The sequence below is a fragment of the Lycorma delicatula genome, chromosome 11 (assembly GCF_047948215.1).
Source record: "Lycorma delicatula isolate Av1 chromosome 11, ASM4794821v1, whole genome shotgun sequence".
Classification (NCBI taxonomy): domain Eukaryota; kingdom Metazoa; phylum Arthropoda; class Insecta; order Hemiptera; family Fulgoridae; genus Lycorma; species Lycorma delicatula.
In genome coordinates, this window is record NC_134465.1 from 57,993,401 (window position 1) to 58,065,489 (window position 72,089).

Consider the following 72,089-nt stretch of genomic DNA (forward strand, 5'->3'; position numbering starts at 1 on the left):
GTAAAGCAGTGCTCAAGGATGAATTTGGAATTGTATTCAATGACATATATAAACATATCATTAGCAGAATTTTTGTATAAAGAAAATGTTTCTAAAATAGAAGCAATTTGAATGACTTATTTATTTAATAAAAAAACTATATATCCGTTGTTGCATTACTTTCATTACAAACTTTATGTTTATTTAGATTGAAAATAACATCGATGGTAATGTAGAAATTTTCTACCAAAACCAAGGAAAAGTTCAAGTATATTTGTCTTATGGATTTCAAATATTTTAAGTTTACTTATTTCAGCAACATCATCATGGAATTTGCTGACAACTTCTCATTTGAATCTTTGTAGCAGTGCTGTATAATGTACATAATCATGTGATAAAGTACAGTGTAGTAGTTTAGAAAAAAAAAAATTGCAAGTGAAAAAAAATAGATGTACAGAGAAAAATATTGAGTATATGATATAAAGAAAGGTTTGAGTGAGATGGTATGATGTAAGGTTACAGAAGAAGCCAATGTTATATTAGAACTTTATGTAGTAGTAACAAAGAATGTGTAAGTAAATTTTAAACAAATTTTTTTAAATTTACTATGTTTTGTTCAGTGCTCAATGATAGTAAATTACAGACATCTGAAATAAGTACATACTACGTATTAACTTTTATTTGTGCACATACTGTATTGAACTTCTCTGAAATGAATAAAAGGATAATCATCATATATAATGTACTGTGCTAATGTTATTTGCTTCATATGTTTGTTATCAGTTAAATTCTTTCAGAGTAATATATAATATTTATAATTACTGTAATTGTTTAGAAAATGTATAGATTAATATCATCAGCTTCCATTTCACTTTTCAATAGACAATCTAGCATGAACAAAGTAATAAAATATACAGCTTAAGTATATGACTTTTTAAATGTTTTCTCAAGTTTAAATAAATTATGTATGGTCATAATTACTCATTTCACTTTTTTATTTTTAAAAAATACCGAATTATTTAAAAAGTTTTTTATTTTGTTTGATGATTAATGCATTACATTAACAAAAGTTACATCATTTTCAAAACTTATGCATGAGAATAAGGACTGGAAATTTTATAGTATTTGAAAAATACTAGTTATATCAGTTAACTTAGTTATTTTATCTTTTTTATTAATTTTTAAAATTTTGAGTTTCATTTTCAATGATATTAATCTTAATTGGCTTCCCTAAATTTTTTTTTATTTTTTACACTTGCTTTTCATCAGTTTCTGAAGTACGTGTGATTTTTATAGTTGTCCTTCTTTTAACTGATATCAACTTATCAGATGAAATGTTGTATGGAAATTATTTTCAAACATGAAAACTCCCTGAGCTTGACTAGAATTTGAATATGGAACATTTTAGATAAAAAACAAATATACTATGCCATTCTCCCATATCACCCTCTGAACTAGCTAACCGAGTTCACGGAAGCACGAACCCCGCACCTAATCCAATTTTAATACCAACGCTTGTGACTGTAAATGTTTCAACCATCAACTAAATAATGAGTCAATACAATGGTAAACTTATACCGTTCAAAATGTGTTACACATAACAACGAAATTCAGAACTACATCCCATCACTCACTATATACATCATACCTGAAAACCGTCCTCGGCAAGACAGTGCCACACTTCACGACTACATGGACAACCATGCCCTCAGTAGCGCAGTCCCCCCCCTCCAACACTGACAGCAGCTCCGCCACCTGACTTCAACAACAATTACTGCTTTTGAATTAACTGAGGCTCGTTGCCAAATGCCTACCCCGGCCAATAAAATGTCTCGGTCGAAACCGTAGCCACCCGGGATCCTACTCTGTTTAAACACCTTCAGCCAATCGACGTAATGCAAGGAAATGGAGGAAACCAGCCACTATCGACCATTCTCCACGGACCTTCCAATTAAGTCAGAGATCCAGAATGGGGTTCACTCTCTCAAGTTCTCTAACTACTTTGGTACGTTCAGCCTCGTACCGGGGACAGACATGGAGGACATGGTCCACTGTGTCATCAACCTTGTAATCCGGCCATAGATCTGAATCTACTAAACGAAACCGAGGCAATCTCTCCTGAAAAGCACCATGACCGGAAAGGAATTGCTTAATATACGGATTGGAGAATCCACATAACCACGCACAAATCAGACACAATTGGAAATATGCTGTGCGTGTAATGACCAACAGGAGTGTCATCCCACCTGACCTGCCAAAATGTAAAACTCTGGTCTTCAACTTCCCGCATACGATCCGAAGTAAGAAGACCATATTGCTTGTAAATATAACATTCCTTACGTTCTATGGAAAGAATATCTATCGGCTTAATGCCAGAAATAATACAGGCTGCCTCCCATGACAGTCCTGTAACCGCTGACAACAGCCAACAGAAGAGACACTAGGTTCTCAAAAGAATGTCCCTATAACACCTAAAGATCATGTGATGAGCCTAGACAGGTGCAGCATAAAACATAATATCCTCACTTATACCCTTGTAGAGAATACGCATGGTAGGGAAATTCAACCTCCAGTCGGGATGCATAAATCGGTGAATTCCAAAAAAGGCCTTCTTGGCAATATATTGAAGGTGTTCCTTGAATTGAATATTCTCATCAAGGATTACACCCAAATATTTCTGAGCAGAAACATACGTAATTGGAAGATCGGCCATTGAAACCCGTGCTCGGCGTGAATTGGCCAGCCGAACCTTCAACAACATCATCGTGGTTTTTCCTGAACTAAAAATCATCTTATGTTGGAGACTCCACAACCTGAAAATCTCACATGCACAGGCAGCTTGGAATTCTATCTCGTTCCGCGAGTCCCCCTCAATCATTAATACCCATCATCTACATAAGCAATAATGCAACAGCCAGTAGATAAGACCTCAACCGTAACATAGAATTGAACTCAATTATCCAAAGAAGGGGACTCAATACATTGTCCTGCAGGCACCCTTTGGATAGGGTCTTCCCTACTTCTGAGCTGCCTTCACAAAGACTAAATGACAGTTCTGTGGCTAAAGTAACTTCAGAGAATCTTTGTTTCATTCCATATCCAACCACGTTTCTGCATTTGAAACAAGGCAGAGGACCACCATAAGTTATTAAAAGCTCCTGATATATGCAGAAAAACATCTGACACATATCTACATACGTTGGAGGAAGCTATATTCACCTTCAATGTGGCACCCTCCATGCTCTTGCCAGGCTGGAAGCCATATTGGCTGTCCATCAATAAGTGCTCAGTAGTTAAACTATTAATAATACGGAGATACAAAACTTCTCAAAAACCTTTCCAATTGCATGAAGAACATCAAAGGTCGATAAGAAGAATTAATAGTAGTGTCCTTGTCGCCACCTTTAAAAAGCAATATCAATTCTCCATGCTTTCAACATGCTGGTTAATACCCAGCAGAAAGCATCCTATTAAAAGCCCTAGTCAGAGGACCAAGAATCAAGGGTAACAAGCGAACAAGGAGTTTCACCGTAATACAATCATCCAGGGGCTTTATGTTGTGCCATACTACAGACTACCTGACCTCCTCCCTGGTAATCTCAAGAGACTGTTCCTCAGTATGTGAACTCAGCGATTTCTTGTCATTCACTTTGGTGATACAGTCTCATCAGCCTTAGTGTCATCAGGAAGGAAATCATTTAACAAAGTGTGGGGACACGAAAGTGGTAGCGCACGAGGGATCATTTCGGTGTTGAGTTAGCACAAATGTCAAGATCATTAGGATCGTCTCGATGAAAGTTTTACACGATTAAGAAACAGCCAGACTGAAACTGGATGTTAAACACAACATTCAACAAATAAAAGCCATGATCTTAGCATAACTGAATGATATGAAATTAAAAAAAAAAACTACTTGAGTGTATGCTTTTAGATTTTGACTGTAAAATGGTTCGCTATTGATTAGGATAGTGTAAATTCAACCTTCACAGAAAATAGTTTTACTTATTGATGAAACCTTAAAGCCTATTTATAAATCTAAATTTACATGGTGGAATATTTCCTAATTGAAAAATAGTTAGGGACTTCCCTTTTCATAAAAAAAATATGATTTTAATGTATAGCTATCTCCCTGTTAACCTTTTCTCTCAAATACTGGAAAGTGTTGTCAAAGATCTAGGATTGTGTTTTAATTTCATAAACATACATTAAATTCAGTAAGTAATCTACATCTCTTCATTTTTTTTAGGCTAATTTTTTTTTAACATTTCCTGATACTGTTATTTCCTCCACATAAATTCATTTTTTTCTATATTCTCAAAAACAATCCAAAGTTACAGATTTTTTTTTCTATATACCCATTCCATTTGCAGCACGGTTGTACAATCCTAGGATTTTTCAGTGTTTTCTTTCAACAGAACAAATCAACTCAGGAATATACTAAAATATCACTGAAATACCTTTTCTAAAAATGTTAATATTAGATACAATGTGTAGGTTCTAGAGCAAATTTAAAGATCAGAACAGTCAACTAGATGTAAGCTGTGTTAGGTAAGGAAAATACCCAAGATGATGTCTGGCTGCATGTGAGAGTTTGAGGGAAGTCACCTGTTATATGTAGTAGCACACAAGGAATCGTTCCTGGTTTTGAATTAGCACAGATTTTTCCACCACCAGTACAGGCAGTGAAGAAACGATTAAATTGTAGTGACGCCATTTTGACCTTGAATCTGTGCATTACTGAGGCATTGCTGTGCTGCGACGTCATCTGAGTCAGTACCGAGTGGCGAGGCATAGTATTATGATACCGTAGCTGACCCAGTACCATATGTGAGTTGCAGCCTTCGTCCAGTGGTAATAGTGGGAGTGATGAAGTTAAACACATACTACTTTTGAATATATCCCTTAGCAAATGAACTAAATTAAAGCTGTATGACTTGAAATTATACAATTACCTAACAAGAACATCTAAAAAATACAACTTAGAAACATACTTGTACAAAAACCTGTTTACCGATAAACAAGATGTTATTACCTTTCTTGATAATATAAAAGGAGGATATCAAATGCCTGCTGATGGGCTCACTTAAAAGAACAGGTTCAATTAGATTTAACCTTATTATAGAGTATAATACAGAAAAAAAAATGTTATATGAAACAAGGAGATATAGAATTTGATAGAGGTGGCCATAACATTGGAGCAAAAAATGAAAGCGTTTTAGGTGAATTGCTTATAAATGCATTTCACTTAATTTGTGATAAGGCTTTAGATCGTCAGAACCTTCATTTGATTAGTGTAGATAGCTTACTCCTTCGAATAAATGTAAACTGTGAAGGGTGCGTTAACCAGATAGGTAAACTGGGAACGGGCTTAAATGATAACATCAACTTACAGAAATTGAAAAATAAATCAGACTGAATATATTTCAACCTGCAGTATTTAGTGCTGTTGAAAATGCGTTCAATTTCAATCTCGTAAAATACTACTACAGCAATAAAAATGGTGGAGTAAAGGACATACACATATTTATGTATTGTTTAAAAGATTATTATTTTCAGGATTTAGTAAGTTAGCAATGTGAAATATAATATTACTTCTACATTTTATGTTGTAGTTGGGTGCTTGTGTAGGTATAAGAGATGGCGTCTTTAATAACCACCTGTTAAGGCGCCTAAATGCAACATAAAATGTAGAAGTAATATTAAATTTCACATCACTGGCTAACTTACTGTATCCTGAAAAAATACCTGTAAGAAAAGAAGGAAGCACTTGTTTAATTTTTTTTTTCGTTTTTCATAACTGTTTTAGGTAGATGTGTACAGTTAACAATCACGTTTTTTACTTTTTAATAACTATTTTATTTAGTGCTTTTTTGTTATTTCCATAACTTTACTATTCAATGTACTAGTCATCTAGATGCGATACTGGTATAAGTTTTTTTTTTTAGAAACATTGTACTATTTAAATAGATAATGTTAGTGAATGGTAACGAATGTAGATGCTAACCATGATTCATTTCTGCTTCCTTTTGCTGAGTATATTTTTTGCTTATATCACAAGAATGATGAATTTTTTTGAAAAAAATCACAAGAGACAAAAAAGGTGTTTATTTTTTATTGTTTTATGGAATACCTCATTACAATTTGAAAGTAGTGTAAATTATTTATTTTTCCCCTCAGAGTAGCATCCCTCTTCTAGATAAGACAATTTAAGTTAGTCTATGTTACTTCCAGACCAAAGACCTTTTAATACCCAAAAGTTGGTCATAATTGGTTGGATGTGTGAGGCTACAGAGGGGGACAAACAAACATACATAACAGTTAAAAACATTACTACTCCTCCTATGGACGTAATTGGGTAAAAATACATATAAAATGTTTTAAAAATATAGTTTACCCTACTACTAACACAATTTAAAGTAATGAGTAATTCAAATATTGCCTGTTTGTTTTGGTAAAATATTCAAAATTATTTTCCTTCACATATTAACAGTGTACTAATCTATAGTAGAATCACATTTTGAACTTTTCCCTTGATATTAATTATGCCTCTTTAGTTTCAGAATCTTTCATTTCATATAAATGTTGCATATTACTTCTGTAATCACTTGCTTAATAGCAGTTAATATTAAAATAAGCTTAAATATCTATATTTAAGTTATTTCAACCAAATAAAAGTGATCTGTTTACATTCATGATGAAGAGGTAGCATCTCTACCTTTCATCCACAACAATCTTTGTTTAAATCCCAGTGAGACTTGGCATTTTTCATATATAAAAAAAATCATCCTTATCATCATAAAAAATAGGTTATTAATTCATTAATTTAAACTTGTACAATTACAAACTGAACTAAGCTACCATTTTTAAAAGCTTATTTCATTATATTTTCAATTACATTTCAGACCATCCTTAGATTAAATGGATTGGAACTTTTATAATAATCAGCAATCATTAGTCAATGAGAATGGTTGTAAAGACAAATGAAAACAAATTTAAAAAAAACGTTTTATTATAAAATTTGATTTGGTTTGTTGCTGCAAAAGGTATTTTTAATTAAATTCGTCATTGACAATTGTAAACACAAATAGTGCAAAAAAGAAGCAACTACAACAATGATATACAAAATAAAATTTTTAATGTTTCTCTAAGTGTGATAGCTTTTTCTGCATTTTTTTATCTGTAGGTTACAGATCTGTAGGTAGAATCATTCTATCATTTTAGTTTAATAATGTTTTTTTCACCAGGAGTTAAGTTCTCATGTTTCTTCCAGTGTTACATAACATTAATCCCTAGTTTGGTTGTCCAATTCACAAATAAAACGACAATATTTTGTATACCCTAACTGCATGCCAAACAAATCAGCTATTACTTTTAAATCTCCACACACGTTTCAGCTATGGCTTTTATAATTTACTTTTTCAATAACAGCTTTCGTATCATACGTTTCTTTCATATTAATTCCATAACAGGTTTGTATAGAAGGATATTTATTACTATTATGAAGCAGAACTGCTTTTAAGTTATACTTGGAGGAATCAATGAAAAGGCATCGCTCCTCAGATTCATGAATTTATCCAAGCTGTATCATAACTTCGTTTGATCAGCAAACTAAGTAATTTTTTTCTGCAAAGTTTTGAAAAAAATCTTGTTTTCGACTTTGATAGCCTGAGATTTTTTCTATTTTTCTTTTAAGTAAATTTCAATCTGCAATCTTGAACCTAAAAGTTCAGGTTGATTTTCTGATAACTTTAAATTTCTTACCAAGTCTTTTAGCTCACCTTTTCATATAAGATCTGAGTTTTAATTCAAAGTCTGAATTAAGATTGTCTTCTTCCACTTCGATTGTCTGCTTCTTTGTCACTGTTTTCACAAAATAAGTTTTAGGAATCTTGGAAAATGGAATAGATTCACTGGGTGCAGATGGCAATGAAGGATAGAGTATAAGTTTAGACTTCTTAGAAATTCCAGACATATTAGTTAATCAGAAATAACAGTCATTTGAGTGGTCTTTTGGTTTAGACCAAATCATAGGGATACAAATGGCAAAACCATGTGTCTTTTAGCCATCCTCTTAAGCTGACCACACAGTTACACAAATTTTATGAGAAGTCCATGTTTTAAAGAATACATAAAAAATATACATGTATAACCATGTAATATTAACAATTTTTAAGATTTAAATTTTGAAATTTTTCAAAAAGTAGGGGGCAGAAAAATTCTGATTTTAGTTACAATTTCAGGATTAAAAAACAGACTGGTTTTATGCACATCACATGTTAAAAAACAAAAATTGTATTGTCGGTGATAATTGAGCTGTGTATTTTCTAAACTTTAAAATTATTATAAATATAATTAACAATAAATTCTGACCTGGCAACATGTGCATGTAAAAAACTACAGATACACCCAAATATGAATGAGAAAATAAAAAAAATAATATAATAATTTAAAAAATATAAAAATTGTAATAAATTTAACTATGTTTCAGTTTTGTAAATACATTTTTAATTCATTTATTAAAAATATATATAATTTATGTATTATAAATATATATAATACATAATTTGTTAAACATTCACTTTCAAAAGATATTGAATGTTGATGGTGAATGTTTAACAATCAAAACGAATATCTAATTCTAGATTTCTTTTATAAATGGTTTTTGAGTATTTTTCATTATTATCTTTATTTCAGTAGACATTTGGAATAGCTCTTTGGAGGTAGATAGCACAATTTGGCTTATTTATATTCATTATACTTGATTATTACCTGATTAGTTTTATTTTTGGAAATAATTTTTTTTTTCACCTAAGTACCAGTAATAAAAATTACATTATAAAAATATGAAATAATTGATGGATGAAGCCTTTACTTGATGAAAATCCATCATAACAAAAACAAAATGTTTTTGATTTTCACAAAATCTATTTAAAAAATTACAGCTAATTCGGTACACAGTAACTACCTCATTTGTTACGTACAGAATATACATTGGTATTCTGTACGTAATATCTGTTCTTGGTACATGTATATCATTTGTATTCTTTTGTAAAATCTGAGGAAGGCATTGTGTACCTAAACAGCTGCTATTTTTTAAAATAAATTTTGTGAAAATCAATTTCTTTTTTTGTAATTATAATCTTATAATTTTTCCAAAAAAATGATTAATAAAAAAAAATAGTTTAATCTCTAATTACTACTTTATCCCTATTTATTATTTATGTTAAGATAAAATCTAGACAATTATTAAATATATGGGAATTCTTAAAAAAAGCCAGCAGTGAGTGAAATTTATAAATTTCCCAACCATGCTGGTCAGGTTATGCAATTCAGTTTTCAGTCGTTTTAAGTCTTACCAAGAGGTTCATTAGTACCACAATTTCATAAAATATGTTTTTGACTTTTTGAAAATTTGGGTCTCATACCCCTAAAAAAATCAAAAAAATCAGGGGACTTTTTTAATGATTAAATATTCACTAAAATTAATTTTAAATAAATTAAAAAATAATAAATATAATTCAGAATCTCTTCATCAGGGGGTATAATGCTTTTTTGGTGGTGGTGATTTTAATATTTAACAAAATACATTCTGAGCATTAAAAATTTTAAATTGTGAAAATTTTTTTTTTATTTTTGGAGGATCCCATACTCAAGTGGAACCATTAGGGTAAAATTAATTTTTACGAAGATAATCCCTAAATGGTGGTAATAAAAGGACCTTTTAAAATTGTTTAAAAAAATACGAAGATACAGCTATAATTCTAAATAAATAAAGTTGTAATTCTCAAGGAAGGGGTGAAAATTTTTGGCTTCCTTTTTTTTTTAAGAAATACTATAGAGTAAAGAATATCAAAAACTCAGATTTTTACATTTTAAATGCAGTGGGTAACTTCAGATGGATTTCAGTTTGTAAAATGTTTTTAAAAATTAAAAAAAAATATTTTTTATCACAAACATTTGGAGTGGGATAGGGAAAAACTTTTTGTAGTGTTTTGAAGGCCTTTTGATGTAGAAAATATAGGTGCCCAAAAATTCCTATTCTGAAGCAAGATTTAGCTAAAAATAAAAAAAATATATAAAGTAATTTTTTCGGAGGAGATGAATATTACACAAAAGTTTTTGGTAATTTGTGATTTTAATTTAAAAAAGTCACCTTTTGTAGGAAGGTTTTTTTGCTTTAGTGCCCAAGTAAATATTAGAAATTTTATTTTGACCAAAACACCCCCACTCCTTTTTTCCAATTTTGTAAAAATGTTATACATTCCTTTCCCCTGATGGTAGTACTTATCTATCAATTTTGAAGAAAATTTATCAACAGGGTCTAGAGTTATGACCAAATACAGGCCAACATACATATACACAAACATAGACAAAAAGATTAGATTTTTTGTATTTGGAAGCACTGGAATAATTTTTTTATTTTTTTGTAAATTATTTACAACTTATTTAAATGTGTATTTTTTTGTTAAACTTTTCTTTAATGTGTTACAAAGGACAAAACTTGAAAAAAAACAACTTTTTTAGATTTCTTACCCAATTTATATACTTCCTGTTATAACTATAAGTGCTATAGCAGAATATATTACTGTAGCTGGGAAAGTAAAATAATTTTTTTTTCTGATTAAATAAAATATGGATTTTATTTATTTTTCCATTATTTATGGTAGCAACAAATGTGAACTATTATATATATATATATATATATATGATTATAAATAAGGTTTTATTATGCTCTATATTTAATATTTTAAACTTTGATACATAAAGAAAATTATTACAATAAAAAATAATTATGAATTTCTAAATCTGTAATAAAAAATTTAAAAAAAAATTATATGAAGATAAGACAACTATAGTCAATGACTTATATCAATAATTCTGATATTTATGAAAATACATGGTATTGTAAAAAGAATAATATCTTCTTGATTAATGTATGTGTATTTACATGAAAAGAAATCATTAATATTTACATCTGAGTATCTTTGTTTGTATTGTTTAGGTATATATAACATAACAATATTAAATGGATCTAAATGGAGGTCATTGTTTAAGACACAGTATATAATACATTTCGATTTTGAATCGTCACTGTCAAGTCCTATTGAAGACTCGAAGACAATCCAACCAAAAATGAAGTTTTTCCTTATTCTTTCATGCCTTTTGGCTTCTGCCTTGGTAAGTTTTTGTATAAATAATAACTACTAACATTAAAGAGTTTCTTAAATTTAAGAAAACTGTATAACCGATGATAGATAAAGAAATTGTACAGATTGGTTAAATTGCTTACAGTGCTGGTCTGATTACGTGTGTTTGTTACTGAATACTGCATGTCTTTCCAGATATAAAATATTCAGTACAATCCTTGCAATATAGAAAATAAACAATAAAATATAAAATAATAAAATACTGCATACTCATGTTATTAGAATTTATAATACATTGAAGATTTTTTGTTCTTTTTTATGTCTCCATTAAAATTAACAACAGCATTCATTAGAAGAATTCTTAAACTGAAGCAATTACAAATTTTTTAAGATAGGAATTTTTATTTTACTTCTGAAAATTACTTCCTGATTGTCAGTTTATTTATTTTACATTTGGATATTTAAATATATCCAATTTGGAAAAAAATATTTATAAATACTAATAAAAAAATAAATAATTAATTATTTATAAATAATAATATAAATATGTATTTAAATATTAATATTTATAAATAATTTCTATTTGGACATCCAATATAAATAGAACTAAAAATTTTATTGAGGTGTTAATAATCAATGTTAAAAAATGTTTTCAATTTATTACATAATGTTAATATTTATATCTATTATTCAAGAGTATAACTTATGCCTGAAATAATATAGTCGTAAGACATATCAACAGTACATTTTAAAAAAAAAAAAACATAATAAAATTAATGCACTTTTTTATCAGTAAGATTACATTCAGTGTGCTTCCCTAAGTTCGTTTTTCAATACAAAAAGTTTATTAATATAAAAGTTTTGATAAGTATCAAAAACATGTAGTTCCTCATTTAAAAGTAATCTTCTATTTGCATCACTGGAAAATTGTATTTGTTTAGACTATCTAGTTCACTAATGTTGTCCATGCAGTAAACAAAGTGGAATAATGAAAAAAAAAAAAAAATTTTATATTTTAATTTATATTTATAAAATGTATAAAATGATGTTACTCATTACTACATAAAATCTGTGTTGAGCATCTGTTGTCACTACATAAAATCTGTAGTTTTAAGCACACCTACTTAAAATATTTAATATCATATGCTTCTAAATTATTAATTAGATTAATCTGTAAAAGAACAGAATGGTTAGATTAATAAATAGGTGTGCTAAGGGAAGACCAATTTAAAAAAATAAAAGATGGGAATAGGAGAAGAAATTTAACTTTTAGATTAACTATTTTAGAAGGTCTATAGAAGAAAAACTTATTTATGTAGAATACATTTACATAAAAATACATTTTTGTAGAGCTTGAAAAAATTCTGCCAGTTTTGAATTGAATAAAATGTTATAAGACTTAACAAATGTAGGTTTAAAATATAATGAAAGAATTTATTACTCATACAAGAATCAGATAATGACAATAAAAGTAGAAGGTAAGAAAAGGAAATTGTACTGTAGAAAAGAGAGTATTAAGGATATAGTCCCTTATTGTTTAATTTGTAACTGAAAAAACCAATAAAAGTACTGAAAAAAATAAAATGGTTGTCAAGTAACAATCCAGGGACAAAAATATAAAATTCTGTTATGTCCTGAAGATATCTAACGTATTAAAACTAGGATTGAGTAGAAAGCATAAAGTAATATTATGAGTTAATTACTGTGGGAGAAATTTAATTTGAAAATTAAATATAGATAAAATGTAACAAAAAGTATGGTAATGAGGAGCTAAATATAAAAAGGAGAAAAATACAATACCTAGATAAAATTTTTTTATCTAGGTAATAAAGATATGGAAGATAGATTAAATAAAGAAAATATCAAAAACATTTTTAGAAGGAATAAAGATAATATTGAAGGTGAATTTAGAAATAAGAAAGAAGTTCATTGAAATATTTAAATGGAATGAAGCTATTTTTTGACAGTGAAAGGTGAAAAACCAAGGAGGTAAAGAATAAAAGCTTGTGATGTAGCAGTTGAATATAACGAATCTGATGTTCAATAAAGTATGAAAAGATTTTAATAAGAATTATAAAGAGGAAATTTGTGGTATAATATTGTTAAAAGGACTGTGACCATATAACTGATGGATTTTATCACTGGGGTACAATAAATGACATTATATCAGGACTGGTTAGCCTAAGTCTGACAACATCAACTGCCTAACTGTGTTTAGTCTGTCATTTTTAAGGCAGAATAAGTTTTGTTTAAATGATATAGCACGTGAAAAGCTTAGTGAAAGCATTTTTATTCCATGTGTATATTTGCTTCATTGGAGATTACGGCCTCATATTGAACAAATATAAATAACCAATTTTACAAAATAAGAAAAGTTGTTCCTTCATTATTAGAACAGATGAATATATATTAGTTTTAACAATTCAAATAGTATGCAAAAAATCTGTTTTTTGTAAATTTGTTTCCAGACATTTATTCCTAAACTATGTTCTATACATCATTACAGCAAAACTGCCTATTTGTCATGTAAGAACACAGATAAGAAAAAAATATTCTATATTAGCTCTCAGTAAGAGCATAAAATCAAATATTTACACAAAAAATAGAGGTTGAATGAAAATAGAAATAAAATATAATTGATAATTTATTTTAAATTAAGCATCCAGGGTTAGTGAAATTGATTCTAATAGAAAATGAATAAATTATATACAATTAAGTAAAGCAGGAGATTAAATACATAAAATAGATAATTGGGGATGTAGGTATAGAAATTAAGATTTTTAGGTTGCAAAAAGGTTGCCATTGAAAGGAAGGATGAATTTTATCAAACCAATCAAATAACTGAAATCAAATGATCAAGTCCTGATCTCCATTAGGCATAGTAATGGTAATTAAAAAAAAACAAAATACTGCAAAAGAATCAACACCAAGCTTATTTAATTAATAATTAAATGGATAAATAAATAAAATACGATTATTTAATAATAACCACAAATATTTTAGGTTCAATTGCTTAGAAGTTATCCAGTGTAAGAGCAATTTCAAATAATATTTTTACCATTATTTCGATATATATTTCTATTTGTATGTATTTATAATAGTATTAAATAATGTATTTAATCATGCATTAAAAAGTGTAGTATACATCATTATATTTATTTATTTTTTTGTTTCAGATTGGTAGTGCTTTACCAGCACCAAGTTTTGGAGTTGGAAGCTCTGTAAGTAAAACAAAATAATTTTTACTTCATAGATCAAAATAAAATAATATATTAGTACCACACAAACATTTAAAAAACAAAACATATCTTTTTTTAATATTATTTAAAGAAAAAAAATTGTCATAGAAAAATTTAAAATTTTTACCAATAATATACTTTTTATTTTCTATTTCTAATTTGTACATTCCAATTTGTTCAACTTGTGTACAATAAGCAACTCCATGACCCAAATGATATGAGGATGGTATCTTGTTTGGAAGGCAAGAGAAAGGAGTAAATAACACATTAATGAAAACCATGTTCTGCTTCCATGCATCTTTTAATCTGAATTAAATTATAATCATTTTTATTTTTTCCTTTCTTCACAAAGTGGCAAAACTTTTAATAGAACATTCTGTAAAATTAAAATTGAATCAAACTCAATTGTGAGCACTTTTTAATTAAAGTTACTTTAAAATAACTTTCTTCATTTTTTCATTTTTTTATCATTATTTCTGAATGTTTACTTTTTCTTTTTTGTGTCCGTTTTGCTTCTCTTTTCTGAGAAGGGATTTGTTCCGGAATACTTTGATGTTATTGATCATTTTTCCTTATTTTTAATACTTTCTGTGGTATTTGTTTTTCTTTTAAATCTTTAAAGGTTTCTGCAAATCATTTTAGTTCTCCTCTTTTATTTGCGAAGAGGTCAAATATTTTCTTTGTTAATTTATTATTATTCATTATATAAAGGAGGCTGTAAAATTGAAGATTTTTCCTTTTAATTGCATTAGAGAACTTTTCAGTTCGTGTATGGTTTTTATCGATCAGTATATTGAATCTCTTCATACTTGAGTAAAATGAAATTTATTAACAGAATAATAAAAATAAAATATGACCAAATAACAAATTAAATGAAAAGACGGAATACAGATTAAATAATATTATTCAACCATATATTAAAGGGATTTCCAATTCAAGATTGTTGACATTAATAACATTGAAATTTGCAATTCAGTTAAAACCGTATGATAGGTCAGTAAATGGTAATTTTATATTATGTACTGTCATAGTGAATCATTTTTAAGAGATTTAAAAAAAGAGGAGGTTCCCAGTTTTTATCTGTATTCTTTTAAGTTTTGCACAAGCCTTACTCATACTGAACTATTTTGTGACTAAAAGTTTTTTGATGGTCCTGTTGTTTTTTCCACTTAAGTGAAAGGCTTTTTTTAAAAAGAAAAAACTTTGTTTATATAAAAAAATTGAGGATTTTTTCATTTTTTGCCTTATGACCGCTTAGTAATGGATTATAATAAAATAATGATACCATTCAGATATCAAAGTATTTTCTTGTGAAAATTGAAGAAAACTTGTTAGAAACTTAAGATAGTAAAAAAAAATAATACATATTCCCAATTTCCAGACATTATCTTATGCTATGTAGTAGTCTATATTATTGCTCTACACTCCTAAATTTTTATTCAGACCCAGGTCTAATACTTTTGTTTTTCTTGTAAGTAGATTCAGGAATATCCTATGTGGTGTGTTTTCTTAAAGAAGTTTCATTGAATAAAAAAGAAAAATTGTTGAATTACTGTGCATAAAAATGCATCAGATGACTGTAAGAACATTTTGTATAGTTATCCTGAATTAGTAATTAGTAATTATCTTAGTAATTATTTTCAAATTAAAAAATCTTTCATGGTACTACAAAATTATCAGTAACCAAGCATCTGGTAAAAAATATGACATCAATGAGTCATGCATTCAAGATTAGCGAAAGAAAAAGGATTTATTGCTTCGCACTTCTTCAAAAAGACTATTGTTTGTGAACTGAAATCTGGAAAATTCCCTTAGTTAGAGCAAGAACTACCTTTATTTATTAAAGAAAAAAGGGAAATATGTGTTACAGTATCTATAGCGATGTGTATAAAGGCTAAACAAATAATTTTAGCAAGTAATGTTGAGAATTTTACAGCTAGCAGAGGTTGGTTCCAAAAATTTATGTATAGATCTGGTTTGATTATAAGAAGGCGGAACACTGTTTGCCAAAAATTGCCGGATAGATACAATAAAAAACTTACAGAATTTCAGCAATATGTTATTCATTTGTAAAAAAAATTAAATTTCAAACTATCACAAATAATTAGTGCTGATCAAACACTTATATACTTTGAAATGCCACAGAATCCAACTATATGTTTGATTAGTGAAGAAATGTTCGTATTCAAACTGGTAGTTGTGAAAAACAAAAGTATGCAGTTATGATTGCCACTTTAGCAGATGGAACAAAAGTTTCACCTTTGCTATTTTCAAGCAGAAGACTTTGCCCAAAGAAAATTTTCCAAAGGAAATAATTGTTTGATGTAATGAAAATGGATATACGGATACTTATTAATGAATAAATGGTTGAAAATGGTGTGGTTTCTTAGACCAAAACCTTGCAAAAAGCAAAATCTATGCTCGTCCTTGATAACTTCTGGGATTTTACTGAAAATGTGAAAAATTTACTATCAAAAAGTAATTAGTAATTACTCCAGAAGGATTAACAAATCTCTTTCAACATTTAGATGTATGTATTAATGAGCCTTTTAAAGAAAATTAAAAGAATTTTATTCTTCTTGGATGGCAAAAATGATGATTCATCTACATACACTGGATGAATTTAAAGACCTTCTCTCTCACTATTTTGTGAATGGATATAGACTTCATGGGAAAATATATCTTCAGAGCTAGTGATTAAACACTTTAAAAAGTGTTCAATTTCAAATAATATGGATGGGATGGAAGATGATATCCTCTGGGCAAACAAAGAGGATGAAGACTCTGATTCTGGATTTGAAAATGGATACAAAAGTGAAAAAGAAGGTGAATAACCAGAAAGCTTAACAGTTCTAAATAATTCTTTATCCATTTATAATAATATTAATAAATAAATCTGTGAAACTGAGTGTTATTTATTTTCTATTAATATCATATCTTCCATTTATTGAAGTATTTAGTTGTAAATGAGTTTATACTTTAAAACATTTTTTCTTTCTCACTAATCTTAAAAGTAGCCTACAGGTCTTATGCAGTAGTGGGGCTTATGTAATAAATACAGTATTATTTTATTTCTACTTTATTTGTAATCATATGATCTTATCTCTTTGTGTAGGTCTCTGTGGAGGAATCTAGTTCTTCCAGTACCACTGTGGAAAAATCTGAATCGGTAATAAGTTCAAGTATTGAACAATTTTTTAGACATTTAAGATGAATTTCTTTCTTTTTTTATGTATGAATGAACACAGAGTACTTACTTCTACAATCACATTTACAATTTATTTGTTTTAAAAATGTATGCCTACATACTCTTTATAAAAATAAATTATATCAGAGTATGTATCAAAATAACTATTTCAGATATGTATATAACTGTTTCTGCTACAATCTGTATTAATAATAAAAAAGAGACTTTTAACGTTATATGACAAATTAAAAGTTTTAAATTTAATAATTTAAAAAAATTAAAACCTTTTAAATAACTTCGTGAAAGAAAAAGTTTTAATTAATGTTAGTAATTTCACATGGAAAATACCTTCCCACTGGTTTGTCGGTATAATATGAGTTCTGGCTGGTAATGTAATGCAATCAAATGTTATTTTATATACAATAACTTGTGCAGGTATTGTAATCATTGATATCATTTGTAATTATTAACATTATGCTGTTGCCTAATGTTTTCTTCAAGCTAACTCAAAAATACTACATCATATACAACTTGTAGTAATTATTTCTTTTTACAAGAAGATTTTTAAAAATTAAGAGATTCTTGTTATGTGATACTAAATGGAGAGAAATATATATTTATACACACTGGTAATTGCAAATCTTTATAAATATGGACTTTCAAGCCACTAAACCTTTCCTAGTTCACCCATTGTTCACTAATAAGGTGAAGTAAACATTTTCTTAACAAAAAATATTAATAGAAAATTCAGAATAGAATCTGAGCAGTCTTAAAATCTTTAGCCTTTAAAACAATCTGTGTGTTTCATACATATTAATGCTGACATATCTGAAGTGCTAAATCTTATTTATTTTTCTTGTAACTCTTGATTTTAATTAGTTTTTTCTATTTCTTTTTGTTGATGAATTATTTTTTCTTTGATTCTTTTTTCTAAATTATCTTTTATCAGTTATTATTCTTAAATATTTTAATGAAATACCTTTTAATTTTTCTTACAAAAAACTTAATCGAATTTTATCATGATAAATGAATAAAAGGTGTTCACTTATTATTCATCTACTGATTGGAGCACTCCTTGAGCTTTCAATTCTTTTGAAATCAGTATCAATATAATTGTTAATGTATTAATAACTGTTAACTAAAAATTCCAGTTTTTGACATTTACTATTAACTTATTTAAAGTTGTTTATTTTTTATGCTTTTAATATCTTCATTTATACCTATATTTGTTAAATGGTCTTTTTATGGTTTTAAAATATCTTTTTTTGCTTTGAAGGAGCTTAAAAAAAATGATTAACATGTTGTTATTATTACAGATGTGTTTGTTTTGCTTACACATATTTACACCTGAAATATAAAATAATATTTTCCATTTAATTATTGTTTTTTAAATATTTTTTTAATTTTAATTTTTTCAGGTTGGAGTATCTTCAATAGGTTCATCATACTACCCATATCCCCCAGTTTCTCCATTTTATCCACCACTTTCTCCATTCTCCCCATTTTCTCCAATCCCTCCATTTTCTCCACTTTCTCCATTCTCCCTAGTTCCCCCATTTTCTCCACTTCCTCCTTTTTCTCCACTTTCCCCATTTTCTCCACTATCCCCATTCTCTCCTTTTAATAGATTCAATCCATTCTATCCTTCACCATTTTTTCCACCATCTATTCTCCCACCTTACTTACCACCCTACTCACCAATTGTTCCCCCACCAGTGGTAAGTTGTAAAGAAAGATTAATTCATTTTTTATTTAAATATTATTAAGCAAATTCTCAATAAAACACACACACATACACACAATATATATATATTGAATGCAGAATTAGGTATGTCTAGATACTTATATTTCAAGTCTCCAATAACAGCAACTACTTTTTCCATCAGCATATTGTTAGTCACTGAAAGACAAACAGTTTTTTTTTTTTAAGTATACTGACTAATAATGTCGGCAGCTACTAAATCCACATGGCTAAAAGGATGTAGTGAACTGCCAAGTACCAGAATTCTTAACTCTGATGATGAAAAGTAACCATTCAATAAATGTGTCTTTACTATTAGTGTTTTACCTTACTTCATTCCCTTCAATTTCCAGGATGGTACTCTAAGATACAACATGTGCTGCAATTACATAACTAATCGATTATAAGGATATTACTTGATATTGTTTATTCTTTCTATTATTTTAATTATATTCGAATTTAATTCTCTTACTCTGTGTAGAGTAATATAACTTATCCTATAACCATAAAATAACTATATGGATGAATCTAACCTTAACTTTTTGCTATATAATTTTTGTGTTGTAAAAACTATTTTTCTTTATCAAAACCTGATGTGCATATAAAAAGCAGAATTTGTTTTAAACTTGACAAAAAAAATTACTAGAAAAGAGCAAATAATATTAAAGAACATGAAATAAAAATAAAAGAGAGACAGATGTTTTGATGTTTCATACTCAAGCATGTGTGTCATTTAGCCATTACTAAGGAGTAAGAAAGAGTAGTTATTAATTATAATGTTTTTGTTGGCAATGAAAAACAAAGATGATAGCTTTCCTCACTCCACCTTGGAGAACAGTTATCGTTGACTTTAATATTTTTAAAAGATGATTTGATTTGGCACGCTAGATATTTTCTTTGGGACATATTTTGCCAGTGCAGTTACTCATTTAACACCTCTCAGCAGATACCTAATGCTTTAAAATGATACTACTTTTAACAAACAGCATATTTTTGAAGTGAACCTACAACTGAATAAGCAGCACTAATGAGGGTATTTTTCTCTTGGAGTAATGCTGTTCATTACATAACCAGTCCTTGAGGTAAACAAAGTAAAGAAACCAGTGTAAGCTAAAAATCATCTGCATTTTAATGGCCTAGACATGCTGACACATAATAATGTTAAGATCAGTAAAGAAAGTAATGGGAACCCACTTGCTATCTTTAATATCCTGACAAATTATGCTTAACATTCTTTTCAATGGTTGTGCCATTTTTAGGAGTAACATAATCTTATATTAGGTTGCCTACAACCATTATGGTTTATCGCTTATCATATATATAAAAACAAACATGATAAATTCACGATAAACAAACTAAAAAGAAAGTTGGAAATTAAGAGAGAAAGAGATAAATGGAGGACAAAATGAGTGCAACAAATTAAAAAAGATATAGGAGGATATTCATATGAAGAAACAAGAAATTGACTGATAGTCATAAAGAGTGAAGAAGAATTGTGACTAAGCAACTTTTAAATTGAGGAAAAAGAAGTAGTTAATTTTATTTTATAAACTCTCATTGAAATAATGAAAATAATAGTTTATTTATTTTATTTATTTTCTGTACTCTTTTATTAATGATTATCATTGAAATTTAGTAATTTGTTCAACAAAATTACTATCTTTCATTAATAGTATGCATAACATAAAAATTGATGTTGCTTGAAATTTTGAATAACTTTTATTTAATGGTGATTCGTGTTCTGATTGCTTTTATGAAATGAATTTGTGATTTTAAGAATATTTTTTAATATAGAAAATTGTAATTATTCCTTTATGCTTTTATTTTTCTGTTGTTTTTTTATTTTAATAAATATTTAATTTAATTATATTTGTAAACTGTTTTAATTAATTATTTTGTTATTTCACTTTGTTACAGGTATGTTAAACTAAGTAAATCTTAGAGAAGATTAATTTTCCTTAATTTTTGACATAAATTCCATCTCTATGTATTTTGTGTTGCTTATAAATTCTATCATTAAATAAAACATATTTCATGAATAATTATTTGTTATTTTCTTCTTAAAATTTATTTCTTGTAATGGTGACAATTTTTAAAGTTAATCTCCAATCTGGAATAAGCTGAAAAATGTGTAATTGTCTTTGATGCTTATAGATGCCATATAATTCTGGAATTGAGGGAAGGTCTTTTTAAGAATCCTTGATTCTTGGATGGCTCTATGATTTTTGGAAGAAAAGCAATTCTGTTTTCGCATTAGATTAAGCTTTTTTCCCCCAGTTTAACCTCTGGGAATCACTGTCAGGCATTACTTCAGAGGATGATACATGTGAGTGAAAGTGAAGTGAAAAGTTTTGTCACATTTCTGAGATATGTGGTTAATTGAAACCCAACTACTAAAGAACACCATTATCCATGATCTAGTATTCAAACCCGTATATTAAGCTCCATTACATTAAACATTTTATTAAGCATCAAGTATATTAAGCATTACATTAAGTTGGTCACTGCAAAATGATCTGTAGTGTGCTGCAACTATACTGCTTCAAAAATCTGAACCTCCCAGATGATCGTACTCAGGATGGATGATTTTAGGTTATCCATCAGTACAAACAAAAAATTACATATTAAATTGTAACTAACATAGCTATTTAATTTTATAAAATTTCCAAAAAGGTTAAATTATAAGTACTAACAAAATTTTATAAGCAATGGTATTTAGCAAAAAAGCCAATGCTACGAATTTAAGAAATTGCTTGGATCATATAAAGTAAAATTTAAGTAAACAATTTGAGTAAACAATTTTTTTCAAATCAGACAACAGAACTGTTTTCATACAATTCAATACATTTCAATACAAATATTAATTAAAACAAGAAAACCACAATCTATCTGCATCTCATTTAGCGTATAGATGAATATGTGCACAAAAATAATTAAAAACACAAAATAATTTTCAGTTGTTCTGAATTGTGAATAATTTTGCAGCAATTTTTTCTACATAATATATTTATCTTAACATTATTTCATGTTTTTGTAATTAAATAATTAATAAGGACTTATTAATTAAATAATTAATAACACATCTATTTTTATCTTACAATTAATTTTTTTATATTTATAATTTATCTTATACAATATGTATTCTATACAATACTTTTATGTTCTGATCAGAATAAAAATTTATTTATTTGTTAATTACAAGAAAAATATTAATGAAATTGTTAATTCAACTAAATCCTCATTGAAAATACTCACAAATCTGCATTCGAGTTTGAATTCATACATACGAGTTATATATACATTTAAGCTTGAATATTAATATACATTATCAAGGGAAATTTGATCTGTAATTTGGTAGTTGTCTAGATGGCAAGTTGTAACATTATTAGAGAGCATAAAAAATCCACACTTAACCTTACCTTTAAAAATCTCCCAAGCATAACTGCCAAAAATTAGCTTCTTCATAGTGAATTTAATGTACTGACAATTTCTATAACCTAAATTAGCTTTAATTTTATATAGCTGATTTTCAATGATGGAAAACTGTTTTTCCTTCCAAAATGCTCCTAACTAATGGATTAGGAGATAGATGGAGGTAACCAATGTTTTTCCATAGATGAAAAAAAATCTTTGTTTAGTTAACACACAGACACTCATACATGTTCATACATGTGATTATTTACTCATACATGTGATGAGTAAATAATTGTTAGGATTTTTTTAGTAATGTCCTTAGCAGTAAATACTTGAAGATAAGCAAAGAAAAGTTGGTAACTACTATTTCTGAAATACAATTTATATAATAGAGAAAAAAAAAATGCTAAAAATCCAGAGTAGTTTAAAGTATGTTCCAGACTTAAAATCTTTTAGCTTAACACATAAACAAATTATCTAAAATATTAACAATATTTTACTTGTTTAAAATAAATAGATCATTCAAAATCTATTTTAATGTAAGTTATTTATGAAAAAATGAACTCATAAAAAATTCTTAAATCAAATAAAAGAAAATAAGTTAAACGTATGAAATACGCTCCAGATGTTTCATAACTTTTATTAAGATTGTTATATGATACACTTAATATTTAACAAAAATTAAAACCTATGCTTAAGTATAATCATAGAATATATTTGTAATAAATTCTCTGATGTACAAAAAAATAATTATTTTTAGAAATTAAAAAAAAAATCTTACACCATTAAAAACTGAAATACTTAAAAAAAAATACATATAAATCCATTAACTAATTTTGAAGCCTGTGCTAGACATGTCATAACGAAATAGAAAATGGCAAGCACATTCTACTTAAATTCTTATAAGTCATAAAAATTTATTCTATCAAAAGACATAAAACTTGTTAAAGTTGTCAGGCTCCTAATATTACATATTTATCGTTATTTTAATTGGATTTATTTTATGTAATTTTGCATGTTAAGCATTTATAAAAGACTGTTAAAAACTTTAATAATAAACTCATAATAATTCTAATCAAATGCATAAACATCTTGTAATATTTATAATAGTACTGTATTCTGAGCTTATATATTCTCTAACTGTATCTTCAGTTATTTGTAACTACATAAAAAACATCCTATATGTTTTATATATATGTTTATAATGTTTTATATAAAAATATCTGTATTTTATATAGAACAATATATTTTTTAAGTTTAAAAATATTTTTTTATTTTAAAGCTTTATGATAATTTGATTTTTTAAATAAATTTTTACAAAAATATTTGTAATTTTTATTTTTAATGAAAGAGGTTATCAATAAAAATTCTTAAAAATGTGTTTATACAAAAACTACACATATGTGGCATGAAACAAGAGTACATTGGAATATTTAAATTGGTTCTTCATATCTATCTTAAATTAGTAAATGTTAAAGGTGATCAACATTTCCAAAAGGAGATAAAAATAAATAACCAGCAGTTTGTTCTGAAAAGATACTCATTAAAGTGGCTGGCACCTAAGTGTTAAATGTGCTATTTATTTTACTTTTCCACTGGTTAGTACGTACTATGCGTTATTTTAAAGTGTGCGGCTTTTGCGTTAGTTCATTATTTTGCCGATGAGTACAAGCACGCCACCTAAGGAAAATTTTAGAACATTATCTGGAATTCGTGTGCGAATGTCACCATTTTAGTGTTAGGTTATGTGTACTGTCATCAAAAACTAATTACCGACAATTAAGAGAAATTTAGTTCTATTTATTTTATTTTTAAGCATGTGATACGACAATTGCAACATCGGAACAAACTTGTGAGTTGTATTATAGTGCTTGGACATTTTCATTTATGATTGATGACATTTAATTAAGTATATCTGTTATAGTTATTACCTTATGTCTTCTATTTTTAATTTTTATCAGTTATATAAAAATGTGTAATTGAAGAACAGTTTTTTTTTTAAAATGGTGAGTTTTAACTATTTATTTTTATACTTCTTACAGATCGTAACATACAGTCTGTATTTTTTTGATGGTAGAATTTTCACGAAAAATAGGATTTAGTGATATTTTTCGTAGTGTAACTCTTTACCCCTGAATTATGATCACGTTTTTAGTTTGTTTCTTTTATAATGATCAACGCTCGTTATTAATAAATATGCTTAGCAGTAATTTACAGCCTGAAGTTTTCCAGAATTAACTTTGGTTAATTATGAAAGTAGCGTTTTTTGCTTTATGTTAATGCTCTCGGTTTATTAGCTTGTTTTGTGTAAAAGAAAAGTGTTAAACCTCTAAATCTCTGAATTTCAAGTTATAGTTTATATTAACTGTAGTAGTTTCATATTAGTACTCGTAAAATAATTTACAGGTTCATAATGTTTTGCAAAGTTGTGGCATAATTATCTAATGATTTATTTAAAATCAAGTATTATTTGATAATTAAAAATAATTTAATATAACCTCAACAAATTTCTCATATATGTGAAGGTAATATGTTATTAACATTTTATTTTGCGAAAAGTTTTTATAAGTATTCCAAACTAATTTAGATTTCTGTAATGTTTGGTCATTAATTACTCATTAATTTTAATTGAAGAGAATATCAATATTTATTTCTGGCTTGGCAAAACCATCTAAGTATGTTTTGAGAAAATGTAAAAAAGAAAATTGTTTCAGTTCATTATAATTGTTTTACCAGTGAAACAACAGCATTGTTATTTAGATTACTGTGTTACAAGCTGTAAGTTTTCTTAAGTATGTTCATTTTTTTATTTGAATAAAATTAAATTTAATAGATAAATAGATGGAGTTGCTGACTTTGCTATGGTAGGTTACGTAAACAGTTAATTTTTTTTGAAAATAAATGGAAGGTTATCTATGTAAACAATTATGAATTGTTTATTTAGCAAATGTGAAAAATAAGTAATTGAAAATTAGAATTATATATTAGTCAGTAAACAGAAATAAAAAAAAAGTTTACGAACAATGTGTTAATAAAAATTAAATGCTGTTAATAACAAAATTTTCCCATTTATATGGATTGTTGATTTTTTTCTTTATTTAAATTTGGTTGGATTGAACATGATTGTATATTGCAAACCTTTTGCTTCTGTTGGTTGAACTATGTCGTCTTTGCTGCAACTTATAAAATTTGCACTGAATGTTACTTTTTAATAAATGACAGGCTTTTTACTCGAATTTTGTTGTCATTACTTAAAATTATTCTTCATTAAAAAGGTTTGGTTTTAAAAGAATCTATTAATAGAAATATAAAACTAAAACTACTGAATTTGATATTGCTAATTTGGTTATCTCAATTGACATTTCGTTGTAGATTTTTTTTATCAGTAATAATGTGTTTTAATAGAACGTTAAAGCTTTAGGGAGCATGGATCTTGATATTAAATTTGCTATATGCTGTTTCTGCTATTTTCACTAACTTTAGCCTCTTTATATAGTTAACTAATAATACATTCATGCACAGATTTCCCCAACAACTGTTCATCGTAATATTCACAATGAATAATATGTTCATAATGATATTGCATCAGATGTTTTAAATCTACAATACTGGTATCTAATTTGCTACCTTACTTATATAATGCTATAGTTCACAGTATTTCTTATCATATTTTCCATTTTTTTAGATCTGGAAATTTGTACTAAAATCATATTTGTTATGATATATTTGTTAATGTGTTTAAAAATTTCAACTAAGTTTACTGAAATTTTTTTTTACTAACTGAAATTCAAACATTTTACAGTTGGTGTTTTTTTTTATTTATATAAATCCAAGAACTGTTAAAATTTAATCATATGTATAAAAAAAAATTTCAAATAAATAACTTGAAAAATTTATTTGCATAATACAAATAACAAATTCACTGATACATGGAATATGTGCTAGACATTGACATGCAACATTTACAAATTAAACTGGAATATTTCTACAAACTTCTGTGTTGGGCAAACAGGATGTAGTTCATGTTGATTCAATGAATAGGAAAATTCTCCTCAAAAACATCCTGAATTTCAAGTAAAAGATCAAAGGTTAACTTAATGGTGCTACCCATGAATATTTATCCTGAAAGGGTAGGAGATCTACTGTTTTACATTAATTTCTAATTATTTTAATTCTAAAATAGTAGATAAAATAAATTGCCTGGTTTGATTTGGTATTTCATTTATTTAGTAAATTTGTGTAAAACATCTGTTTTGATCTTTATGGCAGAGTGGTAGCATTTCATCTGGAAATGGAAGTTCTATATCTGAATCCTAGTCTGACATAATTTTTTTACACACTGCAAAAATTCATTAATATATATACATAAAACTGTTTTCAATCATTAGTCTGTATGGCTCTATAAATAAATAAAATTGTTCAAACAATTTCAATTGTTTGAATATAAATCATGATAAAGCTATTCTCATTAGGTGCAGAATTGTAGTACTCTTCAGGACAGCTTAGTTACTTTACCTTTAATAATCTTTTTCATATTAATTATGTTAGGATTATGTCCAATTACAATTTAGTTTTCTTTTTTGCCAAAAATGCCATGTATAGCACAGATTTGGACCCAGAACCTTCAGGATAAGACACTACCACTGCAATATAGAGATCACTTTGGAGGTCATGATCAACAAGTAAAATATTTAATTTTGATTAATTTTGTTGAACTTCAACAAATTTTATCTGTCTAGCTTCTTTTACATAAAGAGTTTGATAGTATAAGCGTAATTAAATATCAGTGTTAAATAAAAACTGTTATTCTGTTTGACTTATAAGAAGTTTTACGTCAATGTCATGAACATCATTTTGAGAACATTGTAAACATTCGTGAAGGAAAATTCTCTTTTAGAAAGAAAATTGATGTAAAATTTGTTATAAGTCAATCACTATCAATTTCTTGTTTTTAACATCCTCAATATCACATTATTAAAACCTATATTATCTTTCTTTTCTGCCTTTCTGTTATCTGTGTTTCATTACCATAAAGTATTAATTATTCTCCTTAGTAATGCTAATAATAATAATATCTTTTTAATTGTTTGATCCAAAGGTAATACTTCATAATAAACCAGCTTGGATGATGGTTGCAGCAAAAAATATGATTTTATTTTATCAAATATTTGATAAAAAAATATAACAATCTTTTTTATTTTTGTTTATCTATTGTTGAATGTCAATCACACTGTTGCAGATCGATTGAAAAATTAAAATTAAGAATTTTAGTGAGGAAAAAAATGAATTTTTGTAAAGTTAATAGATAATATTAAAAATAATTGATTGAAAGAATTGTAACACATTATAGAAATTAAGAAAACATTATGAATGAGTGGGCCAAAACAAAATATTAAAGAAAAAGATTTTCTAGGCTATTTTTGTTGCCATCAAGATAAGAGACAATGTTACTGAATGTCAATAATTTATAGGATTCTGGCTCCATTCTTAATATTTAATTTGTCACTACATTTTTGTTACATTTAATTATACTTGTGTTAATTTATTATTTTTTAATTGATTACTTTCAGCCTATCAAAAACTTATGCCAATAAGTTTTTTCTTTTGTGTTTTCCTAAAAAAGAATGTTATTATCAACAAATCTTAACATTTTTAATTCATTTACTTGGATAGTTGTTTTACTCTCAGATTTGTCTTATATTCACTTCTTACTTTTCCTATTCACAATTTGCAAACCAAGAGAAGTGTAAATAAACATTTTTGATTTAAAACTTGTCTTTCTTTATATGTTCTGACCACAATCGACCTGATTCTTGCACAGACAGTTAATTTTTTTTTTTTTTTTTTTTTGTTTATTACAACATTTTTTTAAAAATTTCTAACTGTTAATTTCATGATAACTTAGTAAATGATAAAAACAAACAATAAAGGATGCTTTTGTTAGAGTTAAGTGTTTTTAATTAGCTTATTTTATGTCTAATTAATTGATCCTTTCCTTGAAAAATAAATTATTGTTTTTTGTCACTAATAAGTTGATTTTATTTATGGATTTTCTTAAAGATAGAGTGGAGTTTAAAGGATAAGCAATAACTTCTATGATTGAGGTTATGTTACATGGCAAGGAAAATGATATCTGGATAATTAATTAAAATATTAATTATTGAATTTGATAATAAAAAACCTATTAAATGGTATTTACATTTTGTAAATTGCATATAATTACACAACAGTTTATTGGTTCTGCTTATGCAATTCATTATGGTAATTATATTTTAGTATTTATTTTTGTAATTTTAGAAATAGTATCTGTATTTATTTAGATTTATTAATGTAGCTTTTGTTTATTATTATTATTTACGTATAGAAAAAGATTGTGTGGAATAGCTAAAATGATTAATTATAATTTTATCATTTGTGTTAATTTAACTATTTAAGAATCCTTTTTTTCATTCAGAATATTGTTATTTTGCATGTTATTAAATTAAATTATGTTTTACACAGTTAATTACAAACATTTAATTCTAGTATTTTATATAAATAATTTTATCGTGATGAAACAAAAACAAATGAAGTGAAGAACAAAACTGATGATAAATTCAGTTTAAAAAAGTACACTACCCTCGTACAATACACTGCACTGTAGAATGAATTTCTTTGCTGAATATGATTAAAAAAAATTCTGTCAGCTGCTATTTTATTTTCTCATCTATAGCACTATGAGCTGGTATTGCAGCTCTAGCTAAAACAAGAAAGTAAGTAGATTGGTAAAAAAAATTCCCAAAAATTAGTATTTTTTAAAATATTGTGTCTTAAGCAGACATTTAAAAATTTTTAACAAAAAAAAAATTATAAATTGTGAATAATCTGTGAACAAATTTTTATTCCAATGCTTCCAAGCCCAAAAAATCTTATATCAGACAGACATTTGTGCGTATGTACTTATGCATGTTGGCCTTTATTTGGTCGTATAACTACACCCTGTCCACAGATTTTCATCAAACGTAGTAGACGTTGTTCTACAGGGAACTCTAATTTTGGTCCTTGTATAAATTAGAATAAAATTTTTCAATTATTTATAATATTTCTGAAGTGTTCTGCAAATAGAAGAACTTGTTTTTAGTCAAAATCTTGCTTTCTTGTATTACCAGTTTACAGTTTGCTCTATTAATTCCCTTACCTATTCCAGCATCTTCTGCACTAATTTCATGTTAAACTGATGCATCTCTTCCTGGATGTGTTTTCTTGTGGTCTTATAGGAATTGGCTGTATTTTCATATTATAATATTTGTTTTTAAATGCTATGAAAGTACATTATATGCACTTTATAAGTCCACTTATACACTCAATTTAATTCAGTTATTCATTATCATACTAGTAAACTCTAAGGAAAGAGCTATTATTACAAGTAAATTTGATATTATGATGTATTGTTTTTTTCCTGGGTGCACAATGAGGTGTCGTTATCAGGACGTAGACAATATATTATTTATATTGTAATTAAATAAACAATTATAAATATAACAATTGAAGATTAAATTAAAAACTAAAGCCCAGTAATATAAAAAAACACCTAAAGTGGAAAACACTTAGAACAGTGCAGTTTCAGACTAGGACATTCTTTCACTGACCAGTATCACTGGAAGCAGCTATTTAAGACGCTTTCCTACTCTGCCAGCGCCTTGTAGCTGTCTTCTTTGATATCAAAAAGGTGTACGACATAATATTCTTAACACCCTTAAAGAATGGGGCATCAAGGGCTGTATGCTTACACTTATCAGGGGTTTCTTAAATGACCAAAATTTCTGTGTTCGTGTTGGAGATTCCTTACCTGGTAGCGTCACCATGGAGAATGGAGTGTCTTAAGGAAGTGTTTTAAGTACTGCCTTGTTTTCTATAGCCATCAACAGTATTACTAAATGTGTGCAGCTACCTGTTTCATGTTCATTATTTGTTGATGACTGCTATATATATTACGTCCCGTTCAACAGCCACAGCAGAGATACTTAGTAGTATCTCTGCTGATATAGTGTTCTGTAGTCACTATATCTCATCCTGAAACTTGGTCCAGGGTTACCGGCTTCACCTTTTCACCTGAGAAAACAAAATGTGTAGTCATTTCTTGGCTGCAGGACCCTTCCATTCGGCAAGTTTTTCTCAATGGAGAGCTAATTACTATCTCTCCTGATATCAGGTTTTTAGGTTTATTTTTTGATAGCTGCCTTACTTGGGTAAAACACATCAAACAATTAAAAACAAGATGTTACATACTGCTAGATATGCTACGAGTTCTTGGCAACACCAGTTGGGGAGCCAATAGGTCATGTATAGATTATGGTTGTGTCACCTACTCTTCAGTGTGTAATACTGCGCTGAACATGTTAGATGCTGTACATCATGCTTCTCTCTGTCTTGCTACAGGGGCTTTTAGTTCAAGCCCTGTCACTAGCATATTTGTTGAGTGTGGTGAATCTTCACTTTGGGATAGATGTGATCAACTTTCAGCATCTTACTTTCCCTGTCTTAAAGTGCAATTGAATCACCTGACTTTTACTGCAGTTCTTGCAAATTCTGATTTACAAAGATATGAAAACCATCTATGTTTCACTGCACCTATGGGTGTACGTACCCAGCGGTTACTACAACTTTGAAACATAACACTAAAATGTTAAAAAGTAAAAATAAAAGTCAAAAGTAAATGCACCAATGTGCGTATGATGCAACTGCCATTTGATTGTGTGCCACATCCTTGTGGATTGCATTTGTTATGTAGCCTTGTGTCATAAATTTAAATTGCCCAGGAAAATTCGTCAAATCCTGGTTGAAGATAAAGAAATTTTGAACTGGTTATTTTTATTTCTTAGAGCTATTAGTATTTTACATACTTTTTAATAGTGTTATGTGTTTTTTACTGTTATATGCTTCATTTAAAATTTTTATTTTCTTTTGTTAGGAGAAGGAGACGTTTACACTCCTGTTGGAGTTCATTAAATTTATTTTAGTTTTATGTTTATATATATTTATTTATATATAATTGTTTTTATTTATTTTTAAGCTTTTTATCTGCGATAGTAGTTACATTTAATTTTTTTAGTGATATTTTATCTTTGTTATTAGTTGTAGCTTTTTGGTTGCTTTGCAGTTGTTTTAGTTATAATTTTTGTTATTAACTTTTTAGTATTTTAGTTTTTTAATCTAGTTTTTTGTAATAGTTCAGTTTTTATGTTAATTTTTTTTAGTCTTCCCGTTATCTGAGCTTTGGGGCCCTTCACATGCCACTTGGACTTCATTAAATTCTTTTTATTTTTAGTTAAATTTTACGTTTTTAGTTTTATGCTTATTTTTAATTTTACTTTTATGGCTGTGATATTAGTTTTAAGTGTTTTTTAAAAATAAATTTTTGCTGTGATATTAGTTGTAAGTTTTTGTTAAATTTTTTAATTTTTAAGGTAATTTTAGTTTTTTTAGCTATTTTTTTTTTCTTTAATAAAATTTTATTCCAAGCAATGATAACGCCAAAGTGTTTTTTGCTCACAGAAAGCACAAAAAGAAATGAAAAACACCTATGTCATATGCTAAAAGGGAAATAAAACTCACAGTGAATTATGTCATTAATAATATGAAAAAAGGAAATAAAAAAGTAGCTTAAACTTAATATAGTAAAAATCAAATTTTTGCGTTTAAATGAACAGCCTTAGGAAATCATAAAAAATTTGATAACATCATCTTATATTTCCTAATATATTTGAAAGTTAACTCCTAGTTGCCACATAACAGACACAATCCACAAGTATGTGATGTACCGTTAGTTGGCAGTTGCTGCGAACATAAATGGGTGCATTAGTCTTAAGTTATCAGATATTCATGAGTGAGCCCTGGGCTGATTCTTTAGTGCAAGCCTGCAGTCTTCATTTCATCAAGGAACAGCAAGCCGCCTTGGCTTTCCAGATGTTAAAGGGATGAATTGATCTGCGCCATCAAGAATTTGGTGTATAAACTCGGCAGGTTGGTGGATCGTGCTACCACTCTTGTCATGTTGGCCAAAGATTCCCTTGTCCAGTATTACAATATTGTATTCGATCCAGTCCACTTTCTGAACCACCCATCTGCTTGGCTGACACAGAAGTAAACCATTATTACCAACTTAGATAATAACCAATTTTTTTAAATTTTATTTGCTTCCAAATAAATTTTTGAGACACATAGGCCCTAAACATAAGGACAGATAGATGCATGGGAATGTACCTAATGAAGATGATATAAATGTGTACGATTCATCATTCAATATGCAGAGATCTAAGTTCTGCCTCAGTTGATCAACTGTAGTGCCTTGCGAAGAACATGATGAGGAGCCTCATGAATAGTGATTGGTGTTGAAATTGCCAATTATTAGGCAGGGTAAAGGAATCTGTGAAAACTGACAGATCATACTCGCTGATGTCGTAATTTGGCGGAAGGTGTAAGTTGCAGGTATTCATTTTAATTGGCGCCAGTATCTTCTCTGAGACTGCAGGGATGTTTGTCACTAGCAGAATAGGCACGCTAACACGATTTCCTTCAGGAAAATAGCCACACCTATAGCTTAGTTCAGTTAACGTAAAAAGCATAAGGGGAAATTTTATTTTGTTTGTAGAACAAAGTAATTCTTAGAAAGAATCACTTCAATTTCTAAAAGTTATATTTTGATAGAAATTTTGACATGAAATGTATAAATTTCAACGATTCATTTTATTCACTATATTCATTTTATTTTAACGTAATTTTGCTTAATAAACTGGAGATGTTGAAGCATAATGTGATTGCCTGCAATGGTGAAGCTCTAGAAATAGTATCTATTGACAGGATAATGCTTGAATGTTGGAAAAATGAGTTTAATTGTATTGTTTCATGTTTTGTAGAATTAATTGTGTATTTAAATTTATTTTTTTAACAGCACTCGCAGGCTCTTTCAGCAATATTTTTAATGAACATTTAATTTATTTCATAATATAAATGTAATTTTTTTTTACATTACATTACATTTACATTACATTATACATCTTTAAGAAGAAGAGACAGACTTATAAGCCACATACTAAGGCATCCTGGAATAATCGCTTTAATATTGGAAGGACAGGTAGAAGGGAAAAATGTGTAGGCAGGCCACGTTTGGAATATGTAAAACAAATTGTTAGGGATGTAGGATGTAGAGGGTATACTGAAATGAAACGACTAGCACTAGATAGGGAATCTTGGAGAGCTGCATCAAATGACTGAAGACAAAAAAATTTTTTTTTTAAAATGATGTGTTACTGATGAACAAAAATTTTTTTAAAAAATGATGTGTTACTGATGAACAAAATTTTTTTTAATATTTGTGGTCTTATTGTGCTAGCAAAGAGTGAAATTAGTTAAATCAGGTTTGTGATATATATGCAATCACTTAGCCTTAAGAAACAAGCAAAAATTTGGTAAAAGTATTTTTTTGATGAAACTATATCTGACTGGTGTTGCTATATCATGCATTGCTTGCCTAAAAATTTAATTTTTAATTATAATCAGTAAAAACCTGAATCATCAAAGAACTAAACGTAAGATTGACTTTAAGCTATGTAAAGAAAACATTTTTAATGATTGTAGTGTTGTTTTCGTTTTCTGATATTGAAAATGCATATGACTACTTTTCAAGGTAGCTTTTGCAGCATCTAATCATTTTCAAGCTAAAACGAAATGGGCTTCTATTAAACCTTGGATTAATATGGTATAATTAAAAGAAATGAAAAGAGGAATCTTATACAGAAAAAAGTTAGAATGAAACTGTATAATCAACAATTATTTTTGTTTTATAAAATTTAGAAAAAAAGTTAAGGTATTTATTTAAAGCAAGTTTTTGTTACTATGATATAAGCATGAGTAACTGTAACCACACAATAAATGTTTTTTGCCTTCTATTATTTTGATCTTCTTTACAACTCATCTTTATCAAATCTTCCTGTTACTCCCCATTCTTGTTGATTGCATGTAGTTGCTTAATCAAGTCAGTGAATGCTTCTGTCCATAATTATTTAATACTCCTCCAGGCAGACTTCTTTTTTTACTGAGATGTAGGCTTTAATATTGATGAATATGACCATATCATTACCATATTCTCAGTTCTTTTCAATCAACTGTTGTGCAGAAAATATTAAATCAACAGTGTTTATTCCTGGTGAAAACCATACTGTTCTTCACTCTTGAGAAAGACAAAATTTTTCTTCATTCTGTTCACTTGAAAAGCAAACACTGGTACAGTTCTAGTAATCAGGGATGATTTATTATTAGTTGTAGTAATTATTGAAATGAATTACTAAACCACAGTGATTTTTTTCATGTTTCAGGGAGCAAATATATCCCAATTGGAGAGGGATATAGGAGCTGACCAGTTTCCTCCTAATGAACATTATTTTGGGCTTGTAAATGTATGTATTGTTTTTTATTTACAACTTTGTGTGTAAATGTGTGTGTGGGAGTGCTCGAAGAAGAGAGTGAAGTTTAAGGATTTTACTTTTAAATTAAATTGATAATCGATTGATGATCGAGAGCATGATTTTGTATAATAAATGTCTTTTCATCAGATTTTTGCAGAATGGGAAGTAATAAAGAACCACAATACATGTTCTCAAAACCAATTTCCCACTTCACATTATTGTGGTATTTTCATTCATGTTGTCTTATTTATGAAAAAAGACAATATAAGACAATGTTTATAAAGAAGTATACTTCTTCATTTTACAGCAGCCAAAAAAAAGTTAAAAAGCTTAATTAAAGAAAAAAGTCTATCTTTATTATTCATAGTGTTTTAATTCTATAGAAACAATTGTTAGTTTCTGTGATTGATTGTTTTTACTGATGATAGTTGATTACTGGAGTCATGGATGTATGTTCTTTTATTAAAAACTGCAATCTCTGTTTCCCTGTAACTTTTGAATGAAATTTACAGATGTCAGTGCAGTTTTCTTGAAATTATATATTATTTTTTATAAGTTCATTCTTTTGTACATTTGTATAAATATTTCTTTTGAGTAGTGTTTCGTGAATGTAGATTGTAAAAATTTGTTTAAATTTAAAATTATTTGTTGTAGTTTATAATATACTAAAGTTTGTTACTGGTTGCACCCCATAATTTTGACTGGTGAATTTTATTTTTTATCTATAATAAATTTTTTTTATTTACATTTTTTATTGTTTGTGTTTTTATGATGATTATTACTGCAACCTGAAATATATACCATTAAAAAACTACAATCAACTGATCTATGGATGTTTCATTCACCACGTTAAAATCTAACAACAGCACTGCTATTCCTAGGATTTGTTTAAACAGATAAAAGAATTTTATTCTGCATGATTTGGTTTGTGATATACAACGGATTAATACAACCATTATCACTTTAACATTGCTGATTTTTATATGAAGTGTTTCTGTATGTCTACAACATTAGGAAATATTGCATATTTACATTTATAGCATCATGATAGCAAACATTAAAATTTTAAAAACAAACCTGTGATATATGTATAGTAAGATTTGAACAATATTGATTTATAAAAAGATATAACATTGTCAATACTGTTTCATTCTGGGACCTCCGTTAAGTACTATTGCAGAGGATGAGATGAATGACAATTTTTTGTAGCATGTGAAAATATCTATGCCTGACTGGGATTTGAACCCAGGACCTCCAGAAGAAAGGCTGAGATGCTACTATTTATGCCACGGAGGCCAGTGTATACTGAGGATTAGCAGGGTTCACAATACCTAACAGTGAACACTTTTACTTTATGATAACTTGTGATCAGCAGTGTGATTACTCTGAATAACTTTCTCTAATACATTAGTGATATAATTTTTATTTTGTTTGTACATTTGTCTCAGATTTCTCTTATTGTTTCTAGTTTGGAAATACTTGCTACAGTAACTCAGTTCTTCAAGCACTTTATTTTTGTAAACCTTTTCGAGAAAAAGTCTTAGAGTATAAAGCAAGAAACAAAAGGACTAAAGAGACATTGCTATCATGTCTTGCAGATTTGTTTCATAGTATTGCTACTCAAAAGAAGAAAGTTGGTTCTATAGCACCTAAAAAATTTATTGCTAGATTAAGAAAAGAGAAAGGTGAGCCATCTTCCTGTTGAGTCATTATATTATATATATGTATATTTAATTTTATATGAAATATAAACCACTAAAACAGTAATTAGATAAGTTAAACTTACAATATTAATCTCCAGTTACTAGTTTTTGTAGTATTCCCCATCTTCAGTTGGTATTAAATTTTATATTTATTACATTAAAACAATTTTTTAATGGTTTGTAATTTAATTCAAAAGTATGTTTTATATTTTGAAATTTTGAATAATATTATGAATGTACATGTAAATTTTGTTGTTCAGTACTGGAATGTTCATTATCATTATTTAATAGTTGAGTTTTTATTGTTTAAATATATATATATAAAGAATTAATAAATTTTATGTTCACCACCATATCCCAACTTTTATAATGAATCTTTTTCTTTTGGAAGAAGTAATGATATTAATAGAAACAAAATTAATTTTGTTTTTTTAATTTTTCTTTTAATAGTCACTTTGATGGATAGGAGATGCATTAAATTTTAAAATAAAAGTATACTTTTTTTAACAATAACAATAATAATTTTCTTAGTTAATTTTTTTAACACTACTTACATAGGCTTATTTTAGGTCTGATGACAATGTAGACCTTAGTGAATATTACTGGAATTTATTTTTAATCCTTTATGTTTCAGAGGTAGTGACAAGTTTGACATATTATTCTGAATTAGTTTGATTATTTTTTATTATAATTTTTTCCTTTTTATTTCTTTTACAGAGGAATTTGATAATTATATGCAACAAGATGCTCATGAATTTCTTAATTTTCTTATAAATCATATTAATGAAATTATATTGGCTGAGAGAGGACAGAATAAAAATAATGGTAGACCCGGCATTAATTACAGTCAGACTGATGTAACTGATGGCGATTGTTCATCTCAAACTGAACCTACATGGGTACATGAGATATTTCAAGGAATATTAACTTCTGAAACGCGATGCCTTAATTGTGAAACAGTAAGTATGTTTTTAATTCAGATATCATCACTTATATTTTTTTTTTTAAACTTTGACAATTTGTTGTCACTTTTTTTTTAATGTAAAATTGTAGAAGTTTTGCGATTGAAAAAAACAGGCACTTAAAGTGAATTTTTCAAATTTATGGATTAAGAGTAATAAATACATTCAGCCTTAGTAATAATTGTATCAATATTTCCAAAACTTTACTTTTATCCATTTTTTTTTTTTTGTAACAAACTAAAGAATTTTTTGTCTTCCAAAGTCAGTTCTACACTCAATTATTAATTGCTCATTGATTTGGAAGTTTATCTCTTGTATATCTTTTTTAAGTGTACCAATTAGATGAGATGACTTTTTTTTTTACAGATTGTTTCACAATCTGTGTTGTAGCCTGGATTTTGAACTACTCATCTGTACATTTCATTCAGTTTGTGTTATGTCAGACAGTTTGTAGGTAGGTGGGTAAGCTACACGAATCACATTTGTTCTGCGTAATCCTCTATTTATTTATAATCGATGCAGGTTTAAAGTAGGTTTGGATAATTGTTATATGTTCTCAGAAAAAAAAGTCAAAGTTTTGTGACAATCCTAAAAATATCACATTAACCTAAAATACGCTAATGAGCATTTTATTGATTGACAGTTCTAAAACGTAAAATTTTAATTCAAATTTTTCAATGGCTGATGACTCTTTTCAACTCTGCCATTTTGCTTATCATTATATGGATGAAACCATTTATGATTAGTTTACTATTCAAGTTCAAAATTCACACTCATGTTTTTATTAATGGTATTTAAATTTTTTACAGAATTGTAACCTCTCTGAATTGTGATTTTTGTCAGAAGCTTGGACAGTGTTACCTTATAAAATCCTTTTTGTTAATTCCAGTTTTAACAGGTCGAGTTATACTAACAGCTTGTTGGATTTCATTAGTAGTTACTACATTGTCATTCTTATTGTAATCTTGAAGAGGTCTACATTCTATAGGTTCATCCACAACTTTTCATTCTGTAGCAGTTTAAATTATATTTATATGGTGATTGACCAAAAATGTTCAGTTTTCAAAAACAGAAGATTTTTCTGATGGTGCAAAAATTGAAAAAAAAATCAATTATTAAACAATTTTAAACAGCACTGCCAACTTGAGAATATATATTTTACTTTTTGATCAGCCAAAATGACCCTTTATGAACTAATATGAAATTTTTCTTATTTGTTACAGGTTAGCAGTAAAGATGAAGATTTCTTCGATTTACAAGTTGATATAGATCAGAACACTTCAATAACACATTGTCTTAGATGCTTTTCTAATATGGAGACCTTAAGTAGTGAAAATAAATTCAAATGTGATCACTGTTCTAGTTATCAAGAGGCAACTGTGAGTATACTTATTTCTTAAATTTAAAGTGTAGAGTAATTCATTAATTAAGAAATCAGGTAACAAATGTATTTGGTGTGTTCTAGAATGTTACCTTAAAAAGTTTATACGATTTAATTGATTTATTTATTTTATTTCTCTGGTGAAATATAGCTAGAATAACTTTATTTTATGAAAATCTTAGATTAACCTAAAATTTTAATCAAAATTTTATTTTTTTATTTTAGCCTTTATTGAAGGGTTGTTAGATTTAGAGAAAACTTTACTTAAGTAAATTTCTTATACTTATCCTGTATGTGAATATTTTTAGAAAAAACTTCTTTAAAACTTATTTCCCACTGCTAAAAAATATATATTTTGCTTCTTTTTTTTTGCTCAAGTCTTTTAATTTTTGTTATTAACAACTAGGAAAGTCATGCAATGCTTTGCCATATTTTTTTAACTTCTGTTTGACAATTCTTAGTAAACATTTAAATTTTTTTACAGATTGGATTTTATAATGATTAATTTTATCAATTATATGAAAATTTAATGTAAAAACAGATCGTAAAATTTATTTTAATTGTTTTTATTGTTACTACTTGTTAAAAAAACTGTGCAAGAACACTCTTTTCATTAATTTAATATGATTTTAATATTTTAATTCTTTTTTAATTTGGTTTAATATTTCTAACAATAGAAACCTAAGATAAAGAAACATTAACATTCCAACTTGCAGCTTTGTAATGAATCGTGCTTGTAATTTGCTCCGTTGAAATTTTTTTGACCTTAAATTGAGCGTAACTTAAGAACAACTCAACTAATCTACATAAAATTTTCTCATGCGTAACTTCAGATTCACTACTACACCATATTGAAATTTCAATGAAATTGTAGTTTTGTAGATTTTCGAGTCACATAATTTTTTATACATAGGTCTATGTATAAATATATAAGGAAATACCAATTTAAGTGAATGGTATTTTGTACTCCTCAGACCTCAAAACAATAAAAAAATTCATTTCCATCCCCCACTCCTACCATACACAACCAAAAGTAACACTACTTTTGTTTGAAAAGTCTGTGAAAAATGATCTTATGACTTTTCCAGTAAAATTTTATGTAGTTAGAATTAGTAATACATTTTTCTCACTTTTTCTGTAAATCTCACCCTCTATTATACCTTAATTATCTTCTCCTTTCCCCCTATTATTACATTGTGTGTATTACCACAAGTGCATCAGTTAGCTTAAATCTAACAAAACAATATTACATGATAGGAATAAAATACAATGAAACATGGTTTGTTAAATGCGTTAATTTTATGGGATCATATATATGAATGAGACAGGCAGGTTATGGATCATTTTGAAAATAATTGAGGCATTTTTTAGATTTTTAACTAGGCCGAGTCTCAACTAGGATTTGAACGAGAACTTTGTGGGTGAAATGCAAGATGCTACCATTCTGTTGTGTTAATAAATTGTATCATCATTGATATATTCAAGATTTTATTTATACTCATTATTATAAGCTGTAGGTGAAAATAAAATTAGAATATGTAAAACGATTACGTAAACGAATATGTAAAACGATTACGTAAACGAATATGTAAAATGATTGAGGGTGCAGGATTTTATAAATGTGTTGCTTTAAAGGATTAAAATAGAATTTAAAAGAGTGGGGGAATAGTATTTAACCATTCAACTGATTGATTACTCCACCAAAGACAATTATTAGTTACGTGCATGTTTCTGTTGCATTTTCATCATTGTTTTAAGTCTTTTTTATGTTTATAAAGTAGTATAGATACCAGAGGTATAATTAGAGTTGCTTTCTTTGAGAGTAATGATATTTTTCAGTATCATTGGTGAACGGAGGGAAACTCATTTCTATAGATGATTGTCTCACCACATTGTATTTTGATAAACCTGGTATTCTAATGTACAGCATTTGGTGATGAAGGCAACTTACTCCTTTCTTTCCCTACTAAATATATGAAATGCTTACTTTTGAGCATGCCTTTGACATTTTTAGGGGTTGTCATTTGTAGCAATATTTTTGAATTGTTTTCATATAAGAAATTGTTTAATTTTGTTTTGTTTTCATTATATTTTTTGTTAAAAATGGAAAATTATGTATTTATTTTATATTATATATTTATTTAAAAGGACACAAAATAGTAAAAAAATTACTTCAGAACCAAAATAGTAGATCACTTATGTTTTTCATATTAAAAAAAAATAACCCCCCAAACATTAAAATATTCTTATTTTAACACTGAAAATTAATAAACTAGTAATAAACAAACTGTATTGTTTAATAAATTTAACTCTACTTCAGTGTTTTGATAAGTTAAGTATTCCAAAAATAATGGAATTAAACTCTGTTTCTACCAAGACTGATAAAAACGGATTTAACACTGACTGTATCTAATTTTGGTGAAGCACAGTAATAACACATTTATTTGGCTTGTACTTGTCTTGGTTTTAGCAGTCAGTGTGGTAATAATGTACTGTATTTTCCCAAATATAGATTTTTTAGGTTGCTTGTATAAAATTAATTGTTTACTCAATGGGTTTTTATTTACTCTTTTATTATATGGTTATTTATAATTTAATAAACTATACTCCTTAATGTAAGAGTGATAATGTAGTGTTGTGTCTGTCATGCAAGAGTATTCTGCTTGTGAAACTCATTGTTTCTGTATTTTATATAAAATTCTGATTAATACAAATAAATGAATTGATTATACTTATGTCTACAATTTTCATACTGAATTTATAGACTACCAAAATAAATTAATCTATATTTTTAAATCTTTATTTCAGAAACGTATGCGAGTAAAGAAATTACCAATGATTCTTGCTTTACATCTAAAAAGGTTTAAATATATGGAACAGTATAATAGGCATATTAAAGTTTCTCATCGTGTGGTATTTCCGTTGGAATTGAGGCTTTTCAACACGGTATTTTTTTTTTTTTTTATTATATTATTATCATTATTAATATATTTACTGCTGCAATTTTGATTTCATAGATAGAACATTGGTTATGAGAGATGTTAAAATAGTAATCTCTATTTCATGTGTGTCAACGCAAATTTTTTTCAAGCCTTCTTGGTCAATTGTGGAGGAAAATGCGATTCCTTTTATAACAAATGACACTGTGTTAGCCGCAGTACAATTTTTAATACCTGAGTGATGACAAGTTAAAACGCCGTATTAATTTCTGTAATAAAAGTGATGTTTTATGTAATTAATTTTTTACAGTTCAAAAAATAAAAGCTGTGAAATTCATGTAATGTTATTGCAAATGTGTGGACCAGACGTCATGGTTATCGGATTTGTGCATTATTGGATTCAAATTTTCAGATATCAATTGATATCTGTTAGTCAGTAATCAATGGTAACAGGTAAATATAGGTATTTTTGATCATCCCACATATTGTTGCAGTTTGGTTAGTTGTGCGTGATGTGATATATATGCAACTCAATCAACTATACTGCTTACTGCATCAACTATGCTAAATGTTCTTAAGATAGTGAAATGAAATTTAATTTCTTTCTTCCACATCTGCATTGTAGCCGAGTCTAAAATTGACTTAAATTTGTTTACTAACTTTTAAAGGGGCACTATGAGGACTTTTGATGAAAAAATTATGAATTGAAGCAAACAATTGAATCATGGGTCAAGAATATGTCCTGAACTTTTCATTCCTGGTATGTAAAAACTGTGAATTTAAAAAAAAAATTATGCAATGAGATGGTGACTGTTGAAAAATATTTTCTGTTATATATATTTTTTACTGTTTTAAAAAGCTTTTATCATTCTTAAAAAAAAGTGTGAGTATTCCTGTCTCAGTCTGCTTTCATAAATTTTGTACGTTTTATAATGTATAATAAAATATATTGTTCTAGTTAGGATATTATGAATATTGCAGCTTACTCCTATTAGTAACTGGTTACTACTAGTTACTATTAGCTTGTAGTATAAAAGTTTACTGTAGTTCCTATTTACAATAATAGAATTTACTACAATGTATGTAGAGACATTGATGTGTTTCTTCTACTGACATACGAATCCAGAAGAGTATGATTGTTATTTGTTTGGATTACTGAGATTAGACTACAATTAAATGATAATTATGCACTAGAACTGAAAAAAGAAATGCATAAGAACCACGTAAAAAAATCACCGGTTTTGATGTTGAAAGAAAAAAGTAATCATCAGTATCATTGTCAGTGATGAATCTACCCTTCTTTCTTTTCCTGTTTAGCCTCCGGTAACTACCGTTTAGATAATACTTCAGAGGATGAATGAGGATGATATGTATGAGTGTAAATGAAGTGTAGTCTTGTACATTCTCAGTTCGACCATTCCTGTGGTTAATTGAAACCCAACCACCAAAGAACACCGGTATCCACGATCTAGTATTCAAATCCGTGTAAAAATAACTGGCTTTCCTAGGACTTGAACGCTGGAACTCTCGCCTTCCAAATCAGCTGATTTGGGAAGACGCGTTCACCACTAGACCAACCCGGTGGGTTAAAGTGATGAATCTACCCAATATGATGGTTGCAATGGGTTGATATTAAAGAAATATTTTAATGGAACCTTTTTCCTCACATTTCTCTGTCCTTCACTTCTTTCTCCAATGTAATTTCCTTCTTTCTACATGTCAGTTAACATTGATTCTATTTCTTCCTCTACTTCTTTTTATCGCTTTCTGTCGTTCTGATTTCTTTTTTACGAAGAGCTTCCTCTAACGGTTGGTATATGTCTCATCCAATTGTCTTCTCTTTTCTCTCTGATGTATAGTATATTTCTTCCTTCTGTTACTTTAAACCCTTATATATTAGTTACTATGACTTATTCGTCTTGCTTCGTTCTTTAAATATTTTTTCCTTTTTATTTTAATGTAATCAGTTTTTTAAATAACATTTAGAAACATTTTAATGTTTTAAATAATATTTTCAATAATTGACATGTTGGTTTATTATGTAATTAATTCATTTTGTAAGAATGAAATAACAGCAAAGCAACAAAAAAAAATTTAGATGTTTATATATGTGGGTATTGAAATTCATTTAAAAATGATTATACTATAAGTGTGATTAAACATGAGTGTATTAGCATACCAGAAGAACTGAAGCGACAGCTGATCAGCAATTACTTTGTAACTGTGCTCAACTTATTGATGTGTTAATCTTATCTGGCAGTGTACTATTTTGTGACTAGCCAGCAGTTTTTAAGCAAAAAACAACCTTCTTTTGAAACAGCAATGAAATTATTTTTAATGATTAGATTTTAACTTATTATATATCATTTTAATAACAAAAATATAGGCTATAATAAATCATAATCAAATCAATTTACTTATCTTTTGCATTTCATCTTTCCTTGTTGTCCTGGTCTGTAATAATGCTGCAGCTGATTATAGCAGGTTGGATGCACTCCAACCTGCTATAGGCAATTACTTTTATATGGATTTGAATACTAGATTGTGGATACTGGTGTTCTTTGGTGGTTGGGTTTCAATTAACCACGTATCTCAGAAATGGTTGACCTGAGACTATACAAGACTACAGTTCATTTACACTCATACATATCATCCTCTGAAGTCATCTTGATGGTGGCTCCACAGTTGCACCAATAATGGGATCTACTAGCACCAGTTTTTTTTTTAATTGGTCCACAAACTCCATATTTATGTTGTTGTTGTCCAGGAAGGTGCTCAAGGGTATGTTGATTATTACTTTGTGATATGAACTACTTATATTAACTACTGATATTAACTACTGATATTACTACTGGCTGACACTGTAGTTTCTGTTTCTGTAGCAGCGTATACCAAATTTTCAATTATTGGAATAATAAACTCTCTATGGGCTTATCTGTGTTTTGCTTATAAAGGACATAAGCATTTAAATTTGTAATGTCAAGATTGGTAACAATTTTTTCCAATACCTATTTGTTTGTCTGGAGCATGACGAATGGTAAATTGTTTTATCTGATGAATCTGCACCTCCCATGTATAAATTGTAAACATTAATCATTACAGGTTTTATATTTTGTTTTCCAATCCTACTAGTAATAATTCTATCTTCTGCATGATTCCCAGTGGAAAAAACATCCCTGGTTTTTGAGTTTTTTTTTAATGATTAGCCTACTTAAAGAATTTAAGTGGGCTAATCATTTTTTTATCTATAAGTGACTTAGGAAGTCCTTTTGAGTTTTCTCTGATTTTACCAGTAACATACACATTTTTTTGGAAATGTTTTTCTGCTAGGGGTATTTTTCTATAGAAATTATTTTTACATTGGTGATAGATATACCCTTTCCCAAATAACTGGCATTTTTCTAGTAATTGCCATGACCTGTTCAACTACATAATGATATCCATCTACAGGGAAGTCTACCAGAATATAATTCAACATGCATTACATATGATATTGAACTCTCACAGTCTTCAAACATTTTTATACCAAACTGGCAGTTGTGTTTGTCAGGCATATAATGAATGTAGATGAATCGATTCTTCATTCCAATCATACTTTCATCTAATGAAATCTTTTGAGTGGGCTTATAAAAATGTTTAAAAGCACTACTTAAAAAATCTAAATAAGGCCTAACCTTGTGCCATGGGTCATATTGAGGGTCACCTCTTGGTTTTGCCTTAGTTGAATTCAAATGTAACATTCTGCTAAGCAGTTCAAATTTTTTTAAGCTCATGTTATCGTGGAAAAAATCTAATCTTTGGGAAGGTCTCTGATCCCAATAAGATACTGTATTTTTTCTAACTGTAATACACGTATTCAAACAAGTGCTAACATTTTTTTAGGTTAGTAATAGTAACTTTCTTCCATTGTTTTAGCCTACAGTATTTAAGGTTTTCAGTTTTTTACTGGGTTATCTTTTATATTATTTTTATGTATGTATTATTTTCCCTGACTATATATTCTCACAATTTATTACAAAAGAAAAAAACTAAAATAAAAATGAGGAGGAGAATCTCAAGGAGGCCTGTTTTGAATGTCTATATTTTTTACAGTAAATGAAGTATTTATTTCATTTTCAGGTGGTAATACAACATGCCAGTCTAAATCTAATACATTACAGTCACAATTATTATCTGTTTTGAAATCAGAATCAGATGAATTGTCATCAGTATTTACCATATTTTGGTCAAGAGTTGAATTTTTTCTAGTGTTGTTTAGTTTCTTATTATACAAAATATCTGAATCTTCATTACATGAAACGTCAATTATCCATCATCATTTAAAAATTCCATTCTTAAAACTTATAAAATATAAACAAATATAAACTAATAAAATATAATTTAGTAAAACTTACAACAGATTTCACTAAAAATTAGAATAACCGAATATAAACATGCATGAAGTAGACAATAACAACAACATATCACGGAAATAACCAAACTTAGAAGGTTACAAAGAGTAGGTTGTAAAAGGCAAATTTGTTATAAAACTATCGTACATATGAAAAATAAGTAAAATGAAATGTAATCTATTAATATCAAGTAATTGCTGAACTTTATCAGGCATTCAAGGTACTATATAAAGGAGAAAACAAATTGTCTGGCCTTGGAATGCTGCCGGTTTTGTGACACTGAATGTCTCGCTATGGGTCGATTGGGTTAAATATCATTCAACCATATATTGCTAATCGGCTGGTTATATGATTGTATATAAATATGATATTAATATAGTTGTGTCTAAATACTGTGCTAAATTTATTTTTTATTTTCAGTCTGATGATGCTGTGAACCCAGATCGTATGTATAATTTAGTTGCAGTTGTGATACATTGTGGTAGTGGTCCTAATAGAGGACATTATATAAGTATTGTTAAATCACATGATTTCTGGTTATTATTTGATGATGATATGGTTGATGTAAGTATATCTGCAAATACTTTTTTATGAATCGGTTTTTACCGATTTAAAATGTTCTGTAATGTTTAGAAATTTTATTTTTTTATTAAATGAATGTTTGTATTTTTTATCTATATTATTTTTTTTTTCATTCTGACTACTAAGTATTGCATTTACACAGTTCTGACTTTTTCTTTTTGTTGAAAGCTCTTCATTCTTTCACTCAGTTGTTTTTATTTCTGTCTACCTATTCAGATGTGTTCCTTCTTTTTTCTCTTTGGAAACATTGATTCTTGTATCAATTTTCTAAATTCATCTCTGTCTTCTTTAAAGATCAATTCTTTAAAGATGTTCAATATTTTAAAATATTAAAAAAAATTTTTTTTAAACCTTGTGTACTTTTTAGTTCTGTTTCCTTAAAAATCAGATAATTGTTTTGTCAATTTGTTGATCATTCTGAGTAAATTTTCATAAAAACTTAATCTTCTTTTTCAGATTAAATCCTCAATTTTTTTTTTTGTTTTAGTAAATTTCTTTTATAATTTTTAATTTGTAAATCCATTTTCATATTTTGGTTTGTATATTTTTTAGAGCTCTCTTCTCTTTTGTTGTTATTTCTTGTTCTGGTGTACCACATTCTGCACCATGTAGTGCTTCTGGTAGTTCCACAGTTTGATAATACCCTAATTTTGGGTTTTATTACAGGAATATTTTGTTGTAAATATTCTTTGTGAGATAATAGATATTCTGATAGTCTGGATTGGGTAGTGATTACGAAAAAGAAAAGAAAAATAATAAAGCACATCAACACTATTTAAAATTTGATAAGTTTATAAGTATACCAGAATTGCAAGAAGAGTTGTGCATCAACTAAACTAAAGGAATAATGCAATAAATGATATTTGTGCTACAAGAGCAGAAAACTAAACAGAAAATAATACAGTCTGAACTAAATAAACATTACTCTCACAAATAAAAAGTACAGGAATTCGTACAGATAATTAATGAACGGCACAACATAGCATGGTCAGTCTTATAGAGCATAACATTTTATATAAATAATCTAATTTTAGCCTTTTTAATTATATTCTTCTGACAATCCATAGTAGCCACAAACAATAAGTAAGAATTAAATTAAATCTTTAGATTAATGATTTATTGAAAAAAAAAAACTTACACAGCGCAATCGAAGCTAACACACCCATCGCATTAAGAGAATATACTGAGAGCTCATATCGTCACTCCCCACTCCGAACAGTATTGTAATAGTAATAAATAATATTGTGTTACGTCGATGATGTAATTTCGCTGGTATGTTATTGATAACATCATTCACTGGTTTGTTTTGATATATTCTAGCCCGATATTGCGATGTCGACTAAACTGTTGGCTCTCAAACAACATTGTGTCTGCGACCTTGGCCAAAAACTGAACAATAGATGATTTCAATTTTTTTTTAACCCGATTTTCATGCCATTTTTAAAATTACATTTGGTAGATTTTTGGGATATTTGTTTTTTGTTTCTAATAGTTTCAGTGTTAAATATTTTTCAGCTTAAATTTTCTTAGCATGTCACCATTGGTAAACAATAAAGGTTAAACTTACTAACAATAGTGAATGTTAAATTATTCAAGTGCTTTTATTTGATTTTATTCATCCATCATCAGGAATCATTATAAAATTTACAGTTGTGCATTTAAATAGTAGAATAAACATTAAAGTGAAAAAAAAATTAATGATTAAAATTTGTATATTCATAACCATTGATTGTCAAGTATTAAAAGTCATACGTTAGATAAAAACGTCTTGTCCGTAAGAGATTCTCAACAGTTATCAGCATATAACAGTTATAATACAAAGAATCACTTACAAGCAAGATGTTTTTATTTAACGTATGACTTTATTTACTTTTAATATTTGACAGTCAGCTGTTATGAATATACAAATTTTAATCACTTACTTTTTTCACTTTAATTTCTGTTCTACTATTTAAATGCGTAACTGTAAATTTTTAATTAATAAATTATTCCTTATGATGGACAAATAAAATCTGAAGCACTTGAATAATTTAGTATTCACTACTATTGGTAAGTTGAACCTTTATTCTTCATATAGTTTAAATATTTTTATATTAGGTTTATTGTTTATTTGTTTATAACTTTTTTTTACAGAAAATTGATCAATCTGCCATTGAAGATTTCTATGGTTTAACATCAGATATACAGAAATCATCTGAAACTGGTTATATTCTTTTTTACCAATCAAGAGATGGTGGAGAAACAAAAAGTTCACCTGTTGAAACCAAAGTAAATGGAAAGTGATCAAAAAGGAAAAAAGAAAAAAGAAAGAAAAAAAAGGGTAAAAATTAGTCATTGTATGTGAAAAATGTTAAAATCAAGTTAACTTTTATAGAATTTAGTGTTAGGGGTTGTGTTCAATTATGTGAAAATGTATTTACGGTGTATTTAAATTTGTGTAACATAACATGTAATATAATAATGTAAATCTGTTGCATATATTTCTGTTAAATAGTTATTAACTTGCTGAAGCCCAAATTCTATAATTATGTTTTTTTTTTCTATTTCTTGGACACAAATGTTTTCTTTAAAGATTTACCTTCTTATTGATTAACTTGTATTTTTTTTATGGAAACTATATGTATTAGTGTTTATAACCGAATAAAAATGAATATATTATATATATTTTAATGACTTAGGGAATATGTAAAACAAATTGTTAGGGATGTAGGATGTAGAGGGTATACTGAAATGAAACGACTAGCACTAGATAGGGAGTCTTGGAGAGCTGCATCAAACCAGTCAAATGACTGAAGACAAAAAAAAATGACTTAGGAGTATACTATACTTAGGAATGTACTGTACTTGTGTAGACTTAGGAGTGTACACTAATAATCTCTTACCAATAAAAGTTAAAAATTTTTGAAAACGTGAGCTAAAACTCTAAAATGTACAAAATTGTTGTTCCTTAAAAATAAAACTAAATATGCAAATCTAATATAAAAAAATGAAATTATAAAAACTGGTTAATAATAATAAAGTAGGTAATAAAATCAAGTAACCCATTACTATAGTGGTAGAGATATATTAAATATTATTTAAGTGTGTTCTGTTGCCTAAGTCTGACAGCTATATCAAAGATGATATAATTCTATCTACTTGATATGCCCTCACCAGAGTCAAATCAATTCAAGACTGTGACCTACTCCTCTTGAAAGTTGGGTTCTCTCCACAGTTAGTACATGCAAAGTTCCATTGTCCAAGCGTTTCTGATAACAGGTCATCCTTTGGATTCCTCTGAGCTCCTCCAGACTCTGATGATTGAGTGTTAAAATTTCCACATATTGTGACTAGCCTTCCTAACATCCACCCAAGAAAATCTATCACCAGAACCCTTATCCACTATTGGAACCCCTGACACTGGGAATTTCAATAGCTCTGTCATCAGAGTCTGTAATTCAGCCTTCCCCTGTTGTAGTTGCCCTGTTAGGCTCAGCCACAGCCATAACCAGCTTCTCTCCTGCATGCTACTTCCTAGCAGCATGGATGAGACTCCTATTAATTAACCGGTTGTACCTTCATTAGGGATGCACAAGATCTACTATTTGTCCTGTGGCCCTCCTTACCACATATGTAAATCGGTGCTTCAGTGTACTTGTCTTCTCTTCCATATTCTACCACAAGTAGAGACAGGCCCTATTCGTCCCCTAATATTTAGATGCCACATGACCTGGCTTCCAGTATCTGTAGCATCTAGTGTCATCTTTTTGGTTTGTAGTTGTCAGTGAACCCAACCGATACATATTCTCATGTCAACTATGCCTCTGGCAGCCCTCTTTTAGGAATATTACCATGGTATTTCTAGTATTCCCCAATGCCGATCTAGGTGATGTAAGCACAGCTATTTCACTAGGACAGATTATCCTTGAAATGCTCTCCAGAACAATAGCCTTATCGGTTCAACAACTGTCTCCTTAACATGTAATCTGTCCTCCTGTCTCCTCGACCCCTGTAGTTTACATCAACATCATTCACCTTCTCTTGTAAGAAATCTTAATTGATCCTGCCATCTTTGTCGTGCTTCTAATCCTTATTTTAATGTTCTCGTTTTCCCCTTTCCTCAGGGACAATAGCCCTCCTACCTCCTCCATAGAGACCTTATCTTTAACTGCCTTCAGAAGAATGGTGTATATTTTACTTACCACTTACCACCAATATCTTACTCCCACTGCCATCCTGCCGCAGTTTCTTCTTACTTATAGTACTGTCCTCCATAATTTTTCCTTTCTTATGCTTTCTACTATTTTGTTTGCTTTCAGCACTTACATTATCAGTACTGGAGATTAATGCCACAGCAGCATTGTGGTCTAAGATAACGATAATGGATGAGCCCTAGTTCAGTTCTTAGAGAAAATTAAAAAAATTGTGGACTTTACCTTGCTTTACAAGTTTTCTTTTTGTTGGAGGATTTTCATACTCTTATGAGCTAAAACACTGTTCTCTGAAGGACTGTACGATGAGCAGAAGTACAGATCATTTAAAATTTCCGGCTTACCTATTGGTGACTGTTCTCCTGTAATTCAAAAAATAACATTGTAAAAAAGTATGTTTTCAATCTACAAAAATTATTATGTACAAAGTTTCTTTAAAATTTAGTGACATGATGCTACTTAATGCGTTATAGCAATCGGTTATGGTTTATGAAACTTGTTTGGTGATAAATATCAATTACGTTTTTAGTATACTGTGCTTTAAAGTGCCTGAAAATAATAATTTTATTTATTCATTATTTCATTATAATGCTATTTTACTGTCATATCAGAAGAGCATTTGAAAAAAAATTATTAAATAGTTTTTTTTTTGATAAAAATTACCCAATGAAATATTTTTATGAACTGTTAAACTTAAAGCTAGGTAAATAAAAAATTCTCAGATGTACATGAGTAGGTAAGAAAGGAAACTTGGGTAGGATCACAAATATAAAGTATCAGTTTAATTAATAAAATACAATTTAAACATCATACAAGCAAATTTAATTTACTAAAAACATTTTCTGCGAAATAAGTACATATAGAAGTTAATATTGTAATGTACAGTTATTTTTATTAATATATTGTAACACTTGAATCAGTGTTGTTCAGTATTTCCAGCTTGTTTCTAAAATTCATCGGGTTGGTCTAGTGGTTAACGCGTCTTCCCAAATCAGCTGATTTGGAAAGTCGAGAGTTCCAGCGTTCAAGTCCTAGTAAAGCCAGTTATTTTTACACGGATTTGAATACTAGATCGTGGATACCGGTGTTCTTTGGTGGTTGGGTTTCAATTAACCACACATCTCAGGAATGGTCGAACTGAGAATGTACAAGACTACACTTCATTTACACTCATACATATCATTCTCATTCATCCTCTGAGGAATTATCTAAACGGTAGTTACTGGAGGCTAAACAGTAGAAGAGAGAGCTTGTTTCTAAAAAAAGGTTTGAGGTTATAAAACTAAACTATGTACTACATACTAATACTAGTATTAACTACATACAAGGCTAGATGATTTCCTAAGATATCTGATTTTGTTTTATAATATAGTAACTAGTAAATACAAAGTTTCTTATCTTCAGACATAGTGTAAAGATTTAATATTTTTAAAATGGATTCAAAAATCTGTAGTCAAAACAATAACACAGCAGTAAATACTAAAAAGTAATAATGGCTTAACCTTCTCTTGCCAACTGCTCAGTAGTCCCAGATAATCTTTGTAATCCTGGTCCTATCCATCATATCTAAATGACACGTCCACCCTCACCTACAATTTGCAATCATATTTTCAATACTGTCAACTTCCAGCTGTTGTGTTGAATTAGTTATGATATGATCTTTCAATGAAACTCCCAGCACTCTTTTTAGAAAATTCATTTCCATAGCTTCAATTCTACAATTTTGATATGATGTAAGAGTCCATGTCTCAAATCCATACAGCAATGTTGGTACAGCCATGGTTTTATAGAATTTACTTTGAATACTTTTCTTTACAATATACTTTGAATTCACTTTGTCATTGCCGTAGTATTATCTTCTTCGAATGTGCTGTATGTTGTCATACGCTTGCAAACCAGTGGATCCTTTAGTATGATTGTTTATGTTCAAGTTTGATCTGACCATGGATTTAAACTGTTTAATATCAGTATTTAAATTGAATGTTTCTTGCCTCTTTTTTTTTTTCATTTGAACATTGATGCAAATAATTTCTGATGCATGGTAGCTATAGACATAATAATTATTCCAAATTTTTCAGAATTAACTGATAGTTTTAAGTAGCTGTGATATTTGTTTGACAACTAAAAAAAAAATTTTTAAATCCTTTGTCCCCTAATAAAAAAATTATAATTTAAAATATAAACAGTTTTTCTGTAACAATATAGTTTTAATTTTTAATTACCATGATTCTATTTTCGATATATAAATTTTAAAGAAAAAATTGTTTTTAAAAGGAAGTTTGTTTTGTAATTTTGTGTAATGATTTTTAGAAAAAAAATCAGAACTAAGTGCATGCATTGATTTTTTGGTTAATCATTTCTAATCTTGCTTTTAAACATATCAGATATGCCAATTCATTGTCGTTATCATTTTGAACGATTGGACATTCAGTATCAAAGTCAAAGCATAAAATTATATTATTATTTTATAAAACGGTTATTATTAACAAGTTGTCATCTGTTAACCAGATATCAGGAGGTTGTTGATGAGTTATCTAATTATGATGACTAGTAGTTGAAAAGTTTATTAGGAAAAAGACCGCACCAGTTTTTAATATTGTTTCCACTGAAATTGAGATATTTGTCATATCATGGAACCAATTTCTGAACACCTTCTTTATAAAATAATGCCATCTATGAAAACAACAATTGTTGAACAACTATTTGATAGCGTCATGGTTAATCTGTCAGAATTTCATGGTGAATAATTCTTGAAATTTATGGAAAAAACCAAGAAAGTGACAACTTCATAAAACATTTATCACAGTTTCATCATTCACTACTTATTTTCATGGCCATTTATATAAGTTGGTATTTGGCCTCACCAACATGTTACCTCCACATAGTCCTCTCTCTTACCGCTTCTTCTGTTATACCCAATTCCTTCATATCTTCCTGGACTTCATACCACCATCTTGATGTTGGTCTTCCAACTTGTTTTTTTGCTGCTGATTTTCCATGACAAGCCTCTCTTAGCATTTTCTTTCTTTCTTATGACATATCCTGTCCATTTCAATCTTTTGCTCTTGACCTCTATCACAGTATCTGGATATTTATACATTCTCTTATTTCTCTGTTGTGCCTTATTCTTAATTCACCACTTTTACATGTAGTACCAAAAATCTTCCGTAGAACTTTGTTCTCTAAGGTAAATGACTTTTCTGCTCTTCTTTCTAGTTAAGGATCCAATTTTCAGCTCCATCTGTTAATACTGGCCTGATTGTTTTGTAAATCCTAATCTTGGTGCTTTTCAACAGTAACCTGGATATTATTAGCTTCTTACATGCCTATAGGCTCCTACTGGCTACCTTTAATTTATTTTCGACTTCACTTTCATTACTATTCTTTGACAACAGCATGTCTTCTGGGTATTTTATTTCTTGAACTCATTAAAAAATGAGATGTTTAACCGGGATAGTATTTGATTGTTTTGTGGTTGTTAATTTCCTTATGAACTTTGTTTAGGAATCATTAATTCTAGACCTACAAAATCTGTAATTAAGGTTTTGACTAGTTCCTTCAAGATTATCAAGGTTTTTGGCCATGATCACTACATCATCAGCAAACATAGAAATGTATCTTTGTACGTATGCTTATCCCCAGATTACTTTCCAAAGTGCTCCTTCTAGAATTACAATAAAATGACCTGGAGATAACCTTTTCCCTTGTCTCACTCCTGTATTTATTTCAAACAATGACTTTCAAACAACTTTACCGTTTACTTTGGCACTTGGAGTATATTTATGGTGGCTAATCGGATCAGTATATCAGGGATTCTGAAACTTTGCATTTTTCCTATATTTCCTTACAAATGAGACTGTCAATAGCTTTAGTAAAATTTACCAACAAAGTATATACACTTTATTTAACTGTATATTTTTATTTATAGATTCTCTTAAAATAAAAACATGGTCTGTTGTTGATCTTTGTTTAATGAAACCAGCCTGACGTTTCCTAGTTATTGCGTCAATATACATTTCCAGGTGTTTTTGTATTTATCATGGAATGGTCTTTTTATATCCTGTTCAGTAAAGCTATCCCACTGTAATTATTGCATGACTGTTTGTCCCCATTTTTGTTAATGGGTATGGTAATAGCCTCTCTCCATTCCTCTAGCATAATCTTTTTCTCCCAAATTTCCACTACCAGTTTGTGCAGACGCTCAGCCCTGCTCTCCTTGACTGCTTTCATGATCTCTGCTGGTACACTATCTTCACTTAGGGCCTTATTGTTTTTAAGTTCTCAAATTATTTCCTTTACTTCTTGTGATGGATTTAGGATCCAGGTCTACACATTTAGGTGTTTCAGACTGCTCTTCTCCACTTAGTAGCTCATGAAATTGTGCTCTCCAAACTTGAAAGACTTGACTGCTTTGCACCACTGTCAGATCCTTTACTCCATACTCATTTTTGGAGTATAACCTTAACTAAAAAATCTAATTGTGTGATAAAAGTCTCTTATGTTAGCAGTGTGATCTTCCTCTGCCTTATCTATTATTTATCAATCCATTCTTGTTTCTTCTTAATGTTCAGGTAGTTTTCCTCAATTGAGTTTTGTAGTTTTCTTGATCAAATTCACTTTATGTATGCAGCGAGATATCTTTAACTTTCTTTCTTTCTTTCTTCCTTCCTCTAAATCTGCTCACTTCATCTGCGAATCATAGACTGTATTCTGCAAATTTAACCATTTTTTTTCTATTCTCTCCTGAACTATTTGTTTCCTCTAAAATTTGGAATCTGTTTGCCAGCTTTATTTTAAATTCCTATAATTTCTTTGCTTTTAAGTTTTTCTACAACTATTATCATGTTATTGCTTTGTTTCTTTCATTTTTCCACACTTATTAGTTGGTTAAACTTAACCAGCAGTAGGTTGCGATCTCATCACATTCAGTTCCTCTTAAGCTATGAATGTGCTATGGTGTTTGTATCCCTATGTTCAATAAGGACATGGTCTGTTTGGTTCTTTGTGGCATCATCTGGTGAGTACTAAGTTTCTTTCTGAATGTTTTTTCTAAGAAAACTTGTGCTAACCACTTTCATATCTCCAACTATTAACAAATTGAGAAGTCTGACTCCATTATCATTCGATGTGTCATGAAGGCTTTCTCTTCCCACAACATGCTTCTATAAATCCTCCTTTCCTAAATTAGCATTTGCATCTCAAACCATTATTTTTACATCATAACTTCGGTAAGTTATTCCTTTTTTGTTGCATCATTTCATAGAATGAATCGTTAACATTGTCATCTGCCTCTTCAGTAGGTACATAGGTACATAGAAAGTTACAATTGATATATTATAAAAATCTACTCCAAAATCTAATATTATTACCCATTCTTTCATTTTTGGCCTGAAATTTCATGTATTCCCATTTCAGTGTCACTATAGTACACAATGTAATTTTTTGTGTTTATTTTTCCGGTATAAGGTTATCTAGTCTCTTGCAGAAAAACTATGTTTATTTTGTAATTATTCATTTCTTCTGGCAGGATATAATTTCCTCATGGTACTGCTAAAGTACTCACAATCCATGTTTCAAGTCGTAAATTTGTTTGGTGTATCCGATTTTGAATCCTTATGTTCTATCCTGCATCCAAGGCAAGTTGGTGGTGTTTCATAAATTGGCCTTCTTCCGAAGTGAGTTGTTAGCCGAGTGCCCAACCTCTGCAACCTTGAAGGACCAATTTCGGATTGCCTAGCTCTAGCTAATGCCATTAGTGTCAGGCCTATCAAAAATGTATTTCCCCCTGCACCTCAGGGAGTTACTAAGCTTTTTTTTGCTTCCATACCACTTGTTCTGGCAGTATGATGCTTCCACTACTGAGCAAAGAAGGTAACTCTGCCTAGTATTTGCCTTCGGCAGGGCATCACTCATTATACTTTCTTCATAAACTTTCATTTTCTCTCAATATATTTGTGGTGATTCTAAAAATCAGTAGTAGGCACATTTAACAGTTAGAGGCCTTTTGTAGGGGATTTTTTTAAAAGAATTCATTAGTTATTAAACAGCCCACTAATAAAAACTACTTGTTTGATAATTCCATGTATAACAACAAGTTTATATATAAAGGGCTCAGCTCACTGAGATGACAACAAGACTTTTCTGGTGACCGTATTTGAAAATTGTTTCTTTTTAAATGAGCCTTGTGTATAGATATAATCATATTGAAACATTGTATATTTAATATATAATTTTATTTTTGTTGAATTTTTTCATGAAAGTGTTTTTATTGTTAGAATCTTTTTATTATTATTATTATTATGTTCATTATTAGTTTTCTCATTAAAGAACACATTGATTTTAGTAAAAAAAATTCATGAATTATTATGAACTCACTTTAAAGTTTCATTACTTTTATTTACTGCCTTCTTAGAAAACATATGATATGATTACATATCAATGAAATAGCAAATTATAAATTGTTACACAGGTCCACTAATACTTTTAATTGTTTAGTGTTTTCAGTGGCTGTCATCATCATCATCATCATCAAACAAATGTTAAAAGTAAAATAGAAAAAAAAATTATTTATTTCTTTGTTAGTTAAAGTTTAGTAATTCTTTACCAGTACCAAGTAACATTTGAGTTAATAAATTTTGGTCACTAGAAACTAGAATAGGAAATAGTAAAGAGCTATTTAAATGAATATTTAAATCTCCAAATTAAAAAAAGGTAAAAATTATCAGATCTAGTTTTAATTATTTACCTTTGACTTGATTACAACTGATGTGTTGACTCTGGTGTTGTAAATATGAGCTTTAGATATTGTTACTGTAAATATTAATCGACTGTACACATTTTAGGCTGTGTTCTGTAAACAAAGAAGTTACTGTAAACGTAAGAGTTAAACAGCTAATTTAATATAACAGTTCATTTTTTTAACTCTAGATCACAGTTTCTTGTACAATATACTGGGGTTTGCTTCATCACAAGTAATAAAAAGGAGAATTTCAAGCTCAGGCTTATAATTAAATCAAAGATATTTTATGTATTACTGTTAATTTATCAATTGAGCTACTGAGGTAGCAATTCTTGTATGATTTTTTTTTTTAAGTAGCCGTTTTTTAAATTATGTGAGTATTGTTATTAAGGTATTATAAAACAAAATCAAAATTTTTTTTTTGTTAGTTGATTTTTATAGAATAAAGAAATAAATTGTAATATTATGAAAATATTTTTATTTTGCTATTATTGGTGTAAAAAACGGTTTGAAAAAATGAAATATCAAAATATGCAATTACATTTTTGAACAACTTAAAAAAAAAATTATTCTATGTTCTGTAATTTTTATCAGTTTAGATTTTTTGTTAGCATTTTTCAATTTAGTAATAATGTATCATATTAAAAACAAAGTTTAGTTATGATTGCATTGATTTTATTTATTTTAGTAATAATGGGGTTAGTTTTAGGTTAGAATAATGAAGAATCAATTTGGGTTGGGTGGTATAAATTGGTGGCTTATTTGTTTTAAACAGTATTAACGTTGATTTGTAATTTGTTATATAATAGATTTATTATGGCATATGTAAATTATATCATTGTTTATTTTGTAGAAAGTTTATCATATAATATAAATTATGCATAATGCTGAAATATATATACATGTAGACAAGCTTTATTGCAGTTTAGGTAAATCATCCTATGGTTGCATGTTGTATGATTATTATGTGTTAGGTTAATATAAACAGGCCATGTTAAAATATGTTATTCAGTTTTTCAATTCATAATAGTTATTCTTTAGGTGACTTGATAGCTGTGCAATGTTAGCTGATCATGTTTGTTTTACAATTGCTTTTTTTATTCAGTTTTTAATGTTAAAGTGAGATAATATTTTTATACAAATTACGTATTAACATGCTATATAATGTGTTATAGAAAATTCTAATGTAACTCTATTAATCTTCTTCTACTATTTTATCATTGGACTTTTACCACTTTATTTATTATTATTTTTGTTTAATTGCTATATTCAGCATCATCTATAAGTTTGCTCATGTTATTTTGGGAAAAATGTAGGAAAAACTGTTGATAATAGCAAATAAAATTTTTTATTTCCACCATTTTAAAAATTGCGTGTTAAAAAGCAATCTTGAGCTCAGTCACAAATCTGTACTTTTTTTTTGAGGACATTCTGTATGTCATTTCAGTGACTTGATAAATGATTGGTGGTTAGTAATAAGTCTGTTCTTTTTATTTTTTCAATGGTCGTTAGAAAAATTTCAGTGAATTTTTTCTTTAAAGTTTGTATATTTTGTGGTTTTTATCTACATTAATTTTCCCCCTTAGATATCTCTTGGAGACATGTTAGTTGATGTATTTAAAATCACAGCAAGATATTTTAAACCTTTTCATTGCAAATTTTTTTTTTTTTTTACTACTTGATGGTTTCTTTCTAAATCAAAAAAGTAAGGTCTAATAATTTTATGGGTAAAATTGCAAATTACACAGTGAATGTGCAAAATGTGTCAGAACTTTTATGGGTTGCCCCAGTAGCATGAATTTTATTTATTCATGAACCCAGTTAGATGGAAATTGGCTTAATCGCTTGTGCATAAATTGCTTAAAATCATTGCATATTGTATATGCAGTCTCTGGGAATTTTATTCCAATTGAATATCAGAAGAGTATAACTAAAACTCTTTCTTCAAAATTCTGTTTAGTGTGCTGTGGGTGAAATTTCTAAATGCAGACAATACAGACAAGTTGAGAGATTTGTGGGCCCTGAATTCTGTTATATTTTCAACTACAGAATATTGTTACTGCTTTATAATGAAGTTCTTGGAATTTATTTAATATTTCTATTGAATATTTCAGTGTTCAAATTTGACTGCTGGTGTCTGAGGTGAATAATGAAGTTGAGAGTCAAAAATAAAAAAATGAATTGTATTTTTGTTGTGCTTCAGAAACACTTCATTGAGTTTTAAAGTAAAAACAATAATAATATTTTTTTATTGCACAATTGATAAATATTCCATTATTAAATTTAAAACATATAAACAAACTAGAAAGAACTGGTTATTAAGATTATTCCAGTAAATTGTAGCTATTATTAAAAATATTTAATTTTTTTTTAATTTGATTAAGAAAAAACTATAATTTTCATAATTAGTGTATTATACCTTGTAAACTTATGAGTTGTGAGACACACAGTATTTAAGATTATGTTATTGAAAGCTATACATAAATCGGAAAACAAGATTTTATTGTTGAATAAGAAAAACCCAATCATGGTTTTTAAGTTTATTATGTGCCATATATTGGTATATTTCTTTAATTAAGATGTAGTTAACTATAAACTGTTCACTTTAATGGTATATAGAATAGAACATCTTTTTTTTGTCTCATAAATTTTTAGAATTTATGAAAATTCCTAAGCTCACAAAAGATTTAACTTAAAAAGATTAATTTGCAATCTTAATCTTCAATAATACTGGATGTTGATACTGTGTATTATTGTAGTTTTATAAATATTAAATTCAAAATATCACAAATAGATTTATATCATAAAAGATAAATAATTTTTCTTTTTTGAGATTTTATGTGTTTCTGTAGTTGTCCAAATAATGTTTGATTTTCCCCTACAGTTTCTCCAGCTTGTCAAATATAATAATTCCTTTGAGTTGCGATTATCTTTTTGTGTAGGTGATTAAGATTGTGAATCTTATTTGAATTGTTCATATGCTTCTCATATCCTCACATTAAAAATATAAAGGTGTTTAACAACTGGTTTTAAAACTCTCCTCTTATAACTTCCTTGTTTAAAAATGTAATATCTGATGCTGCCTAGATATTTACACATTTACTGAAGTTGAACATCATCTGGTTGCAAAAAAATTAATCCAATCTTTACCTCATTATTGTTCACTTGTGGATAAACAAAGTTTGCAATGTATAACAAAATTATCATCAATGAATTTTTATCAACAAATTATTTGATTGAATTATTTATCAACAAAAAATAGATAGCCTCTCAAAAATATATACATCAAACTTTATATGATTTTTTTGATATTTGAGAGTCGAGAGATTGATTCTGTGTTCTGAAAATATTTATTTTTTATTTTACATACAGTTACAAACCAGTAACACAAGTAATTTTTTTTAATAATAATAAGAAAATTCAATAAAACAATTTTTGCAATGTAACATAAAATGTGTAACTAGTATGAAAATTTAGATATCCTCTGTTGATATCCATATTGGGGTTACCATCACAGTAACATTTTATTAAGTGAAACAGAAATTCTGAGATACCATCAGCAACTGAAAATAGTAATAACAATTTATAAATATTGTAATCATGAAATAGTAATTTCTTCCAACATTTTCTTCAGTAGTTTAATTAGAATAATAATTTTTCAATTTCATCAATTAATAGTAACCATACAAATAACAAGCATTGTATTCTGTAAAGTTTTTTCCTTTATGTTATCAGATTTCTCAGTAAGACAAGGATATTGAGAGTCTAACAAACTTAAAAATTTCTTACAAATACAATTTATTACCCTAAAGTTATATAAACAAAATAAATAATAACAATAATAGTGTTAATTATAAAATAATAATAATAATGACAATATGTTTATATAACATACAAAATAGTAATTTTGATAAAAAGGATAAGATTTGTTTAAAAGACAGTTAAATTATAAAAACCAGAATACTGTCTAATTTACTAAAAATATTACAATGATCGCTAGAGCCTGATAGTATATTAACATAACATAAGATAAGACTAAATAAGTCTAAAATTCATACAATTCAATTTTCTGCTAATATTATTATTTTTACTGTTTACAGTAGAATTATCACACAATTTATGAATGAGTAGAATACTGTCACTTTCACTTATTTATCGATAACTCATCAAACGACTACCTGTATTCACCCACTGTCCGTGCTGGAATATTTGTGACATACTCTTCATTCGTTGTTACACATGCTTACTGATATTGTCATCACTGTAACCCTGCCGAACTTGGGCTTGTGAAACTACTCTGTTATTGCTTGTTATCATGACTGCGCCAAACACAGCCTTGCTGAACTACTCTCCGCTGGTCCCTGGTAGTATTTATATCCCCCTGGCCTGCAGTACTAGATACCTTCTTCATCTCTTTAATTGTTGAAGCATAATAATTTTCATCATTTGCACCCTTAAGTTTTTTATAAATTATTCTGATTCAGTAACCCTTCTGGTCAAACAACAGCTTTTGGAATGGCCATAGTCTGTATTATACAGAACAGATTGTTAAATAGATCTGTTACTCTAAGAAAAAGATCCCTTTTAGTTCCTTCTGAATTCTTCTTTTCATTATTATTTTATCTTTCTTTCATTCTTCTCAATTGGAAGAAATTCATTTTACTGGTCCTGTTACAATATTATTAGGTAACAAATTGTAGACCTTCAGAGCCACAAATGAATAAAAATGTCTAAACAGTTCCAATCTGCAAAGGTAACATAAATCTATCATTCCTACCTAAACTACTGTTGACATATTTGTGCATTATTCTATACGTATTACAACTTTTATAAAAAAAATTTAGGACTCTAAAAATGTATAAATATCCTAAGGACAGGATGCTAAGGTTTTTAAAAAGTGGAAAAATTTACTTAATATGACGATTAATCAGGTGATTCCCTTAGAAATTCACTTCATCAGAAAGAAATGAGATTTTTTCCAAAAAACTTGTTTAAAATGTTCACTAGGAGGAATTTAAATATCTTAACTGTATCATAAGCTTTAATTTTGTGCAGAATTTATATCATGGATGCATACAATTAGCCTTTTTTTTTTTTTTTTTTTTTTTTGTATAAGTAAGTTTAAGAATTCCTAATTTTAAATTTATATTGTATTTACAAAATGTTTGGATCCTGATATGGGTGAGCTCCCCACAGTAATTCCTGTTTTAAAAATTTATTAATTAAAAAGTTTTAGCTATTTGTGAATAATTTTATTTAAAGCTACAATAATTACCATATTCATAGTAAAAGTTTTATTGAATAGAGAAAAGTAATCATAATTTCAGTGTTCTAAATTATTTGTTGTGGTTTTATTTTTTTCTATAGTATCACAATAATATTTCCTGCTTTTGCATAAATTTCACTCAGAATCAATTGTCTATTTATAGATAAATTTTGAAATTCATTGATAAAAAATTAACGAAATTTATTAAACATACATGAATAAATAAAATGCTTATAACCTATTTAATTCGTTTAATTGTTTACATCAAAGCGTTCTTTCTATAAATATACATATATATTTTTTTAAATTAACAATTTGTTTTGAAGTGATTACTTCGTAAACAGGTATTCTGTTTTGTTAGATTTAATGTTCATTACATTTAAAATTTATAAATAATGCTTAAAGTAATATCCTAAAGCTGTTGATAATTAGCTCGGCTGCCTGATTGAAGGATTTGAAGCTATTCTCCAGTGGATTGTTTTCTTTTACTATGATTGTTCAATTGTAATTATTCTTTCTTATCATCTTATTAACATTTTCCTAACTTTCACTTTGAATTTTTGTGGGTATTTCATAACTGGTAAGGGTCAGACCGTAAATATAGGGACCTCTGGAACTTGTATCCATGGTATGATTTTGGTAAGAACAGTTTATGTAGGTTTGTTTTTCAGCCGTAGGTAAAAGGGAATTAGCAAAGGTATATTTAAATAAAAATTGAAAAGTGATTTGCTGATCTCCATGCTGGAGTGGTAGCATCACTGCCTTTCATCCAGAGGTCCCAGGTTCAAATCCCAGTCAGGCACACCATTTTTCATGCACTACAAATTTTCATTTTCATATTCCCATATAATCTTCATTATCAGCTTCTATGATGAATTAATTCATCAGTAAAAAAAAATATTAAAAAGAAAAATCAACCAAAAAATTAGTTAACAGGTATTAATAATTATAATTAATACAAGTCAAAGAAAAAAGAGTAGTGTTTGTTTATCTATGAGTGGTGTCAGTTTTTCTGATAAACAGTATATATATTTATTAAATTATATGTTATAATATAATGAAGTAGCTCTAAAATGAAGTAAAGCTTTTTGTCTCAAAACTAGGTTATGAAAAAATATTTCATTACAAGATGATTAAAACTAATAAAAATCTTTACTTATCAAACTTTTATTTTATAAGCTATTAAAAATAATTTTTTAGTCTCATACAATGAAATAATCTTGACAATGAATTTGGTTATTATTTATTTTTAATTTTAGGGGAAGGAGATGATTATAAATATAATTTAGAATGAATATATACAAATATTAGTTAAATTTTCATTGAATGTGTACATATTTAGAGACATTCCATGTTTAACTTAGAATATATTTTATTTTTTCCACTTTGCAGTGAGTTCCGATACATGTTTTTTTTTAGAATAGCTTGCTAGTCCCAATATGAATTTTATGTTATTGCATAGAAGACTTGTTCATTTTTTTTTTAAACAGAGATGTCTGTAGGTACCAAATATGTGGTACCCACATATTTGGCATGTATAAGGCAAATATGTGACAGTATAATAAGTATCATAAAGCTGAGATGTAACAGTTGTGCTACGCTTGGCAAAACCTCTCAAATGTGGAGTACAAATGTGTAGGTATATTGTCACATTTGTTTCTTACCCGTAATTAAAGAACATAAAGACAAACTTTTTTTAATTCTTACTTCTGAATTCAGGTTAATTTCTTGGTTATCAACCTGGATTTTCTGCACTGTAGCAGAAAGCTCTTTCAACATGAATGTCATCACATGATGTAAACTGTTGTTAGGCTTTCTGTTGTCTTTTCGATGGACGGCTAAATTCTTTCCTCATAAACTTCATATAATATTTTTAATTTCTGTGAACATTTTCATTTTTGTGAACTTGCTGTTAATTTTAAACAGAATTTCAAATGAAAGTGTGAAAGTTTATCTTCAAGAACCTTCATTTTTTTATATCAGAAAATCGCTGTAATCATAAAACTTCACTAACACACTTGAATGAAACTATATGCTCCTATTTCTATAGAAACATTACAGAATACCTTTAGCAGAATAGGAGGTATGATGTACTGCTATGTTATTTCAGAATTTTTATTTATTTATTTTTTTAGACATAATGGAAGAAAATGTTTTATTCAAATTTAATTAATTTGGTTGCTTTGGCATAGTTGTATACATTGTATAGCATGTTGAAATTTTAAAAAATACTTAATTTTAAAATATCTCTTTGTTGCATATATCTTACTTTAAGCCTTTACTATTGTTATTTTATTTTTTATTAAATACTTAATTTTCTTCAATTTAAGTAGACTGAAGGTTCTATTCTTGGAATACTTCAGTATTTATTTTGTTTTATTTTTATTTATTCTTAATTGCCTATCTACTTATTATTATTATTATTACTTTTTATTAATAAATACTGATCATTTAATGATTCTGTTATGTATGTATGAAATAAAAAAAATATTTATTTATTTTTAATCATTTTCTTTTATGACGGTGAAAAAACATAAACTTAGAAAGGTTATTAAAATTTTTAATTATTTAGGTGTAAATTTTAGTATGTAATTTATTATACGAGGTAAGGCAATACTATTAGAATTTTAAAATAGTATATAGAGTACTCAATATTATCCTAATGTATTTTTATATATATTCATAAAAATCACCAAAACATAAAAAAGGGAAAGAATAATTTATTAAAATATAAAATCCTATGATGTTATTTCAGTTTTAGGTATGAAAATATATTAAATCCTGATTAATCATACAAAATTATGTTTTGGCCTTGTATTAAGACAATTGTAATAGAAATGATAGATATTGTTGGCTGGAATTAATACTGATGGTGTATGACCTTGCATCATCTAAAAACCCAAACAGCCATGCATGTTTTTTTTAATAATATTTTGTTATCTTTGTAAATTTTGACTCAGCTGTGTAAAATTTCTGATTTTTATCTATGACATGATAAAATTGTTAACTGTATGCAGATTATTTTCATTTAAACTCAACTGATGCTGGTATTGATTACATGATGTAATGGGTGATACAGCTGTAGCAGCTTATGGTAGTATTTCTAAATTCCTCTACTCAAGTGAACATAAATGTCAACTAAGACTTGCTACTTTTTTTTATGAAAAGGAAAAATGCGTGTATTTTAGATTGTGTATTTTACATTTAGTAATATTAGTTCAACTTAACAAAAAATACAATTAATATATGACTATTACAGTTTCCTCGTCCTTTGTCGTTTGATTTATATATTTGTTTTATATATGAGTATACAGTTGCAGAAAAAGGGATTGAACAAAAGTTATTTAGGGATTGAACAACGATTCGTATATTCATCTTTTCAAGTATTTAAAATATTAATTAATAGTCCCAGGATCTTTATTATTGCAACAATATCTATCAATTAGTACTTCTGTATTGTTTATACTAAACATAAATTTAATTTCCTAACCTGAATCAAATAATAATGTATAATAAATAAAATAATGAATCAAATAAATAATGTGTAATTTAGATTGAGTATTTCATGTGTAATGACTGTAATAATAATAAAAATATTCCTCTGAATTATAACCTCTTTTTCAGCATTTCTGTGCTTGTTTAGAGTTATTTACAGTATTCCTATTTTCTGAAACCTGTTATGCTGCGTTTATCGTAACATTTATTTCTGTTTAGTATGCATTAAACTCTCATATTTTGGTCATATTCTTAGTTCTGTGTTGTTTTGAAGTCAATATTATTTTAGAAGCATTTAAATTTTATGTGTTAACTTATTTGTTCCAACTCATCTATATTAATAACTTTTTGTATATATATATATATATATATATATATATATATGTAAGGAAAAGTGAATTAAATCTCAAATATAAGGAAAACTTTGCTTATTCATTCCAAAGGACAATGATTGAAAAAGGTGAGATCATTTGTGGTAGAGGATTGAAGGGAGACTTGCTTATCATGGGAAGGGAATATGTAAGATTCACTTCTTAAATACGGTGGCTATTCAGAAAGTAACTTCCCATTCATTATTAAAAAAAACACCAATTGATTAAAAAAAAATAAGAAATTTATTATATACATCTGACAGTTGCTTTTCTACATAAGTGCTGTCTAAATTAAGCCATTTATCACACCTATAAAAAAAAAAATTGTATATAAGTTTTTTAATTCTCTCGTCATAAAACTGTGCCTCCTGTAAATTAAGCTAGGTAGTAATATAATCTTTGAACTCCTCATTATTTTCAAAATGCTGTGTCATTAACAATTTCTTTAAATGAAGAAATGGGAAAAGATAATAATCACTGGGAGTCAAATCAGTGCTGTATGTAGAATGGTTAAACAGCTCCCATTTGAAACTGTAGATATGTCATTGAGTGTGTATTGCAGTATGCGGATGAGCATTATCATGAAGAAAATTGATGCCTGAACTCAGTATGCCGCAGCGCTTGTTTGGTATGGACCTTCTCAATTTCTTTAACATCTGGCAGTAAGTTTCAGTGTTAATTTTGTCCTGCCTCTTTTTATAAAATCAACCAAGATTAGACCTTTACAGTTCCAAAAAACTGATACCATCAAGTTTTTTTGAAGAAAATGTTTGATGCCTTTATGGTTTTTGAGAACTGTTGTGCTCCCACTGCATTGATTGAGCTTTTGTTTCCATGTTAACAAATTTACCCGGTCAAGGAATTCATCCTTCTTTTTATGGTAACAGTGAAGGAAGGTTAGTGTTAATTCCATCCTCTATTTTGTGTGTTCGTCAGAAAGAAACTTAGGCACCCAGGAAGCACAAAATGTATGGAACCGAACATTCACTTCTTTCATTGTCATGAATGTTTGTTTGACCTTCCCGAAACATACAGCATCATTATCTTACCGTACTGTGACTCATGACATTCTCTCCATATACTGCACAAGGTTCACAATGAATTGCAGCAGATTGAAAGTTTTTTGTGTTAAAAAACGTATAACAGCACATTCTTCACAGTCAGCAGGATTTTCTATGACATCAGCCAATTTGAACAAAAGTTTTACAGGATAAACATATGAGTGATTTCCCAATAATACTACTAGAACTGCACAACGGAGCTATGCAACAGTACAAAGATGGAATAGCTACCCCTACTTTTTCACGCAATACTGAGGGTCGGAATTTAATTTCTGAATAGCCCTTGTGTTTATCTAATATATCTGGAAATGACATGAATGTACTTAGGTAATTGGTTTTTTAACCATTAGTGCTTCATTATTTATGTGTGAATGATGACAATAATTTCTCTGGTTGTTCATTCACATTAAAAAAAGTATATCTCGGTTATTAAATAAAAAATAATTTTTTATTGTAGGAATGTAAGATTGTAAAATTACAAAATTACTGTACGTAAAAGGAATTTATGTAAAGTAGTTATTATTTTAACGTTAACAATGCTATGTAATTCTGCATTTGAAGTTTTTAATCATTTAATTCTGAAAATAAAGTAATACTTTGAAAGTTTTATATATTGATTGGTGACCTTATATTTTTGAATTATAGTTGTCTAATATAAATTTTTAATATTGATATGAAGCAGATATCGCCCATTATATCTGAAAATTTAAGATTATGCAAGAATGGTTTTGATTTAATTTACTCTAATGTAGAATTTAATAAATTGTTGGTAAGTGGAAATTTAATTTATACAAGAATGGTTTTTCTTATCTAAATTAATAATTTTAACATTTTTTGGACTATGTTTAGTATATATATATATATATATATATATTTATTTATTTATATATAAAACATTTATTTATCTATTATTAATCTTATTTAGTCATATTATAAATAACTTTTATGATGTTTATTTTATTAGAAATTAACAAATAATATTTTGCCTTATTTAAATAATTATTAAAATAAAATATAGATGTAAATTAGTGTAATGTAATTGTGTATTGTTTGTTTGTATATAAATACTATTATTAATAAAATATATGTAGCTGATACTTTAGATTATGCATTATTGTAGGGTACTGTGGTTTATAATATATATGTATAACATTATTATTACAGCATCTTCTGTAAACATTGTAAATAGTGGAATATTTTTAAAAAATATAAAATTTGTCAATTATTACAAATTATATTTGAAGTAAAAACTTTATTATTTATGGATTATTGAAAAACCCGTAACACTATAAAATCAATTGAGAAAAAATTTTACTAACATTTTAAAACAAGTACAGACATTTTAAGAAGTATATACTATTATATTCTTTAAATTTTTACTTTTTAAAATTATACCCTGTAAAAAACACTTATCTACCCTTAATTTGGTGCTGATTTCTAAAAGTCAAAATGTTAAAGAAACATTGAATAATAATGTATTTATTATCTTTTTATTTAATTAATATTTTTTTTTGATTTTATTTAAAATAGTGTGCTTACAAAAAAAAAATGTTTTCAAGAAACAAAAAAGGTGTGAAACTTAATGAATTAATAAATATAAGAATATGAGGTCAGAGAGTAAAAAGAGTTAACTGTTACCAAGCATAAACTAAGATTGTCAGTTTTGTGAATATACATATATATATATATATATAAAAAGAAATTTTCTTGGAAGTTTCATATAAAAATCTTTAATTTTTAGAATGATTTCAGGTATTAATTATATCATTATTCACTAGATTTTGACAAGACTTTATAAGGAATATATGCTTGATAGTAATAAGTAAGCTCTGCAGTCTGCTAGTTACGATATCTTGTTTGACTTAAAAATAGGAAACAAAGTTTTTGAACAATTTCTTTGTATAAAAAAAAATTGTTAGTCCACAAAGTTTCAATAAGGAAGTAGGTACCATATGGCTGATTGATGTCACAAATGTTGTCAAATGGCAGGTGACTGCCACTAGTCATGGAACTTGTTTGAGGAAGGATGAACAAAGAAAAATTAAAGTAAAAACAGTCTAAAAATAAATTAAAAAATATTTTTTACATGACCATGCTATGTTTTAGCTTAAAAATTCTCTCTCACTCTGTGTGTGTGTTTTTTTTTTTTTTTAGCGTACACACACAAGTACAATTGAGAACTTTTATTTAGTAGGTTGAAAAATAGTCTTACAAAAATATAAAAATTAATAGTTATTTTTTATATTAGTTAGCATTGACTTTTAATTACCCCTTTTTATGTTCTTTGAAAAGAACCAAAACTAATTAATCGCTGTCTCATATATTTTGTACCAGCTTGCCTAGAAGGTGACTATAATAAAAAAGTTTTAAATAAGTAAATACCAACTTGTTTTTTATTTTTTAAACTGCTGAGGCCATCTACATTGCAATTACTTATAAATTTTCAATAACTGTATCTGTGACACACAAAACCAGAATTGAACCTGGGACCTACCCTCTATGCTGGTGATATGATAAAAACTGACTTTTAACATTTTGTAGAATTTTTAATTTTTACAATATAGATTGTTGACTTAATAATGTTCTTTTAAGTTATTTGGAAAAATATAAAAAATGGGATGGACTATTAAAGGAATCTCCTCTACATAGTTGCAAAGTAGTATAAAAATTAGTCTGATGTAAAATATAAAAAAAGAGGTCAAATTGACAGCCTATTTCTTTATTGAAGTTTGTTAGTACGAATAAATTTATAATCAGTATCGCACAACCCAACAGGGAGTCTTACTCACTAAGACTGGAATTGCTCTGTGTCTTCCACAATGCCAGGGCTCTTTGCCGATGAGTGTTTCAGTGTGCTATACAAAAATATTGGTTGAATTATCTTGATTACATTTCTCAAACACCACCAACTGTTGTATGGGGAAAAATTCAGATTGTATGTAGATCACGACAATCTCCGCAGCTGATTGGACTGGAAAACAACGGCATCCTCATAACAACGACAGTGGATGTGGTGAACAGATTTGGAAACATGTTTATGGCAGTTTCACTTAAATCATAATATTTTTGTCATGAGTTTATCAGGTATAAGTTGCAGGTAGAATATGTGCCATTTGTTATCGGAAAATTGCAAATGGAATTAAAGATCCAATTTTCTTTTGATGATCTAAGGTATGCCTTGAACAATTCCTGTGACACTTCCCCTGGAAATGATAATATCACTTAGCATGTTATCTCACCTCCCGGGTACTGCATTACAACATCTTTTGTATGTCTATAATAGAATATTTTACCTCTAAAATTAGGGCATTTCTCTTAATGAACCAGAGAAATGCCCTAATTGCCCCCAAGCAATGGGGTTTCCGCCGAGGTAGTCTATTGATCACGTAGTTTCTCTTCAATCTGTCATTCAAAACATCTTTCTTTTCTGCCTACGCCTCGTTGCTGTATTTTTCGATTTGCAAAAGGTATATTACACGGTTTGAAGGAGAGAAATAGCTACTTCCTAAGTAGTTGGTCCGTTCGAGTTGGAACGATGCCATCTGAAAAGTTTGCACTAGAAAACTGAATACCACAGGAAAGTGTCCTAAGTATTATTTTGTTTGCCAGAGCTATAAATAGTATAGCAAACTGCATGCGAAAACCTGTTGTATGTTCTTTGTAGATGATTTTTTCTATTTATGTAACATCTAGAACTTTAGCTACTCGTGAGAGACTGCTTCAAAACACAGTAACTCGCTTAGAATCGTGGTATAAATCGACTAGACACACATTTTCACCGGAAAAATTGAAATGCATTTGCTTTTCCTGGTTGAGGGAACATGTTGACAGTCAACTGTTTTTATATAGTGAACCAGTT

The 72,089-nt window shown here is 28.1% G+C and overlaps 2 protein-coding genes across 3 annotated transcripts; both read left to right on the forward strand.

The window, feature by feature from the left end:
* Nucleotides 1-531: 531 nt before the first annotated feature.
* Nucleotides 532-21,335, forward strand: LOC142332631 (uncharacterized). Of its 2 annotated transcripts, none has more exons than XM_075379189.1 (6): nt 532-550; nt 10,982-11,157; nt 14,303-14,347; nt 17,481-17,534; nt 18,971-19,270; nt 21,211-21,335. In XM_075379189.1, the coding sequence occupies exons 1-6, from the start codon at nt 547-549 to the stop codon at nt 21,217-21,219; spliced, it is 588 nt and encodes a 195-aa protein (XP_075235304.1). In that variant the 5' UTR covers nt 532-546; the 3' UTR covers nt 21,220-21,335. The 2 variants fall into 2 exon arrangements, with proteins under 2 accessions (XP_075235304.1, XP_075235303.1); XM_075379188.1 differs by lacking the exon at nt 532-550 and adding an exon at nt 10,852-10,879.
* Nucleotides 21,336-24,339: 3,004 nt separating this feature from the next.
* On the forward strand, nt 24,340-52,306 carry Usp12-46 (Ubiquitin-specific protease 12/46). The gene is made up of 9 exons (XM_075378859.1): nt 24,340-24,559; nt 28,768-28,968; nt 35,061-35,141; nt 36,619-36,835; nt 37,571-37,812; nt 39,039-39,194; nt 42,005-42,142; nt 46,947-47,090; nt 49,242-52,306. Exons 2-9 carry the CDS (start codon nt 28,954-28,956, stop codon nt 49,389-49,391), a joined length of 1,143 nt encoding a protein of 380 aa, XP_075234974.1. The 5' UTR covers nt 24,340-24,559; nt 28,768-28,953; the 3' UTR covers nt 49,392-52,306.
* The last annotated feature ends 19,783 nt before the right edge of the window (nt 52,307-72,089 follow it).

What these genes read in the sequence shown, in the direction of transcription:
- LOC142332631 (XM_075379188.1), top strand. An exon ending in GTTTTGGAGTTGGAAGCTCT is followed by an intron (nt 14,348 to 17,480) that starts GTAAGTAAAACA and finishes CTCTTTGTGTAG; the next exon opens with GTCTCTGTGGAGGAATCTAG. An exon ending in CTGTGGAAAAATCTGAATCG is followed by an intron (nt 17,535 to 18,970) that starts GTAATAAGTTCA and finishes TAATTTTTTCAG; the next exon opens with GTTGGAGTATCTTCAATAGG.
- Usp12-46 (XM_075378859.1), top strand. An exon ending in GATGCCTTAATTGTGAAACA is followed by an intron (nt 37,813 to 39,038) that starts GTAAGTATGTTT and finishes TATTTGTTACAG; the next exon opens with GTTAGCAGTAAAGATGAAGA. An exon ending in CTAGTTATCAAGAGGCAACT is followed by an intron (nt 39,195 to 42,004) that starts GTGAGTATACTT and finishes TCTTTATTTCAG; the next exon opens with AAACGTATGCGAGTAAAGAA.